Source organism: Crotalus tigris, unplaced genomic scaffold (genome assembly GCF_016545835.1).
Source record: "Crotalus tigris isolate CLP2741 ecotype Arizona unplaced genomic scaffold, ASM1654583v1 scf7180000024337.5909745, whole genome shotgun sequence".
NCBI classification, from domain to species: Eukaryota; Metazoa; Chordata; class Lepidosauria; order Squamata; family Viperidae; genus Crotalus; species Crotalus tigris.
This window is the reverse complement of record NW_024100507.1, coordinates 1,443,191-1,515,279: the sequence shown is the minus strand read 5'-3', so window position 1 is coordinate 1,515,279 and position 72,089 is coordinate 1,443,191. Positions and strand designations below refer to the sequence as shown.

Sequence of the window (72,089 nt, the reverse complement as noted above, 5' to 3'; positions counted from 1 at the left end):
TTCCACTCCTCACTGCCTACTGAATTACTGCACACAGCGCCATAGGACGGGCATTGCTATGCCTGACTATTTTTCGCACATGCTCAAAAGGAGGTTTATTTCCAAATTGCCCTCATATTTCCAATTTGTATGTTCCAATTGTATGTTCTGTCAATTTCAGGTTGATCTTGACTATAATACTTGTCCATCTTCTCTTCTTAGGCATTTCAATTCAATTTATTATTATTACAGCCAAAGGCCAACACATAAATTAAACATTAAATAAAACAAAATTAAACAGAACCAAACAGAAGAAAACATAGCAATATATTACAATTAATGATGTAATCAATGGGTGACCAAGGTCTGCCTAGTTTTACAGACAGTATAACAAAACCTAGCTACCTTCAGAAAAACTGAATCATACTGACCTGACAATAAAAATACATTGAGTATAGTCTAATGCTGGATAAAAACACGTAATAAAATTAATTATAAAAGATTATTAAAAAGATCTAAAATGTTTATTTATGTTTCTGGCAAATCCCCAATGCTGCTACACAGAACCTAGCCATTTGTGCCGTGATCACTGCCTGCTCATCCTTAAGCAGCCATTGGAGATAAATACTTCCCGAATGACCAGGATACCTATCAATTATGGGGAGGATACGGTTTTTCCGAATAGCTCTATAGAAGGAACATTGAAGGAGTATGTGTTCAATGGTCTCCACCTCTCCTGAGCAGTATTTCAGCCAATGGTGCCTTTTTATACTTGCCATACAGGATGGCATCAGTGATTAGAATATACATTTAATATACGTCATATTAAAGGATTATCCATAAATTCTAAATGTTACCCTTTGGCCATTGATTGCAGTTGCACCCAGGGTTCCACCTCTGATATATTCTTCCTGACTATTGAAGCAATGCTGTTATTTTTTTCTCTATGGGTCTTGAATTGTGCACACTTCTAGTCCATTTCAGTTCTCTGAATGTGTCATTGATTAAGTTTGTTTTGCACTTATTAAACTTTCGTATATTCATAACTATTGTCAATGCTGCAAATACTGTATATTCTTGCTTTGACAATATGCAAAACTGTCTGGCATTTATTGGGTTAATACTTAGCTTAGACTGGGCGGGGAAAAAGCCCGGGAAAGAAAGAGGAAGTAAACGTTTGACCTTCTCACTAATTGGATAATGTGACCTGTGACTGCATGAGAAGGGAGGGGTTGAGCAAGGAAAGCTTGATGCCAGCGACCGGAAGTTCAGATTCTGGCATCAATTAGTCCAATGGTGACCGGCATAATTTGTAGCTCTGCAAATAAAGACTTTAGGAAACATGCCTGAAAGTTCTTTGAAGTGCTTCATTAGTCGGAACTTGTGACATCATGCCAGAATCCACACTCTTTTCAAACGATCTACGTCCCGATTTATCAACAGCAGCCTCGGGGGAGATCTCATTATGGAGAAAAAAAAAATTGCCTGAAACCAGCCCCGTAGCTGCAGCAGTTTCCCTGGGGGGGAAAGCGACAGCCAGCAAGCCGGGGGAGGGAGAAATTTGGCAGATTTCCCAGCTGAGAGCGAAGACTTCAAAAGCAGCATGGACAGATAACACAGTTATGGGTGAGTCATTGGAAAGATTTCAAAACCTAGAAATGAGAAACAGAAAACAGTCCCTACAAAGTGAAACCTTCATCCCTAAGAGAGAGAATCCCAGTTTGAATCCTCTGCAACAAAGGGGAAATTGGGTTCCCCAGCAAGTGGCTGATCTACGTCCTCTGAACTTACCACAGCCAATAGAGGCCTTGCAATGTCTTGGGGTGGTACAGAAGCCAGGAAATCAGCAGCTGGGGGGAGAACAGCCACAGCAAGGAGGTTGGCCACAGCCCCCAAACGTGCAACCCCTGGGCATAAATCTGCAGCCAGATTGGGGCCTACAGCAACTGGGGTGGCCACAAGAGCGATGGGGAGCCCAGCAGGAAGCCCGTCAGACCCTGCCTTTGCCAGCCAGAGACCCCAACCCTGAAGAGAGGGTAAGTTCCAGTCTGAGGCATCTGCAGCAATGGGTAGATGGGTTTCCCCAGCAGATGAATGAGCAGCAGCAGAGGGCACCACCACCCCCTGCAGTCCAACAACAGAGAAGACCACTACAACCCCCCCTTGCTCAGCCACCATTGGGAGGCCTACAGCAGCAGGGGGTACCATCCAACCCCGCTGGCCAGCAGCCATGGAATCAGCCCCAGTGGGGGCCACAGCAGCCTGTGTTTGCACCACCCTTCAATGCAACATTCGATGGGGACCCAGAGAAGCTGATTTTTTTCCTCAACCAAGTGCGTTCTCATTTAAATCGCTGGGCCTATCTCTATCCGGAACCAGGGGCCATGGTTGACGTCATTGGGGCCAACCTGGAGGGAGAAGCATCTGAATGGCTGAACAATCTATATAGCGAACAAGCCCTCGAATTGGAGGATCCCCATCTCTTTCTCTTAGGACTGAGAGAACGATTTGAAGACCCATCCATCGGCCTCAAAGCAGCAGGACAAATTCACAAAATAAAACAAGCAGGGAGGCCTGCCCTGGAGTACGTGCGAGAGTTCCGCAAGATGGCAGGTCGAATAGAGGGGTGGCCTGAGCAGTCCCTCATCCATCACTTCATCGAGGGATTAGATGATCACCTCTCCCAGGCTTGCATCTATCGAGAAGTACCTGATCGGCTGCAGGAGTGGTACCAGACGGCCGTGAAGCTGGATGTTAAGCTCTCTCGCTATAAAAAGCCTCCCCCACAGGAACCCGAACAGCAACCAGAGCTACCTGAACAGCAATCACCCCCACGAAAGCCTTCAACCACTGCAAGGGCTGAGAGACCCAGGCCACCTGCATGCCCTTCCTTCGAGTGTTTCCGGTGTGGACAAGGAGGACACCGAGCGGCCACCTGTCCAGTCCCCTACCCTCGACTGCAGAGCAAGCCAGGACCGGCGATGCAAAAGAAACCTGCTCAGCGGCTACCAAGAGAAAAATCCAATCGACTCACACAAGAACCAGTTGCCCAGGTTACACCCCACACACAGGAGGATGCCAAGACTCCAGGTGGACCTACCCCTGCTCTTCCCTTCTTTGATAGTGACGATGAAGGAGAAAACGACCCAATGGTGAGTCAACAAATCCTGCCTTTTTCACTGCCCGCCAAACTTGTAATCCCTACGTCTGGGGCACAAATAGACTTAAACGTACTAATTGATTCGGGATGTACCCGCTGCATTATTAGTCTGGCGTTTGCCATGAAAATGGGCATAAGGGCAAAACAGCTTTCCAAACCGATGAGATTTGAGCAAGCCGATGGCTCCCTGATGGGAGAGACTCTTATTACACAATTAACGGAGCCCTTACGCCTAGAAATAGGTGCACACTGGGAGTTTATTCGTTTCCTGGTGGCTCCAAAGATGACCGAGGCAGTGATCCTGGGACTAGCCTGGTTGGACAAATGGAAGCCATTTATCTGGTGGGAGAAAGGAATGAGAATTGTGAGACTACCTATAGGCCCTGATCCCCCCATTGATTCAACAGATGTTACTGGGCATCTTAGGCCACCCAATGAGCGAGCGCACATGGCCGCCTCACTGACTCCAGGTGAACCAGTCATCCCCAAAGAATACTTGGACCTGGCGGAGGTGTTCAGTGAAAAAGAATGTGATGCCCTACCCCCTCACAGACCCAATGACTGTTCCATCGAACTGGTGCCCGGAGCCAAACTCCCACGTCCGAGGATGTATGCTATGTCCCCCCTCAAAATGGAGGAGATGCAGCGATATGTGAACAAGAACCTAGCGAGGGGGTTTATTGAACGGGCCAAATCTTCCGTGGGAGCCCCTGTGTTGTTCAAAGAGAAAAAAGATGGGTCTCTTCGTCTCTGCGTAGACTACAAGGGACTCAATGCTGTAAGTGTGGAAAATAAATACCCCCTCCCCCTCCTAAAGGATTTATTGACCCATCTGGCTAAAGGGAGTGTCTTCACTAAGTTAGACCTAAGAGAAGCATACTACCGGGTGAGAATAAAGGAGGGAGACGAGTGGAAAACTGCCTTCAACTGTCCTATGGGGAGCTATCAGTTCAAAGTCATGCCATTTGGACTACAGGGGGCCCCAGCTGTATTCATGCAGTTGATCAATGAGGTTCTGCATGATCACTTGTACAAAGGGGTTTTGGTGTATCTTGATGATATCCTGATATACAGTACAAATATGACTGATCACATAAAGCTAGTGAGAGAAGTGCTAAAGAAACTATTGAATGCCAAGCTTTATGTCAAATTGTCAAAATATGAATTTCACCGAACCCAATTAGACTATCTTGGCTATCGAATTTCCAATGAGGGTATTGAAATGGATCCGGCCAAGGTAAAAACTATAATTGAATGGCAACCCCCAAGGACTCGCAAACAGCTCCAAAGCTTTCTGGGTTTTGCCAACTTTTATCGTCAATTCATCCCTTCTTTTGCCGAGATTGCCCTTCCTCTTACAGAACTACTCAAAACAGGCAAAGGAGGAGGGAAGCCACGACCGGGCCAACCACTAGCATGGACAATGAGCTGTCAAACAGCTTTTGAGAATTTAAAGAGACTATTTGCCGCTGAACCGGTTCTAAAGCACCCCTGCCCAGGGGAACCCTTTGTGATTCAAGCCGACGCCAGCAATGTGGCGATTGGAGCAGTGTTACTTCAAAAGAACAAAAATGGAATCCTGCAACCCTGTGCCTACACCTCTAAGAAATTCACGGAGAGCGAGCGAAGATGGGCAATCTGGGAGAAAGAGGCCTTCGCAATTAGGTGGGCGCTATTGAACTGGCGACACTATCTAGAAGGGAGCAAGGTGCCATTTGAGGTATGGACTGATCACAAGAACCTAGAGGCACTGAAAACTCCTCGCAAATTGTCACCAAAGCAAGTACGGTGGGCACAGTACTTTAACCGCTTCAACTTCACTCTAAAGTACATACCAGGAGGAAAGAACTTTCTAGCTGATGCGCTATCCCGGTTACCCCAGTACAAAAGTGAACGAGAGCAGGTTAACGAGGCAATTATTCCCAATCCACAAACTGTCACTCAACTTACACCTCGCAGGGTCCCCAATCCGGATGACCCTGGAGTGAAGAAAATAAAACGAGAGCTCCTCACTGACCAATGATTCAAAGATAATCAAGCGTCCCTAACATGCAGGGATGGCTTGGCTTACAAAGGGGGGAAGTTATATTTGCCAGAAGCGCTCCGTCTAAATGCTCTCAAACACAGCCACAATGTAAAGCAGGCTGGACACTTTGGATATTTGAAAACCCTACACCTCACCCGCCGGCATTTTTGGTGGCCGGGGCTGAAAAAGGATGTGGAAAACTTTGTAAAAAGTTGTACTGTATGTGCTACAATGAAAAGAATCCCGGGGAAAACTCCTGGGCTACTGCAACCCGTGGCAGACCCTTCTCAACCTTGGGAAGAAATAGCTATGGACCTTATAGTGGACCTACCTGAAAGTAGGGGAAATTACAGTACTTGGTACAATGGAAGGGATACCCATTGTCTGAAGCCACCTGGGTGAAATCTAGTGAAGTGAACGCTGACAGATTGATCAAAAGGTTTCATGTGAAACACCCCAACAAACCGAAAGATAACCCTTAACATATGCTTTTGTTTACTTTACAGGTTCTGTCCTTCTTGTAAGGGGGGCCGGATGTCAATGCTGCAAATACTGTATATTCTTGCTTTGACAATATGCAAAACTGTCTGGCATTTATTGGGTTAATACTTAGCTTAGACTGGGCGGGGGAAAAAAGCCCGGGAAAGAAAGAGGAAGTAAACGTTTGACCTTCTCACTAATTGGATAATGTGACCTGTGACTGCATGAGAAGGGAGGGGTTGAGCAAGGAAAGCTTGATGCCAGCGACCGGAAGTTCAGATTCTGGCATCAATTAGTCCAATGGTGACCGGCATAATTTATAGCTCTGCAAATAAAGACTTTAGGAAACATGCCTGAAAGTTCTTTGAAGTGCTTCATTAGTCGGAACTTGTGACAACTATTGCATTCCATGTTCCCACAGTAATTCAGTCTTTGCAGCTGAAGCTTTGCTAAATGGCAGCAAGTAGACCTGGAAAATTTCAATCTAGCAGGGTCAAAAAACACCATTATTTTAGTACTCTGAAAGATCCCCAGGTCTTCCTGGTTTAGTCATCTGTAAGAACTTGATTTGAGGATTGAGGATAGGGTCTTCTAATCCTGCTTTATCAAGAAGCCCCTATCCATTCTGATCCATGGAAGTGGGGTGCAAAGATTGTCCAGCTACCCAAATCCCCATCACCCCAGAAATTCCCTCATCAGCTACACCTAGAGTGCCCCCTTTCAAAAACAAAAACTGGATCTAACTTTTGGGGCAGGGCTGATTAAGAGGGATATATGTTAATTAGGCTTACATGTCAATCCTCTATGATGCAGCACAGTACACAAGCTGTCCTGTCATTTAAAAGACCAGGTTGTTACCTTTTTCTTTCTTTGTGATTTTTCTTCACAAGCTGGGGAGAATCTGTCCTTATATTCTGCCTTTTTGCCAATCTTTATTATTATTATTATGGATCATCGCACAGTCAGCCAGATGTTCAGACTGGATTTGGCATTTTGTCTACCTATCGAGTCCTTACCCAGGACCTGGGATAGGCAGATGTGGATGTTTGATGGTATTTCAGATATCGTCGCAGGATGGAAGCAGTTCCTAATAAGGCCGCCTTTTGCAATTGACTGATAGCGAATTTGTCAATGCCAATGGTGTTCAAGTGGTGCTCCAGTTGTTTTGGGATTGCACCCAAGGCACCTTTGACTATTGGTACTACCCTTGCTTGCTTTTGCCACAGTCTTTCTATTTCTATTTGTAGGTCTTCGTATTTTGTTATCTTCTCCAGTTCTTTCTCTTCTATTCTGCTGTCTCCAGGCACTACCACGCCCACTATCCAGACTTTTTTGTCTTTCTTACCGACAATTGTTAAGTCTGGGGTGTTATATTGCAGGTGCTTGTCTGTTTGAATTCTGAGGTCCCAGAGCAGTTTAATTTTGTCATTTTCTATGACTTTCTCTATTTTATGATCCCACCAGTTTTTGCTTACAGGCAAATGATATTTTTTGCAGATCTTCCAATGCACCATTGTTGCTACTTTGTCATGCCGCTGCTTGTAATCAGTCTGTGCAATCTTCTTGCAACAGCTTACCAAGTGGTCCACTGTTTCTTCAGCTTCTTTGCATAGGCGGCACTTACTGTCTGTTGCTGTCTTCTCAATTTTGACTTTGTATGCATTTGTCCTTAAGGCTTGGTCTTGTGCAGCCAGAATTAGTCCCTCGGTCTCTTTCTTCAATTTTCCTGCTCTTAGCCATTGCCAGGTCTTATTATTATCTGCTTTCCCAGCTATTTTTTTCATGTATTGGCCATGTAGTGCTTTGTCTTCCCATGCCTCTATTCTGTTCTTCATTTGGTCTTTCTTGTAGGCCAGTTTGGTCTCTCCAGTAGTCAGTAAGCCTTCCTGATATACTAATTTCAGTGCATCTTCATCATTGTTCTTCAGATATTCTTCCAAAGCCATTTTTTCTTCTTCAACCATCTGATGTACTTGTAGCATTCCACGCCCACCTATTTGCCTTGGTAGATAAAGTCTATCAATGTCACTGCGTGGATGAAGGGCATGATTCATTGTCATTATTTTTCTGGTCTGCCTATCCATTGCTTTTAGTTCTGCTTGAGTCCAGTCCACTATTCCAGCTGTGTACCTAATGACTGGGATTGCCCAGGTGTTGATTGCCTTTATGGTATTTCCTCCATTGAGTTTGGATTTTAAGATCTTCTTCACTCTCTTGATGTATTCACCTCTAATCTTTTTCTTGACTTCAGTGTGCTTGATGTTGTCAGCTTGAAGGATACCCAAGTATTTGTAGTACTCTTCCTCATCCAGACTCTTAATGTTATTTTCGTGGGGCATCTTGATTCCTTCAGTTTTCACTATTTTTCCTTGTTTGATAGTAAGTGTGGCACATTTGTCCAAGCCAAACTCCATTACAATATCTTGGCTATATATATGGACAGTGTTGAGCAGCGATTCTATTTCAGATGATGTTTTTCCATACAGCTTCAGATCATCCATATAAAGGAGGTGGGATAGTCTGGCAGATGTTTTTGATGTTTGATAGCCATGTCCTGAGTTATTCAGTATTGTTGACAGAGGAAACAGTGCAATAACAAATAGTAATGGTGATAATGAATCTCCTTGAAATATTCCTCTCTTGATATTAACCTCTCCCAGCTCTCACCATTGATCTGCAACTGTGTCTTCCATTGTGCCATCGATCTTTGCACAAATTTTCTGATGTTTCTACTGACTCCTGTTATTTCTAGGCACTTTATTATCCAATCATGTGGCAGAGAGTCAAATGCCTTTTTGTAGTCAATCCATGCCACATTCAGGTTGGTCTTCCTTCTCTTGCAGTTTTCCAAGATCATTTTGTCTATTAGGAGTTGATCTTTTGTTCCTCTGCTATTGGGGCGGTTTCCTTTCTGCTCAGGTGGAAAGAGATTGTTTTCAACTAGATGCTGTTGTACTGCATCAGCTACCACACCAGTTAGTAATTTGAAAGTTGTTGGTAAGCAGGTAATTGGCCTGTAGTTACCTGGTGTTGCCCCTTTTGCTGGATTTTTCATTATTAGGTAGGTTTTCCCAGTTGTTAGCCACTTTTCAATTTCTCCTCCTTGTAGTATATTGTTGAACTGCTTGGCAATGAGTGGGTGTATAACAGTTAGATGTTTCAACCAAAACCCATGCAGTTCATCTTCACCTGGTGCTGACCAATTTTTGATTTTCTTTGCTCTTTTTTCTACCATTTTTGTTGTTATTACTAGTTCTTTCATTTCAACTTCTGTTTTATTTGCATCCACCTCTTTTAACCAAGCCGCATCCTTGTTGTATTTCTTTGGGTTATCCCATATCTGCTTCCAGAACTGCACTGTTTCTTCCTTGTCAGGTACTAACTGATTCCTTGCAGTTTCTCCATTGATGGATTGGTAGAAACGTTTCTGATTGGATTGAAATTGGAGGTTCTGCCTATAGTTTGCAATTCGAGCTTCATATCTACTGATTTTCCTGGCTATAGCTGTTATTTGTTGCTTTATTATTTCCAGTGCTTCCTTGATCTTCCTTGTTTCTAAGTGGTATTTCTTGATTAGGTATTCTTTGATCTTCTTGTTCTTCAGCTTCTTTTCTTTCATCTGTTCTAGCTTGCTTGCATGTGATCTTAACTTGCTGATCTTATTTTCTAGTCTAACCTTCCATTTTTCTGGTGCACTGTTTGTTTGTTTTTCTTCTTTGTTGATTTTGCATCCCAGGTATTCTGTTATAACTGCAGCTGTGCTGTACATTAGTTGGTTTGTTTCTTGCAGTGAATTGGTGCTTATACTTGATATTGCAGTATTTGCATCTTTTAATGCTTGTGCTAGCTGTTTCTTTGGAACAAGCTTCAATGCAGGTAGCCTTATTCTGTTGTTTTTGTGCTGTTCTAGATGCTCAGTTATTCTTTGTTTCAATTCTTTTATTTCTTTAGTTAGAGGGTTTTGTTCTTCCTGAGGAAGAGGTGCCTGGTTTCCAAATGAGAACAGTTGTATATCTCTGCTGGATTCCTTCATTGCCAACTCCCCCTGGTTTGCCTCCACATTCTGAATTACTTCTTGTAAGGCTTTTATTTCTTTGCCCTGGGTAAACCTTTGCAGTTCGTCCAATTCTGTTTCTGTGAATACTTTATTTCGTGTTATAAATCGGCGTTGATCTGCTAGTCTCTGCTCTGTTATTTCTGATTCTGGATGTTGTTCTTTCCAGAACTGGTGCATTCGTTTTAGATATCCTCTTCTTGTTGGACTTGATCTGTAGTAACAGATAATTATTTCTTTGTTTTCAATCACTGTGTATCTGCGACGGGTAAACATCTTTTCTTCCAGTAGTTCTGCAGCTGCTTTCTTCCAGTAGTTCTGCAGTCCTGAGTCCTGTAACCCATTTTTCACCAGATATCCAGGAACTCCAATATCTAGCGTGGACCTTGTTAACCCAGGCGACGTCCGAGCCGGTATGGCATTCTGAAATTTACGTCTCACCATATTTTTTATGGGAGAGACACTCTTTGTCTGACTCCTCTGATGAGACCTGTCCAGTATGGTTGAACCTCTGGCATAGCTCTCATCGTCCTCAGAGTACACAAGCCCCACAACCACGTCAAGGTAGTGCCTCACTGGGGGATTATTATTATTATTATTATTTAGTTTTCTATTATGTTTCATTAGTGCTTGATTAGCATCATGTTATCTGGGTTACTTTTTAGTTTGCTTAATAATGGAAATTATATTCCTAGACTCTGCACCGTTTTTCCAGCCATTGATAAAATAAATTCCATGTTTGAAAATATTCTGTATCTTCTTTCTCTTTGATCCTCAGCATGAGTCTGTCCATTTCAGTGCAGTCCAATATCTTCTTTTTTTTTTGAAAAAGTTTTTATTTATTTTTTTCCATTTGTTCATCATACAAAATACAATTTTGAAATAAAATAAATTCATAACCATTGGTACCGCCTACCCATTCCCCCCAGGCCGCATCCACCCTCTCTAAAACCTTCCCTACTTCCCTCCTCTTTCTCTCCTCCCCTCCTACTCTCTTCCCCTCCCCCTCTCCTCTTACCGCCCTACTTCCTCCCTACACCTGCTTCTCCTCTCATCCCTCTCAAACACATGAACGCAGCATAGGGGAAATGCCCAGGCCGCACCTTTCTTATAAACTACCATATCTATATGATCCTTACCCACCCACTCTTCCACCCACCCACCCCCAACCCCCCTCCCCTCACTTCCCAGAGCAGAATACAGGGTTATTAATGACAAAGTTGACAATTAAAAAAGAAAAAAGAAAAAAGAAAAAGAAAAAAGAGAAAAAAATATCATACTTAACCTTTAACTCCAATAACATCATAAACAAATCTCTATAACATTTACTATAAAATTCCCTCGTAAAGTAAATGAAACTTTATAGTTCCATACTTTTTCTGAATATAATCTATCCATCTTCTCCATACAATAATATATCTTTCTTGTGTATGATCCTTCAAATAAGCAGAAATGTTTGCCATTTCTGCAAAACTAGAAACTTTAAATATCCATTCTTCTAAGGTAGGCAAGGAATCTTTCTCCCAATATGAACCTACTAGTAACCTTGCCGCGGTTAATAAATTCAACATTAAAGTAGTTTCTTTGTCATTTAGATCCACAAAAATACCCAATAAAAATAATTGAGGAGTAAACTTTATCTTCCTTCTAAAAATCTTTTGAATGTTCCACCAAATCATAATCCAAAAAGCCTTTACCTTTTTGCAATTCCACCAAATGTGAAAATATGTCGCATCCTTATTGCCACATCTCCAATATTTGGGCTGTATATTAGAATACATACAAGATAATTTTTTAGGATCTAGGTGCCATCTGTAAAACATTTTATAAAAATTTTCCCTCAAATTTTGAGCTTGTGTAAATTTGACATTTCTAATCCAAATTGTCTCCCATAAATCCAAAGAAATCAGTTCCTGTATATTCTGAGCCCATTTAATCATACAGTATTTGACCAATTCTGTTTCCGAGTCTAACTCTAATAAAGCATTATAAATTCTTTTTATATGAGCCTGACTCTGATTTTTAATCTGAATAACCAATTGTTTATCTTCTAGGGTTATTCCCTCTTTCTTATCTACAGTCCACTTGTCCACAATTTGTAAATATTGGAACCATGACTGTAGAATATTTTCCTGCCTTAATACATCCAAGGATTTTAAATGCCAATCCGAACCAGACCAAATTAATAATTCTTTATATGAAATTTTATCAAAATTTATCCCCTTGGAAGTTCCCTCAATTGCATGTCTGGTAATCCCCCAGATAGGTATTTTATAGTTTAATCTATAATAATACTTTTTCCAAACACGAAGTAAGGCATTCCTCAAAATATGTGATTTAAAAGTCCGATCGACTTTCTTATTAAAAATCAAGTATGCATGCCAACCATACATTAAATCCCAACCTTCCAAAAAAAGAGTATCCTTATTTGTTAAATTAAGCCAGTCACTTATCCAAGTTAAGGCGGCTGCATCATAATATAATTTCAAGTTAGGTGCCTTAAGTCCTCCTCTTTCTCGGGCATCTTGTAAAATCTTAAACTTAACCCTTGGTTTTTTCCCAGCCCATATAAAATTATTGATACCCTTCTGCCATTCATCCAAATTTACCTCTTTTTTTAAAATAGGTATCATCTGAAACAAAAAAAGAAACTTTGGTAGAACATTCATTTTTACAGCTGAAATTCTCCCCAACAATGACAATTGCAATTTTTTTCCAATCCTTTAAATCCTTTTGTACTTTTGCCCATAATAATTCATAATTGTTCTTATACAATTTTCCATTTGAAGCAGTTAAATATACTCCCAAGTATTTAACCTTTTTTACCATCTGAAAACCTGTAGCTTTAACCAGACTTTCCCTATCCTTAACTGACATATTCTTAGGTAATATCTTAGTCTTGTAATTGTTAACTTTAAAACCAGAAACATTCCCATACTGTGTTATAAGTTCTAATAAGCAATCAATTGTTTGATTCGGTTGTTCCAAAATTAAAACCAAATCATCTGCAAAAGCCCGCAGTTTATACTCATTCTTCCTTATCTTTATACCCTTGACTACCGTTGATTCTCGAATCTGGATCAACAAAATTTCCAACGTTAAAACAAATAACAATGGAGATAATGGGCATCCTTGTCTTGTCCCTTTTTCAATATTGAAAGTCTCAGTCAATCCCCCATTTACAACAATTTGTGCAGATTGTTGCTGATATATAGCTTTAAGTGCATATAAAAACTTATCCTCAAAATTCATTTTCTCTACCAATGAAAATAAAAATTGCCAATCTAGTTGATCAAAGGCTTTTTCAGCATCCAAAAATATAAAAGCCACAGGAATCTGATTATTCTTATCCAAATACTCAATTAAGTTTATGATTTGTCTTACATTATATTTCATATATCGCCCTGTTATAAATCCTGATTGATCACTATGAATCAAATCCTTCATAACCTGCATTAGTCTATTTGCCAAAATTTTAGTGAAAATCTTATAATCAACATTTAACAATGATATTGGCCTATAATTCTTGGGCTCTGTGAGATCTTGATCTTTCTTCGGAACCAGTGATATTAAAGCTCTTTTCCAAGAAGGAGGAACTTGTGCTCCCAACAAAATACTATTAAAAAGCTCCTTTAATGGCTCCATCATTTCTTCAGATAAAATCTTATAGTACCTCGACGTCAATCCATCTGTTTCTGGAGACTTTCCCACCTTTAACTGCTTAATAGCTAAACCAATTTCCTCCACAGTAATTAAACAATTCATCCCATTTTGTTGTTCCTCAGAAAGTTTAGGAAAATGTGCTGATTGTAAATATTTATCTATATCCAATCCCTTTATATTGTCACTTGAATATAATTTTGTATAAAAATCTAAAAAACTCTTTTTAATCAAATTTTGCTGAAAAACCTCAGTACCTTTATATTTTACTTCCTTTATAATCCTAGCTTTCTGTTTCTTTCGTAACTGATAAGCCAACCACCTCCAGGCTTATTTGCATTACAAAAACTATTATGTCTCATATAAGACAGATTGGTAGCCACCTGATCTGCCATCAACATATTAAATTGTTCCCTAAGCATCTTTATTGAAACCTTTAAGTTATTATCAGTTGGATTAGGAACAAGCACTTCTTCTTTTAATTTAATCTCTTCTTCTATTTCTCTATGTCTTTGTAACCTTTTGTCCCTAGAAACTTTATTTAAATGAATCAAGATTCCCCTCATATATGCCTTACTGGCGTCCCAAACCATGAGCATCGATGTACCCTTGTTCATGTTTAAAGCAAAAAACTCCTTTAAATGCTCTTTACATTTTTGTATAAACTCTTCCCGAGTAAACAAATTTTCGTTCAGTCTCCAGGGTCTTCTATTCCCATCTTCCAAATGTAACTCCATCCACACCGGACTATGATCTGACAAGGTCCTGGGGAAGATTTTTACCTTCCTCAACCTAGAAAAGAAATCACTAGTAATAAAAAAAAAGTCAATCCTTGAAAATGACTGATGTCTATCCAAATAAAAAGTGAAGTCTCTATCACTTATGTTCCTTTCTCGCCAAATGTCAATAAGCTCCAACTCTTCTTTCAAATCAAAGAAAGTTTTGGGTAATTTAGTTTGAGTAAAGTTTTAGAAGAACTCTTTTTATCTATAGATGAGTCTAAAACGCCATTCCAATCACCCATCAAAATTACAGATTTGTAATCCAACTGAGATATCTTCCCATGCAAAAACTTATAAAATTGCTTCTGTTGTTGATTAGGAGCATATAGTCCAACAATAAGAACTTTCTTGCCTTGTATTGGTAATTCCACAAAGACATATCTTCCTTCAGGGTCAGCCTCAATTAGTTTAGGTGAAAAAATTTTCTTCACATAAATTACAACACCCCCTTTTTCCCCTGGAGCTGGAGCCATAAAATGTGACCCCAAACGAGAGTTTATCAAAAATTTTGAGTCCTTTGAAGTTATATGAGTCTCTTGCAAACATATCAAATCATTATTATGTTGTTTCAAATAATGAAAAATCTTTCTCCGTTTCTGTGATGAATTTAAGCCATTAACATTCCAGGTCAAGAACTTGGCCATCTCCACTGTCCTGGAGCCTCTGGAGCATGGCCTGTAGATCAACTGTCAACGATCTTTTAGGTCTTGCCCCTCCCACAGGCTCTGAGTAACCATTCCTTCTACCTTATCACCACTTTTCTGCTGCTGCTCTTTTTCTTTACGTTTGTGGGCAGCTCGTGTCATCCTTTGATCTTTTATCTCAAGGTTCTGTACAGCTTGTTCCATAACCACCATTGAAGAGGCTCCTGCCATAACAGGCTCTTCAATTATCCTTGTTTGTGAAGGTGAAGACGATCTTGCCTTTAAAATAGAATGATAAAAATCTCTTGCCTTTGAGACTGTAGTTAATCTATGACGTGTCCCATCATAATTCACTACTATTCCTCTTGGAATCTCCCATCTGAACTGAATTTGATGATGTTTTAACTCATCAGACAGAAAAGTAAAGTCTTTTCTGCCTCTTAGAATTTTGGGAGGTATTTCTTTTAAAATTATCACGTCTTGATCTGCAATCTGAAACTTCTGTTTATAAAAAGCCTGTATAATTTCATTATGAATAAATCTTCTAGAAAAATAAATAACCACATCTCTTGGTAGGTTTCTCTGTCTAGCAACCCGTGAGTTGACTCTAAAAAATTTTTCTATCTCATTCCCAATTATTTCAGATCTCCATCCAAGTTTAATAGCAATATCTTTCACAATAAGCTTCTTTAAGTCCTCCTGAAAGTTTTCTCTCAATCCTCTGATACGCAATGCAAACTCCATCTCTCTGTATTGTGAAATAATTTGTTCATCCTGTGTAATTTCTATCTTATTCTCCACCTCCTCCATTCTAGATTCCAATCTTGTTGCATTTTCGGTAATCTCCTCCATTTTGTCATCAATTCTTTCAATATGCAGAGCAAGACCTTGAAATGCAAATAGGATGTCCTCCCTGACTTGCTTGTTTTTTTCTCCAGTAGTTCGTCTGTAATAGCCCTCTCTGCAATTATAAGATCTTTTACTTCCTCTTTAATATCCAAAGCATTCTTTTTTAGAGCTTCTTGTAAGTCTTTAAGAGAAATTGCAGGAGGAGGGGCGGGTGGGGGTGATTTTGGTTTCTGAGAAACAGGCTGAGACATTGGAGAGGAGATAGAAGCTTTAGGAGCAGGGAGCAAACGTTTTGAAGCCATTCTCTTAAATACAAAAGAACAAAATTCTTACCTATAAAATCACAGTTCTTTAAATGGTAACAAAAAAAAGAAAAAAAAGAAAGAAAGAAAAAGAAAAAGAGAAAAAAGAAACCAAGTTCTTGCCTCTATATTTAAAACATTGATCTATGTCCAACTTTTAACTTTGTTGCTAAATCAAACAAGAAAGACGGTCACCATTTTGCCTTCCACTTTCCCTTTCTTCAAAAGGGAAAGTAAACAATAAAAAGAGGAGAAGATACTTGCTGGAGTTAAAGTCACAATCAATCTTAAATGCAGTTTCTCCTGGTCTGCTCCGTCTGCATTTAAGTACTCACAAACCTCCCAAAAAAGCAGATGTGGGAGTGGCACCTTGCTTCATCCCAAAGCTTCGGGACAAAGACATCCTGGAGTGCGGAGATGGCTCAGACTCCGAGGGAGCTCTACCCTCTGATCCCTGAAATTATGGGGATCCAGGGGAGCTCTTACCTCTACCTGAGCAGCTCTTCTCCTCTCTTTCTCCCAGAGAGGAGATTCAAACTGCAGGACAGCTGATTGTAAAAATCCTGCGGCTTTTACACAACCCAGGAACGGGCTGCTTTGTGAAAAGCAGCCATCGTATCTGCTTGATCCACAGAAAGTCCCCAGTCCAAAATCTTCTTAATCATCTCTTCATCTGATGGTGTTTCTTCCTTCTTCCAGTGCTGAGCAAATACAATCCTCGCTGCTATCAATACATGCAATGTTAGATATACACTTTGTTTATCAAATTTTTCTGGTACTATATCTAATAAGAAAAGTTCAGGTTTAAACTCTATATGTTTCTGTAACCTTTTTTTTTTTTAACCATGTGTGTATTTTAACTCAAAAATTTCTTGCTTCACCGCAAGTCCACCACAGATGGTAAGATGTGCCCGGTTTTTGGTTACATTTCCAACATTTACTCAACATGTTTATGAACATTTTTGCTAATCTAACCAGTGGTAAGTGCCATCTATAAAACATTTTATATAAGTTCTCTTTATAAGAAGTTGCCCTTGTCAATTTATAATTTCTTTCCCACAGATTTTACCATTTCTCTAATTTTATATTATATCCAAAGTTTTTTGCCCATTGTGTCATTGTTTCTTTCATTTGTTCATTTTCCATTTTCAAATTTAATAAGAAATTATATAATTTCTTGATCAGTTTTTCTTCAAATGTCAGCAATATCTGATCAAACATTGTCTGGTCTTTATAAAAACCATACATTTTAAGATCTCTATTGTATCTAGATTGCAATTGCATTTGAAGCCACCATGATGCTTCAATAACCTTGTGTTCAAGCTCTTGTTTAGATTTTAAATTCCCTTCAATATTCAAAATGTCCTTATAGGTCCAGATTTTCTCAAATTTCAATAGATTAGAGTGAACAAACGCTTCCATCATTGAGAGCCATCCTGGGATTTTCTGGTATATACTTTTTTGCCAATCTTTTAAATTTGATAGGCAGATATCCTTTAAAATAACCCAAAGTTATGTTGTGCTGGTCCTCCTGTCTTCCTCCATGTGATTGGGCCATTTTCTAGTGTTTTACAGAGAAAAGGCACACATACTGTATGTATCTACTTAACACACTATTTCTTTTTGAAACAAGATATTAGAGGCACAAGACAACAAAAGGAAGTATAATTAAAGCTAGTTTACACTCACCCCTCTCATATCTTTCAGTCCTTGAAAACCACCATGCTCCCTATACCAGGTTACAAAATGAGAAACGTGATGTGATTGTAGTGATTTTTCTCAGAAGCTCTGAGCTGGTTTATGCATCACTTTAAGTCATTATTTATCTTCATTGTTTTTGGCAAAGAGTGACATGTGACTCCATCTATTATGATGTAATGATATATTTCATCCATGTTCAGCAAACCATGTTTATAGAAAACCTTGACTTATTATAATGCATAAATCAGGCTGTTATTTTAGAAATGCCTCATTGCAGGCAAAATCTCTTGATAATTTGAAGTGCTTCATAGGGATCTTGTTTTTCAGACCATCTTTCTGTGGCTAGAGGCTGTTTAAATAGTTGGTTAGAATGGCTTACTTCTTTTTTGACGGGGGGGGGGGTGTTTGGTGATGGCGATCTGGGTTTTTTATTTTACCAAATGAATTAGTAGTAAAATTATGAATTAAGCTGATTGGAAATTTAACAGACTTGTTTTATTGAGTTTTAGAAGAAAGGGAGGAGAAGGAGAAAAAAGAATCATATGTTACAATCCATGTCCACAGTTTACTTATATCCATATGATCCTTATCTGATCAACCCCATCATCAGATTCATTGGCTTATCAACCAGGAGTGAGAAATGATAATGATGATGATGATGATGATGATGATGATGATGATGATAATAATAATAATAATAATAATAATAATAATAATAATAATAATAATAATAATAATGAGAAGAAGAAGAAGAAGAAGAAGAAGAAGAAGAAGAAGAAGAAGAAGAAGAAGAAGAAGAAGAAGAAGAAGAAGAAGAAGAAGAAGAAGAAGAAGAAGAAGAAGAAGAACTGGAGAAGATAACAAAATACAAAGACCTACAAATAGAAATAGAAAGACTGTGGCAAAAGCAAGCAAGGGTAGTACCAATAGTAATAGGCTCCTTGGGTGCAATCCCAAACCAACTGGAGCACCATTTGAACACCATTGGCATTGACAAATTCGCTATTAGTCAATTGCAAAAGGCGGCCTTACTAGGAACTGCTTCCATCCTGCGACGATACCTGTAATACCATCAAACATCCACATCTGCCTATCCCAGGTCCTGGGTAAGGACTCGATCGGTAGACAAAATGCCAAATCCAGTCTGAACATCTGGCTGACTGTGCGATGATCCATAATAATAATAAAGTTGGAGGGGACCTTGGAGGTCATCTAGTCTAACCCCCTGCTCAGGCAGGAAATCCTATACCATTTCAGACAAATGTCTGTCCAGTCTCTTCTTTTTTTTTTTTTTTTTTTTTTTATTAAAAGTTTTATAAATTTTACAAAAAAGAAAAAAGAATACAAAACAAGAGACAACATATACAAAAAAATAAAGCTAAACAATACATATATAAAAAAAAAAACCCCCCACCCCTCCCAAACCCCCCCCCCTCCCTTCCAGTCTCTTCTTAAAAACTTCCAGTGTTGGAGCATTCACAACTTCTGGAGGCAGGTTCCCTTCCCTGATTTAAGAGGAGTGAAATGTTTTAGTCGGCTGTGGTGGGGTTATTCCCAGTAGCGGGATTCAGCCAGTTTGCACCACTTTGGCAGAACGGGGAGCTAATTTTTTGTTGCCCAGGCCCAGAATGGACTTCTGGAAGCAGCATCCACACAGAGAGCTGATTGTTCACATATTTGAATCCCACCACTGGTTATTCCCATATATTTTCAGGAGGGGACAATAGCAACCTCTACTTTATTTTACTAAACAAGGTATTTTCCATTATAGTGGAGGTGGTTGATGGATTAATAACAGATCCCACCTCCCCCCGTTTCTGCTGTCCCCATCCGTAATTGGATTAATATATATACATATTTTTATTTTTTATGATTGTAAGCTGCTCAGAGTTATTTTGTGGTAAAATGGATAGCTAATATAAACAAACAAATAAATAAATAAAGCTATAAAAATTCAAGAGTGGAGCACTTAATTATATAAAAATATAACCTTTAAAATTATGAAACTAGGTCTTTGTGAATGCTCAGTTCAGAAATTTGGTCCAGCATCAACCTGGGCTAAGTTTCCCCAAAGCTGTTATTACTATTTCTATTTCAGCAGTCTTTTTTCCTAATGTACATCAGAGACTGCAAGTAGATCCTGACCTCATTTGGTTTACTCTGGTTGAAAGGTTATGCCCACATAATGCATTTCATATGATTGCAGTGTTTTTGTTGTTTTATTATTTTTGCATACAGACATAGTTACAGAATATTTGAAAATCTCATCTGAAATCTGGGCTGCAAAAATCCAAATGATCACTACATGGAAGTAAAGAGAGATGGAAAATAATAATTAATAATTAGCAGTTACGTAAGTCTGATAGCTCTCCCATAAGAACCTTTTCATACTCCATATTCTGCACCAGGTTGTGGATCTTGTGAAATTGCAGGTGAACTGATGTATTTGTTTAGATCTAATGCATTTGAAACTGCAGCAAGATTAGTGGCCCTGATTGCTGCCATTTTTAAAGCACTGGAGCCATATTGGAATTTTCTAATTTTCCTATTTGCAGAAACTTTAACAAGTTTTCAATTGTTTTCTCAAAGAGTTGGATTAATTTTTTTGCTTACATATCATCAGACAAACATACAGAATAGGAATTAAAGACACAGGCAGGGGGGGCAAAGATGCAAATAATTTATTTTCCTTTTATACAGCATGAGACTAAGAAGATTTGTGTCATTGTAATGGCATCTTGAGGTAAAGCAGTAATGAAATGATATCCTTTGTTCCTTACTTTTTAGATCAAATATCAAGATGTTTTCAGATTGTTTTAAACTACACCAAGACTAGTGGATGAAAACAGTGGGAAGGCATTAAAATGGTTTCTTAAATATCCAGATAACAACATAAAGGAGCAATGGAGAGCTATTGGATGTTTCTGGGCAATTAATACCTTTCCAACTAGGCCCTCTCTAGATGTGTTTGACTTCAACCCTAATATACCAAGGCTTTGACCATGGTCATGGAGATTAAAGGAACTGAAGTCCAAAATATCTGGAGGGCACTAGCTTATTTCAACATCATTACATTACTAAGAAGTCATCATTTAGTACAGGGAATACTTCTATTTACATAAGTACCTTGGTGATTAAAAATGATGGGAAAGGAAACAGAGAGAAAAGTTAGAAAGAAAATAAATGGGGATTCAGTAAAATATGTTTCAAAGTTAAACCATGCATGACAAAAGCTCTTTAAACATTCTGGATATATTGTTTTGTGTAATGTGTCTTTCTCTTTTTAAGTAGTTTACCAGTCTATCTGTGGTCAATGACAACACAGCTGCATTTAAAATGATAAATATTTTTAAATAGACCTATAAATCTGTTTAGACCTATAACCTATTTCTTATTTCTTTCTTTTTTTTCCAGCAAATTGATCGTGGGTAGTAGAATTTTGCAGTTCCTAGGAGAACCAGTAATATTAGTCTGGCCCTGTTCTTGCAAATATTGCCATTTAAATTTAGTTATTTAACTTTAGGAAAAAGTATATTATTTCTATTGATTTAACTTGCACACACTGTACACACACATGCACATATGTCTCGGCAATTTTGTATTTTTCTGTTGGTCGATATCATGGCCTAAGTGATCAGGTGGAATCCAGATTATGACATGGACTCCAAATCTTCATAAATTGATGTATACATTTATGCTGATCTATAACCATAATAAAGACCTGATTGATTGATTGATGTATACATAGAAAATGAAGAAGTGAAACATCTGGCTTTTTGAATCATTATATGTTATGAGTGCTGAATTGCTTGAACACTGAGAAGTGGGAAAAAAAGCTTAGTAGGTAGTTCCTATGAGCGCAGCGACCTGTGTTTTGGATCCCTGATACTTGTGGTTGATTAAGATGGAGTAATGGTGAATGCTTTTCTTTGGGAGGGGTGGTTACATCCACTTTGAAGCTGGTGCCCTCTCCTTAGAAAACTTGTTTAGAGCTTGTGAGGGACCTGGAAGAAGGAGATTATGTGGACCTCTTTCAGTTAGGATTCAGCTCTTGTTATAATGCTGATTACTTTATGGCACTTGTCAGTGACCCCTGGTAGGCATGGGATGGGAGTAGAATATCTATCCTGACCCTCCTTGGTTGTTTTTTATACCATTGAGCATGGTATCCTTCTGGGCTAGCATAAGAATTGGGAGTAAGAGGCACTCTATTACTGTGGTTCCCCTCCTTTCTCTAGAACCAGTTCCACTTTATACTTTATACTGGGCAGAGATTAAGTCTGAGATCTCTGCTTTGAGAGGTGCCCCAGGACTCCCCCTTCTCCACCTTCCTATTTTAACATCTGCATGTTGTATGCTGATGATATCTAGTTGTATGTCTTTACCCTGGGCTGACAAGGTCCTTTCCTAGTGCTTGGAGGCTGTGCAGGACGACTAGGGGAAAACAGACTTTGCCTGGCAAGAATGAGTGGCTGTGACTGTTAAGGCTCTAGTTCTGGAGGTTTTGGTGCCTGCCTTGTGGAACAGCATCTTCCTGGAGATCCAAATGACTCCAAACCTGTTTTGCAAGGCTCTGAAAATCTGGTTGTTTCCTGAGGTCTTGAGTTCAGGAGGTTAGGTGAGCTCTCCTGCTGCTGCTCTTGTTATCTATGAATTAAGTTGTCTTTTTATTCTTGGGTGTTGTTGTTTGTACTCTGACATTTGTATTTTAATTCTTGAACTCTGCCCAAAGTTTAGATGAGCAGCCATACATTCCCTGAAGTAGTAATGATGAGACTAACGTGGCACAATACATGAGCCTATGTGAGGCTTGGGGATAGGCCACTAGAAGGAGTTAGGTACAAAAGAGTGAGATTAAGTATCCATGTCAGAATTTGTGCTGCTTTAGCTAAAATGTACTTTTGGGGGGTGGGGGTGGGGCTAATAAGCAAATCGGGTAGAACTTCTTTTGTTTCCTTTCCCTCACTTTTCAATTATATTAATAAATACAACTTATGGACCAAAAATAACAGAATGTCGCTTAAATTATAAGTGCATTAACAAATTTGTTTTTTTGAAACCCATTCCTTGATTTATGTTACCTCTGATTTTTTTTCCTTCGGACATGAAGAATGATTCATTATTTTTACATTAAATCTTATCTTGACAACTTGCACGAAAAGAAAGAAAAATGAAACTTAACATTTTAAAAACTAGTACAAGCCAAGAAGTTTGCTTTTTTAATGCTTTGTGCGTATCATATACCAAGACTTTACAAAGTCATTTGAGGTCTCTCCTGAAATGCATTTTGAGGGCCATAAAGCTGTGCATTTATATAATATATTGTGGAATCTCACCTTTCCGCCTAGAACCTTGGCTTCTTGCAGTTTTAATCAGATCTTGGCCAACAAGTGCTTTGGTGAGTCCTCCTACTCTCTTCTGCAAGTCAATGTGTGTTTTCTTTCCATTCTCTCACATAGTGCCAGAACTTTGCTTTAGAAAGCTGTCAGCACAAACTGGGGCTCTGCTTCTGGTGGATCTGATTAAGCAAGACAAAATAAATTAGTGTTGGAGACCTCATAAGCTCCTAGAGATAGTGTTCAAATTAAACAGGGAGGCAACTGTAGAATAATTAAAAAGAATGGCTGTGATTTTGCTGACTCAGTTTAAGATTTATTGTTGCCATGCAATTCTAAAATCTGGACTGATAAAGACTGGTGGGCTATACAGTACATTATTTCACTGTATCCATACATCTTTGTGAATTATATATCTGTATGTTTTTCAATTAAAGACTAATGTCTAAAACAGGCATTGTGTAGAATTATAAAAGCAATTAAAGGATTTCGTCTGATTCTTCAACCATATAAGGAGTTACTAGTGGTCTCTATATTGTACTGATTCCTATGAATTGGGGAAGAAGAGATCTATAAACAAACTAAGCTTTTAATGACAATATTTTTAAAAAAGATGTTTCTGGATGAGAGGTGGAACTGGTACGTTCCACATCAGAAGTAACATGAACAAGTGAATAAACACCAAACAAAATATTGAATAATATTTCTTGATATTTTAAAGTAGTTATTACTATACAGAGATAAGCAATGTTTAGGATGTTCCTAGGAATTCTTAACTGCTAAGAGCCAAACGGTGCTTAAAATGGTGAAGGTGTCTGTTCCTTACCAAAATTCCTTGATCCAGTTTCTTTTCTTATATAGTGTAAGTTGTAATTATGGTACCCTTGTAATTTCTTCTCTACTCCATGAGATTGCCTTAGTCTCATTCCCAATGTTTTATGTAACAAGCACAAGTTATCTTTAGCAGTACCAGCCATCCATAGAAAGTTACGGATCACAGTTCAGTAAATGATCTCTTTCCCTTTGTTCCCAGACTGTTCAGTGGCTGACTTAAGCACTATCACCCATTACTTTAGAGGAAATCAAGTGACTGCAGTGCCTTGGAATAGATAATATAGGACAGAGATTGGCAATGAGGACAATGTACTTCATGCTAGTTGTTTTTTACCCACTCAGGAATGGATGGATACCAATTCAATTAAGCAGTGGGGAAAGGTTCTCTGAGGTCTTTCTAATGCCATTTCTATATTTATCCCAGGTCAGTTGTCCCATCTTCCCAAAGAAGCCTGTTGTACTTGATACCAACCACATAAGGGCAATCTTGTATGGGAATGAAGAAGGAAAATAAAAACAAAATATACTGCTCATACTAATTTATCTTCTTCTTCTGAATCAACAGAAGTTGTTGAATGGATGGTGATGGGGTCACTGTGTGTTAGGATGAGGAACACCCTCAGTAAACATGTTCCTACTTCTTTCCCCTAAAATGTTACCTCTTACAAATCATAGGACAGTCACAGATTCCATTCCCTGAGAGCTGGCTTGCTCACTTGCATGTTTCTTTGACCATTTGGGCATCAGTTCTCGCCTGACAAATTGCTCCCCTGGGAATCTCACCACCTATACTTATTGTTGGAGATCATAAATGCAAGCAGAAGTGTACCCTGGATTGCGTGCATAGTAGAAATCTGGATGCCTGAAGCTAATATTTTTTTTTTACTTTAAAGTTATTGAGAATAAAAAGAGGACCAAGCAACGGCAGCTTGCCAAGTAAGTGGAGCTCAGTGGCGCGTTCCATTTGAGGTGTTGACAGTGCATAATAAATCCCAGCCCTACCTAACATTTACAGGAACATTATAAAATGAATGAAACGGTGTGAGCTAGTTCCCCAGGCAACCAGACAAACATAATAAACAGTCAGCAGTGGCAAAAGTAACTTACACCATGCACCATTCGCAGGCCTGAAATATATGACTTAGCTAGGCTCTCCTTTTCTGCTTTTGCATTTCTTGAAAAGCCTTGTTATTATTGTTTCTTGGTCATTTGGGAGAAGCTGAAGTAGTCAAAAAAAAAAAGGGCGGGAGGGAGCGAACAGAACCTTATCTTACTAGATTGCTGTCTTTATTGCTATGTGTATGAAATTAAGAAGAGTTATCTTGTGTGTTTTTGCATCTTGGGATATGAGAATTTATTGTTTAGAAAGAAATGGCCAGGGCCATGTTAGGATTATCACCATTTTTCATAAAGCATCCTTGATTGATTGGTTCTTATAAGAATGCTGATCATAATACATAGTGGTAATTCTTAACATGTTCTAGACATAGCATTCAAGTTGTTATGGCAATGCCTCCCCATATATATATTATAGTTTTCTTACTTGTATAATTTTAATATTAAAAACGTGTGTTCTATGACCTATGAGGTGTGTTCTGCTAGCAGCATTTTTTTTTTTATAGTCCAGCCATTATTCCATCCTTCTGTAAGAGAGTGAAGTGGGAGTTACTGTCTGCAGTTTAAAAAAGCAGCTGCAACAAGGCAGAAGAGTTTCCCATCCAGCTTGCCTGCACTCATTTTTTTCCCAAGCATCTAAGCCCAAGTTAAAGCTACCTGTGACAATTATAAAGTCACATCTAGCAATTTCAATGATATGTGGATGTCCAAAAACAGTCTCGCCCCATCCAGGGTCCTTAGCTGACAAAAGGAAATGCTAAGACAGAGTGAGGAGGGGTGTGTGTGTGTGTGTGTGTGTGTGTGTGTGTGTGTGTGTGTTTTGCAGGCAAGGTAGTGAGCAAAAGGCCTAAAGACGGGGAAGCGGTGACATCTGAAGATTTTGGCAGCTATTACAAGCAGGCAAGAGAACTTTCATTTTGTCAGGACCACAAACTACGGCAAGCTGCATATCTTGCTGAGAGTCCTGTTTGGAGCTTTGCAACAAGTAGAAAAGGAGTAACCACATGAAAACGGCACCTCAACCCAACTACTGAAAGAACTTTTGGAAAAAGGTAAAGGTTGTAATGCTGCTTTATAGGCTTTTATCTGAACGGAGCATAAAAGACTGAATATGAAAGACATATTTATGAGGCAATATCAGCTTGAGAGCCCTAGAAAGGTGGAGTTGATCCAAAGCAATAGCCTGGGAAAGGTGTGTGTTGTAATAAAGCATTGTGTATACTTTTGTTATGCTGTGGTGCATCCAGTCCTTGAAAAACAGCCCTCATAGCTCCCAACATAACCCTGCTTGTATGGCCAATCATAAGACAATTAATTATTCACTCATTTTCGGTGTCTCACTTTATATCATTGAAGACAAGATGGTAATTTGTTTCCTGTGCGGCAACAGGGCTAACTAATTATTAGAACAAAACCGGGGAATCCATTAATTTTGAGGGACAGAAACTTGAAAGAGATGACCAAGCCTGTGTGTACTCAAAATGCTCTCCGATGGGCAAGGGACCAATCTTCTAGATACTTAATCTATGTGGTAACATCCCTATTGCAGAATTATCACTCTATATATGATGCTTTAAGAAGGGCTGTGCAACCTCAAGCATCAGCTAAATGCCCTTGCATTTTCTTGTAATTTGTAATCATAATTTCTTTGCTTTTTTCATGCAAGGAATAACTATACGTGGCTCCTGTGTCCAACCATACCCAGTCATTCCTTACTAAATTAAAAGGCCTCCCAAATCTAATACAGCAGGAAGCCTCTTTCTGAACAGAGGGTACCAAGTAAATACAATAAAGTGGTGGAGAGTGAAAGGAAAACATGGCCATAATATGCCAATTATAAAACTTGAGCTACTTTGAGTGAGTTCAGTTTCAGACAACTTCATGGACACATCCATGTAAATTCTCTTTGTAATTTTAACTACTTTTGAGATTTTTGTTTTGATCTGCTTTTATTTCCTAGCCCAGCCTTCAGCTGTAAGATTTGTTATTTTTCTTTCGTCCAAATATTAACTAGGTCCAATCCAGTTTAACTCTTTGAGATCAACCAAGGTCAGCTAGATACTTAACCCACATCCCCTGTTAAATATTCCCTTCAGGCTGAAACAAGTTGAAGTTGAAATTAGTTGATTAATATCTGCTAGGCAACTGTGGAATGGAAGTCTGTAAGAAGAAGCTTTTCTAAGTCGAGCTGGAATACATGGAACATATTCTCATAGGTTTCCTTTCATTGTTTTCCCAGCCTCATACATTTTCCAGAAAAGGAAATGTTTAACATCAGTCACAACAAAGGGGTGGGCTGCATCATTTGCTTCTTGCTTCTTGGCGCTATGCATGGGGAATCCTTCCAGACTGCTTGGTTTACAGGCTTTGGCTCAGTGACTTGCCAAGTAATAATCTGCTGGCCTGTAAGCCTTTGGATAGAGAGCCATTATATAAAAATACATCTCTTCTCCATAGTATGAAAGCTTGAGGGCAGCGCCTTTGGAGCAAGGTGAAGGCTTTGAAATAACAGAATTGTCTGGAAGAGACTAATCACCCAACTAATTGAGCAAGCAAAAGGACAGAGCAAGCAGCAATGTAATGGGAAGGTTCAATGGAAGAGGTCAAGGGGAAAGCAGTTATTTGGGTTTCCTTATTTTTCCCTTTGTTTTAGGGGGACAGAGGGGAGCTTCCCAGAGTCACTTGTTTTGTGAGATGGGAAACTATATAAATTGGTTTAATAAATAAATACATTTAATAAATAAGTACTTTCATGAGCTACAGGAAATGTGTCGTATTTATTTCCCTCCCTGGCTTAGCCATGAAAGCCATGTGGGTGACTTTGGTCCAGTCACTTTCTCTCAGCCCAGCCCACCTTGCAGGGTTGTGGTTGTGGGGAAACTAGAAGGAGGAAGGAGTGTTAGGTATGTTTGTCACCTTCAGTTATTTGTAATAATAGCTAGGCAAAAGATCTGGTATAAGGAAACATGAAGAAGGTAAAGAATACATAGTGCACTTTGAAAAACTGCATTCAGCAGACCTACTTTAAGCATAGAAATAGACAGAAGAAGCAAAGAATTGAGCTCTTCTGTAGTATGAAAGTATTTATTCCTGAAAGAAAACCAGAATGGGTGTCTCAGTGATTCCATAATGTATGTTCTGTATATTAAGAAATGTCTGGATGCATTGGACTGAGTCAAATACATAATGATTATGAGGTTTGTGGCAAGCCTGTGGGTAATTATAGACTTCGTTGACGATGTGAAAATTCTCAGACACAGAAAACTAATACCTCATAAGTATTCCATTAAAGATATTATTTTCATGTACAAGTACTGCTACATTGCTTGCTGTGTGGTTTGAGAGAAAAAAAATAGCTATTCACATTTAATGTCTGCAGATATATGCTGGGTTTATCCATGCTGTTACATGACTGTTGAACATAGTAGCATATGCAATAATAAGTTTCAATTATTTGGGTTATCTGATAGTATTTATAAAGTATTCTACTAAGCAAATAACATGAATTAAGTAGCACTTAATATATATCATCTAAGTGCTTGGTATAATATACTTTCCGGCTCATTATACAAAGATTGTTTTGTGGTATATATTTTGATATTTTCTTTTTCATTCAAACTCTAGGAATTTTGTTCAGCACTAACTTCATCAAATTATCTTTTTCTTTTAAGATTTTTCCAAAATTTATTTTCAATTTAGATTGCATAATTTAAAAAAAAAAGTATTTGCAATTTTTCTAGAATCATATTGTGGTGCCTTTCCAAATTCTTAAAACAGCTCATCTTAAAAAAAATGACTGATACAGCATTTTCATGATTTTCAGAATTATGGAGAATAAAATATCTTTTTACTGGTATTTTTTATTTAAAAAGGCACACATAAATGGGCTATTATTTTAGAACAAAATAAACATCAACACTCATTGTAGTTTGATTATACTGTCTCTGCATTAATTTAATTTCTAACACTGATCCTGAATTAATAAAATCCTACGCAATGAGCAATCAATTATCACAGTGTGACTAAAAGATGTATTGTTCATACTACACAGGATTGCTTTCTAACAGCACCCAACTGCTATCATACTGCACCACTTACAACTAGATAGAAAATAAAGTATGGCAATGCATTAAAGATGGGGTGGATCTTCAATCATTCAGCCCTGGCACCATCTTGATTTTTTTGACATTTTTTCCAACCCTCTATTAGATGGGATATTATATTATTAACTAGATGTTTGAATATGATGAAAAATAGATAATTGCTAGAAATGGAAATACTATCATAACTAGAAAGATAAACTAGAAAGGAAAACACCAGCAAACAGGAGCACAGTGGATGAACGGCTAAATGTGGAGGCAGCCGGAAGCAGAGAACAAGAGAGCCAGCTCCGGAGCACAGCTAAGCAGCTCAAGGCAGGGAAGAAAAAAAAAAAAGAGAGAGAAAGCAACTGAGAGCAGCGAACCGGAACTGGAGCACCCCCCACATCCAACAGGTGGCCGTGCAGTATAAAGAGGACACCAGAGAACCTCTAGACCAACAGAGGGTTACCTGAAAGCCTGGCGAAGCAGAGGATCGGTGAGACAGCTGGAGGAAACGAAAAGGAGGCGGCTGGCAGCAATGGAAAGCTACCAGTGAGGCAACTGGGGAAACTCAGTGGACATAGTATACTTGGACTCAGTGGTGGGATTCAAATATGTGAACAACCGGTTCTCTATGTGGATGCTGGGCCTAGGCAACAAAAAATTAGCTACAAGTTCTGCTGAAGTGGTGCAAACTGGCTGAATCCCACCACTGCTTGGACTTCAGTAAGCATTTGATAAGGTAGACCAAAACCTACACCTTGGTAAACTAAGAAAGGGTGGGATAGACAACATCACTACCACCTGGATCTCTAACTGACTAACAAACTGTACTCAACAAGTAGTCCTCAATGGCACTACATCCACATGGAGAGAAGTAAGTAGTGGGGTACCACAAGGTTCTGTCTTAGGCCCAGTACTCTTCAATATCTTCATCAATGACTTAGATAAGAGAATAGAAGGGAAATCATTAAACTTGCAGATGACATCAAACTAGCAGGAGTAGCCAACACCCCAGAAGAGAAACACAGGATCCAAAAAGATCTTCACCAACTTGAACAATGGGCCCTATCCAACAAAATGAGTTTCAATGTGGAGAAAAGCAAAGTCTTACATTTAGGCAGGAAAAACCAAAGGCACAAATACAGATTGGGTGAGACCTGGCTCAAAAACAGTAACTGTGAGAGGGATCTTGAAGTCCTAGTGGACAATCATTTGACTATGAGCCAGCAGTGTGCAGCAGCAACCAAAAAAGCTAACAAAATCCTGGGTTATATAAACAGAGGCATAGAATCAAAATCACAAGAAGTACTATTATCGCTTTATAAAGCCCTAGTAATATCACACCTAGAATACTGTAGCCAATTTTGGTCACCATACCACAAAAAAGATGTTGGGAGTTTGGGACTAAGATGATCAGGGGCCTGGAGACTAAAACATATGAAGAACAGCTACGGGATTTCAGTCTGGCTAGTCTAAGGAAAAGAAGAAATAGGGGAAACATGATAGCAGTGTTCCAGTATCTGAGGGGCTGCCACAAGGCAGAGGGGGGCAGGTTGTTCACCAAAGCACCAAATGGAAGGATGAGAAACAATGATTGGAAACTGACCAAAGAGAGAAGCAACCTGGAACTAAGGAGAAATTTCCTGTCACTGGGGACAATCAACCAGTGAAACAGCTTGCCCCAAGAGATCGTGGGCACTCCATCACTGGAGATTTTTAAGAAGAGACTGGACATCCACCTGCCTGAAACAATATAGGTTCTCCTGCTCAAGCAGGGGGTGGACTAGAAGTCCTCCAAGGTCTCTTCCAGCTGTATTCTATTCTATTCTATTCTATTCTATTCTATTCTATTCTATTCTATTCTATTCTATTCTATTCTATTCTATTCTATTAGATTTATATCTAGAATATTAGATTTTGGTATAAAAAGGGAAACAGGAAAACACTAAGAAATTTGAATAAGGGAAGCTTTTGGTTACCCAAATATAACTTATTTTGAAATTATAAACAATAGAGACATTTTGAACACTGGTGGGAAATCAAAATTTTAAAAAAGCAAAAACAGGATATTGATTGAACATATGGATATTAAGTGCAAATGCAATTAAGATATGTTTTGGTTAGAAACTGATATTATTGATATTATGAGAAAAATGTAACAAATATGTTGATATTCAATTGTATATTTACTAATAACAATAAGAACTGTATTTGCCTATTGTGAGAAAACAGGTACTACCGGAAGAAGAGAGGAAACATTTGATGGTGCAATATTGGATCTAGATTGAAGAAGTTAATATATACCACTGAATTACTAATGGACCCAGACAACATGTTGCCTATTAAGTACTTGACTGTAAAACTATAAAATTAATAAAATATTTATATAAAAAAGATGGGATGGGTCTTCAATCATTCAGTCCTGGCACCATCTTGATTTTTTTAACATTTTCTCCAACCTCTCAAAAAAACTAGGTGCCAAAAATACATCACCAAATGCAAATATCTAAAAATATATGAATCACATTGATCTTCCAAATTTTCTGCATTAAAATAAAAAAAAATAATAATAATTCCATCAGCTTCACCATCCATTCTTCCATTATAGGTAATTATAAGTCCTTCCACCTTTTGTGCATATAAAAATTTTGTTGTTCTTTTCATATATAAAAGCAAGGTCTCTGGGTTCAATTGTACATTCACTTTTAAAATCTTTAAAATCTTCTGAAACAGAATGCAAACTTGATCCCAATATTTTCTAACTTTGGTGCATGTCCACCAAAGAAAAAAAATGCTGTCAGTTTAATTACATTTCCAACAAATATTTGAAATTCCCTTGTATATTTTTGACAGTTTATCAACTATTAGCAATATATCATTATACAAAAATTCTCTTTAAGGTTATAATTTAATTGTACATTTCAATCCTTTCTTCCACATGCATTCCTATTGATTCAAGTGTATATTATATCCCCAAAAAATTGCCCGTTTTTTTGGCTTAATCAAATTACTATTAGCCATAATTTAAGCCTTCAGAGATGTATATGTCAACTTGATTCCTTGAATAATGTTGTTACTGAAGCCCATGTCTTCCAAAACTTTAAACAAAAAGGAGCAGTTGAAATTATCAAAGGCTTTCTTAGCCTAAGAATATCAGTGCAGCTTGTTTTTCACTACTTTGTTGAAGTCTCTTTGTTACATCCAGCATGGTTCTCACATTTTTTTTAAAAAAAATATCTTTTAGGTAGACAATTAACATTGATTTTCATGAATGAACTCTCTAAGAACATTTAGGGTTGCCTGCCAAAATTGATGAAAACACTTCACAATCATTGTTCAATAAAGAAATTGGTCTATAATTCCAGAGAAGATGTTTCCCTTAAGCTAAAAATAGCTTGATTGGGTTAGAAACTTTGTGATGTGAAAGCCTCTGTCCATCCTGAAGAAAAACAAACTTTTTACTCAAGAAACGTTTGTGAATCAGCTTCATTATTATTTATCATCTCTTTTTCCTTTACATGTAGAACACTTTTTGAAACAACAGCATTTAGAGTGCCCTATTTCTTTGCTAAAGACAGATGTCATAAGAAAAGCAGCATCTATCCAGAGCCAATCTGCTACTTAATTTTTGTCACTAACTGAATATTTAAGATTTATATTCAGAAAATATTGATTTTGTTTCTGGAGACCATGGGCATTTCTATAAGACATTTCTGAGCATATTCTAAAACAGGGGTGTCAAACTCAATTTCACTGAGGGCCGCATCAGCATTGCGATTGCCCTGGGAGGGGGTGGGTGGGTATGGCCAGAGTGGGTGCAGCCTACTGGGTGGGCGTGGATGGAGTGGGTGTGGCCTACTGGGTGGGCGTGGCCTACATCATTCACGTCAAGGGTGCCTATGGGGGCCTGGGCAGGAGTGGGACAGATCTGAGGGTCTCTGGCAGAAGGGGGTGGGACTGGGGAAAGTGCCAAGGCATGGTCCACCGGGGCAAGTGCCAAGATGGCCACCACAAAATTGTACATTGGCTCCCGGCTGGCCTGGGCCAGGGCCAAGGCAGCGGGGGCCGTTCCCTCACTGTTTCCAGGATGGCTTCACGGGCCACATGAAGCCACTTTGTGGGCTGCATCCGGCCCCCGGGCCTTGTGTTTGACATGTCTGTTCTAACATCTAAATATAAAAAAAGCTTGTGTAGCCAAATTATATTCCATGGGCTTTTCTGTTGCAACTTGATGAATCTTTTGGATAAGAAAAATAGAATGCAACTTGCTCATTCTTTTTACAGAGTCAAGTTTGCTGATTTTGCCATACTCATCAGCACATAATTGGCTTCTTCTTTATACTCCTCTGAATACTTCTGTGCTTGATTTATGTTCTCAATATTTTCTTTCAGGTTGCTTTCTAGTCGTATCCAGTCTAGGTACTCGGGTGATGAGTCTTTCACTTTCTCCATCAAACTGTCCTGGCAAAGATGAACTGAGCTAATCATTTCTTCTATTGTTGTACTAACTATTCCTTTGGTGGCAAAGTTCAGTTTCCCCACCTGCTGCTGTGTCTGCTTCAGTTTCTTAGGGACTTCCTCCATTCCCACCTCTAGCCAAAACCTGTATCCTTCCATACACACCTGGACATTGTAAGCACCTGAAAAACAAAGATGTTAATCTCAAATTAGTGATTAGGATAAATTGTTTGAGTCTCAGGAAAGCTTCAAATAATGGCCAACTATCAAAGATATCACAATGCCATGAAATCTAATTATTTCTACTTTATTTGTCAGGGACATAGGTGAATACATACATTTATAGGCATGTGTAAGAGAGACGTAATAGTAATTTGGTAATATTAAGCCAAGATTAGCCAAGCCATTTGCTTGTAATCCTTGGCATAGCACCAGAGGGGTGATCTTCTGTGAAACCATTCTTGTGGGTTTTATAGGTAATCCCTAGATTTTTTTTTTCCTGCTACTCATCTAGCATAAAATGATAAAATACTTGATAAGTCTCCCTATGAGTAAATTCTGAACTCATTTCTTGTCTTTCTTATTGTAGATTTCACAAACAGTGGGCAGTTCTTCTTCTTGGCATTCCTTTGGAAAGTAGGCATTACAAAGGTAAGATTAGCTTTAAAGGCACACGAAGGGATAATATACAGGAAGGTAAATCTAAAGAATAATTTCATTTGACATGCAATCCAAGCAGTAGAATATATTCATCCAGGAAACGGAAATCTAAAATCCTTAGCATCTTGGTAATTTATTGAGGCAGACAATCAAGCTGAATTGATTAGTGTAAACAATTTTCTCCTGCAAAAAGAATCTGAATCTTGGATTTTGAACCATGTAATTAATCAGTCTAGAATAATAGCACTGAGCAATCTGTCTAGGAGCAGTAACAAGAGCATGATATTTCACTATTTTTCTTTCCAAAAACCTCATTGGTGGATGAAAGTTTTAGGATTGAGCTATCAATAACATAAAGCATTGTTTTCTTACCTGAAGGTCAAGATGAATAAAAGGGGCTCCATGCTCCAAAAAATACTGAGTGGGCCCAAGTCATTTAAATTTAAATCAAATTAATTAGTTATTTATATATCTACTTATATTACAATATTTTTATACCACTACAGTTACAATTTTTCTGGACAGTGCATAAGTTAATAGGATTTTTTCCCCCAATCAGGTATTTTATTATTTTTCTGCTATGACATTCAGTATTATAGCTTGGTAACCACTATTGGAATTTCTGTCGTTGCCTTAATGCTTTTGAGGGTCAGGCACAACACAGGATTTTGGTTGTGCAATTCTGTAGAAAGTCATGGCTATCCATTAGATTATCGTTTTCACTGCTATTTTTGTGCCACACTCAGAATATGTCTGATGGTAACAGTGGAATCATTACTTGCAATCTGGGCATTCCAATAAATCTTGGTGAAGGGAGAACATCTTGGAAAGTAAGATCATATCATTAACACAGGAACAAGGAGGAAGACTTTTTTCCATCTCATAAGTATCACTGCCCAAGTGCAAGTTCTTAAACTTAGGTGGTGGATGTTTAAAATGCTAAAAACTATTCCATGGTGCAGAACACTGCTCTGTTTAAGTGGACAGTAAGAATAAAGTGGATGTTTCCAAATCCACACATTCTTATCAACTATCACCACTATTACGGTGCCCAGTGGGTAGGTCTGAACATGTATTATCAGAACATGCTTTATTCTCAAATATTGTAATAAATATATTTGATTTGATTTGTTGTCCAACGTAGCACAACTGCTTTCTGCACTGTAAATGTGAAGCATTCATTTATACAGGAATCAGTACGAATACTAGTAGGCTATGGATTCATTCCATCCTAGAGAACAAAGAACTTTCTCTGCAGTCTTGGTCTTCTGTTTGGGTGGACTGATTCTATTTTAAATATAGAGAGTATGATGGAGTATTAAAAAACAGTGTGAACCTAGACTGGATCAGCCCCTGTTCCAATCCTTTGAATTATTATTAGTGTAGCTAAGCACCACAAGAACAAGAGGATAAAGTATATTCTTGCTGGCCATCCTGTACACCAACATTTTCTCCCTTAAAGCTAACTGTTCTCCAGCATTAATTGCCCACCAACTTACTATGTTCCTGCAAGATCTTCTCTATGCAGACAGAAAGGCTGCTTGTGGGTGAACAGTCATAGGAATTTCTTAAGGTCTGTATAGCTTCTTGGAGAGACAAACAATGATCTTGCTGCTTATTGAAGGTCTCAGCAATGCTGTTGAACAGTGCATCCAGTTCAGGCACATTGACTCGTTTCATGGTAAGCGGTTTCCCCTTGGTGAAATTAACTAGAAAAATAGAAGCCACGGTGCTATTTTGAATACAATATCAAAAAATAAGTAAGAGTCGCTAAGTCATTAATAGGAACGCGATAATTTCCTCTATTCTTTGCTCTGAGATAGAATCTTTAGACATTTCTTTACTAAGAACATTTCTAGTTAGAATAGAAACTCCTACCTGTAACTTACCTAGCTGTTACAGGAAGATATTGGCCTTATTGGCCTTTATCAAAATAAAAAATGAAGCCATAATTAAATCTTGAATTATCCAGTTAAAATCAGACCAGTGATTCTATGACAACACAGTTTAGATTATAGTTTATTTTTCAAACTTGCAGAATTGCAATTTTTCCAAACAATGGAATACTTTATCCATTTGCTGGAAGTATTTTCAGCACATGCCAGAAGGAAAGAAGGGGAAACTTAGCTTTTTATGTGCAAACTCCAGTTTCCCTACATTCAAAAAAGATGTTCAAAAAAGATGAAAAAACATTTACTTCTAGAATATTTTGGAGAAGATAAAACAATCTGTTTCTATTTACAGAAAGGATAATATAAATCAGATTGAAACCAGCATTCAGCTTGAAACTGCATTTTTCACTGCTCTGGTGATTCAAGTGAGATAGATAGATAGATAGATAGATAGATAGATAGATAGATAGATAGATAGATAGATAGATAGATAGATAGATAGATAGATAGATAGATAGATAGAGACAGACAGACAGACAGACAGACAGACAGACAGACAGACAGACAGACCAAGGCAAGAAGGCAGGCAGGCAGGCAGGCAGGCAAATAAGATTTGGACAAGATGTGGTCAATTACACCAAATATGCATTCACATAGTTTAAAAGTTGTGATTTATGGAGAAAAAAGTCTATACTTTCAAAACGATTTCTTACAATTTCAATTATAATTAATGATAATTTCTCTATAATTTTGAACATATTTGTAATACAAAGAAAACCAAAACATTTAAATAACCCAGAGCTTTACCATTTCTGCTCCATTTTCTTGAATGCTGAGAATTCAGAGGTTCCCTCTGTGAAAAAAAATAAGTTATTAAAAGTAAATGTATTCATCCTGCCCCCAATTTTTTCAGAGATTACCAATCCTTGGAGTCAGATGCTTTGTGCTTCTAGAGCTAGATATCTTATTTTGTAGTATGTTACATCTTTTATTAAACTTTTGCTAAGTTGAGCTGTTTCTCTTAATATCTGAGTTGCAGTAGCGCAATGGTTAGAACAGGGGTCCCCAATCTGTGGGCTGTGGCTCACTATCGGGCCATGGCCTATTGGCTTCTGGGCTACGTGAGTGGCTGGCCGGTGCATGCACATGCCCAGCCCTACTCACACAAATATTGCTGCGAGCGTCACAGATGTTTGTGGCCCCATTCACATAAGCATCACTGTGAGCATCGCAGGTGTTTGGAGCCCAATTTGCATGAATATCATTGCAAGTGTCGCGGGCATTCATGGCCCAATTCGCGAAAGTGTCACCGCAAATATCATTGGCATTCATGGCCGAAGCAGCACCACGAGCATTGCAGGCACTCGTGGCCCTTTTTGCACAAGCGCTCATGGCCCCACTCATGCAAGCAATGGGTGTTCATGCATGCGTATGTATTCACATATACCCCACGAAACCATCCCTTCTTTCACCCCCTCTCCCCGCTCCGGACCACCAACTCCGAAAGGTTGGGGAACTCTGGGTTAGAATGAAGCATTGAAGGCTGACTCTGCTCACTGCAGAGTTCGATCCTGACCAGCTCAGTGTTGACTCAGCCTTCTATCCTTCTGAGATCAGTAAAATGAGGACCCAGATTGTTGAAGGCAATAGGCTGACTCTGTAAGCCACCCACTCTGAAGCGGTATATAAGTCTATGTGCTGTTTTTATTGCTATTATATATTTAATCATTTACTTCATAACTATAGAGTGAAGTGGGATCCTGGGCTGATAGAATTTTGTTGAAACAGAACTTTATTTATTCGATTTCTATATCTGTCAGAATTTTGTTGAAACAGAACTTTATTTATTCGATTTCTATATCTGTCTATCTCAGCAAGCGACTTTGCCTCTCCTATAGGATGAAATAGAGTCCAAGCAATAGGGTCTACATATAGGACCCTTAAGTCAAAATTCAATGCCTGTATACTATAAGGATCCAGTTTCTAAAACTGATTTAGGAATGTTGGATTACAAGCTTCTGCACATACTGGAGTATGAAACCCTAAGTATTTATTTATGTACAGAAGTTATATATCTGCCTATCTCTTAGAGTGACTCTAGGTGGCTCACAACAATCCATAAAACATAGTTAAAAACAAAGATATCCTTTCTCCAGGAACCAGACCAAACATCCTGACAACTTAACCTCCATCCTAGCCCAGTGCATGGGGGAAGAGCCAGATCTTCACAGATCTCCAAAAGAACACACATAACCTGCACCTCCATTGTGAATTTATGCCAAACACATGGCCTCTTACAGGCTTTTAGAAGGTTTTGGATTCCAATTCCCATCAGTCTCGACCAACAAGAATAATTGTCAGGACTGTTTCCTTACTAATGATTTATGCTGATTTCCAGCTCTGTTTTGCCAAAGTATATATCAGTAAATAAGATAGCCTTTATACCTAAGCAATGGTTGCATGATACTATAAATCATAACAGTGTAAATGTAAGAAATGATCTAGATGCCCTCCAGATACCTGGGGTGTCTCACCATATTCAGTAAATATGACTAATGTTAGTCACATTATGATTATTGTACCAAAACATTGTTTGGGTTTGTAGCCCAAACATCTACAGCAGCGGTTCTCAACCTATGGGTCGCGACCCCATTTGGGGTCGATCGACCATTTCTCGGGGGTCGCCAAACAAGGCGATCCACCATATTTCCCCCTCGGGGGGCGGCGCCGCACATGCGCGGCACATTTGTGTGACGGGGGTCGCCATCACACAAACGTTGAGAAGCACTGATCTACAGGGTGCCATGTTGCTACTCCATGCCAGAGTTCCAATGGCTGCAGACACAAACACTGTGGTCACATGATCACATTTTAGGTGCAATTTTATGGCTCTTTGCAGCATCCTGTGGTTGTTGTTGTTCTTAACTGCGAAGTCATATCCAACCCATCGCGACCCCATGGACAATGTTCCTCCAGGTCTTCCTGTCCTCTACCATCTTCTGGAGTCCATTTAAATTCACACCTACTGCTTCAGTGACTCCATCCAGCCATCTCATTCTCTGTCGTCCCCTTCTTCTATTGCCCTCAATCTTTCCCAGCATTAGGCTCTTCTCCAGTGAATCCTTCCTTCTCATTAGGTGGCCAAAGTACTTGAGTTTCAACTTCAGGATCTGGCCTTCTAGAGAGCAGTCGGGGTTGATCTCTTCTAGGACTGACCGGTTTGAATGCCTTGCAGTCCAAGGGACTCGCAGGAGTCTTCTCCAGCACCATAGTTCAAAGGCCTCAATTCTTTGGCGCTCAGCCTTTCTTATGGTCCAACTTTCACAGCCATACATTGCAACTGGGAAAACCATGGCCTGGACTATACGCACTTTTGTTGGCAGGGTGATGTCTCTGCTTTTTAGAATGCTGTCTAGATTTGCCATAGCTTTCCTCCCCAGGAGCAAGCGTCTTTTAATTTCTTGGCTGCAGTCCCCATCTGAGGTGATCTTGGAGCCCAGAAAAATAAAATCTGTCACTACCTCCATTTCTTCCCCATCTATTTGCCAGGAATTGAGAGGGCCGGATGCCATGATTTTGGTTTTCTTAATGTTGAGTTTCAAGCCAACTTTTGCACTCTCCTTCTTCACCCGCATCAAGAGGCTCTTTAGTTCCTCTTCACTTTCTGCCATTAGAGTGGTATCATCTGCATATCTTAGGTTGTTGATATTTCTCCCGGCAATCTTAATTCCAACTTTTGATTCATCTAGCCCTGCCTTTCTCATGATGTGCTCTGCATATAAGTTAAATAGGCAGGGCGACAGTATACAGCCTTGCCGGACTCCTTTTCCAATTTTGAACCAATCAGTGGTTCCGTGTCGGTTCTCACTGTTGCTTCTTGACCCTCATATAGGTTTCTCAAGAGACAAATGAGATGGTCTGGTACTCCCATCTCTTTAAGAACTTGCCACAATTTGTTGTGATCCACACAATCAAAGGCTTTTGCATAGTCAATGAAGCAGAAGTAGATGTTTTTCTGGAACTCCCTAGCTTTCTCCATGATCCAGCGTATGTTGGCAATTTGATCTCTAGTTCCTCTGCCTCTTCGAAATCCTGCCTGTACTTCTGGTAGTTCTCGATCCACATACTGCTGGAGTCTAGCTTGTAGGATTTTAAGCATAACTTTACTACCATGTGAAATGAGTGCAATAGTGCGATAGTTTGAACATTCTTTGGCATTGCCTTTCTTTGGAATTGGAATGTAAACTGACCTTTTCCAATCCTGTGGCCACTGTTGAGTTTTCCAAATTTGCTGGCAAATTGAGTGTAGCACTTTTACTGCATCGTCTTTTAAGATTTTTTTTTTAATTGAAAATTTTTAGATATTTTTACAAAAAGCAAAAAAAAAACAAAAAACAACCCTAACCCACCCACCCCAACCCTCCCTCTCCATCCCCATTCACCTTCCCAGAGCTGAATATAGGCTTAATTAAAATTTTTAAAAATCTTAAAAAAATTGAAAAAGTATAAATTATAAATATATCTAAATACCTTACATAAACAATTTATAAAATAATTAACAATAAAATATATGTAAAAAAGGCATACGTATTAAAAAGAAAAAAGTACTTGAAAGAAAAAAGATAATAAAAAAAGAGAAAGAAGAAAAGAGATATAAAAAATACAATCTATAAAATATTAAAGTTTATATACAAGTTATTAGAAAGCTAAATGATATTTTTTTATATCCAGTTTATATTGTATAAAATTTATCCATTTTTCCCATACCGCAAAAAATTTCTCTTGCGATTGCTCCTTTAAGAAAGCCGAAATCTTTGCCATTTCCGCCAAATAAGAAACTTTAAAAAACCACTCTTGCAAGGTAGGCAAAGATCCCTTCTTCCAATATTGACCTACTAACAGCCTAGCAGCCGTAATCAAATTTAACATCAATATAACTTCCTTAGCATCACAATCAGTAACAATACCTAACAAAAACAATTGTGGGGTAAATTTTACCCTCTTTCTAAAAATTCTTTGAATATTCCACCATATCTTAATCCAAAAAACTTTTATATTTTTACACGACCACCAAATATGATAATAAGTAGCATCCAAACAACCACATCTCCAACATTTAGGCTGTAAGTCAGGATACATACGGGACATTTTTTGTGGATCAAGGTGCCATCTGTAAAACATTTTGTAAAAATTCTCCCTTAAGTTCTGGGCTTGTGTAAATTTAACATTCCTCACCCAGATGGTTTCCCAGGTATCTAGTAGAACTGGTTCACCAAAATTTTGTGCCCATTTAATCATACATTCTTTAATTAGTTCTGGTTCTGAGTCCAGTTCTACTAGCACCCCATAAATTCTCTTAATGTGAGTTTGCCTTTGATCTTTTACTTGTTTAAAGAGAGTCTTTTAAGATTTTGAATAGCTCAGCTGGAATACTGTCACCTCCACTAGCTTTGTTGTTGCTCAGATTTTCTAAGGCCCATTTCACTTCACATTCTAGGATGTCTGGTTCGAGGTCAATGACCATCTCATTGTGGTTATCTGGGATGTTAAGCTCATTCTTGTATAGTTCTTCTGTGTAGTTTTGCCATCTCTTCTTAATCTCTTCTGCCTCTGTTAGGTCTCTGCCATTTTGGTCCTTTATCATGCCCATCTTTGCATGAAACGTTCCCTTCATATCTCCAATTTTCTTGAAGAGATCTCTGGTCCTCCCTATTCTGTTGTTTTCTTCTATTTCTTTGCACTGTTCATTTAAGAAGGCATTCTTATCTCTTCTAGCTACTCTCTGGAATTCTGCATTCAATTGGGTGTATCTTTCTCTTTCTCCTTTGCCTTTCGCTTCCCTTCTTTCCTCAGCTATTTGCAAAGCTTCCTCAGACAGCCATTTTGCTTTCTTGCATTTCTTTTTCTTTGGGATGGTTTTAGTTGCTATCTCTTGTACAATGTTGCGAACTTCCATCCATAGTTCTTCAGGCACTCTGTCTATCAGATCTAAAATCTATTTGTCACCTCTACTGTATATTCATCAGGAATATGATTTAGTTCATACCTGAGTGGCCTAGTGCTTTTCCCTACTTTTTTCAATTTAAGCCTAAATTTTGCAACGAGAAGCTCATGATCTGAGCCACAGTCAGCTCCTGGTCTTGTTTTTACTGACTGTATAGAGCTTCTCCATCTTTGGCTGCAGAGCACATAGTCAATCTGATTTCTATGTTGACTGTCTGGTGATGTCCATGTGTAGAGCCATCTCTTGGGTTGTTGGAAAAGAGTGTTTGTTATGACCATCGTATTCTCTTGACAAAATTCTATTAGCCTGTGCCCTGCTTCATTTTGTACTCCAAGGCCAAACTTGCCTGTTATTCTGGTTATCTTTTGGCTTCCTACCTTAGCATTCCAATCCCCCATGATGATAAGGACATCATTTTTGGGTGTTAATTCTATAAGGTGCTGTAGGGCTTCATAGAACCGGTCAATTTCATCCTCTTCAGCACCAGTGGTTGGGGCATAGATTTGGACTACTGTGATATTGAATGGTTTGCCTTGGATTCGAATTGAGATCATTCTGTCATTTTGGGGATTGTATCCCAGTATTGCTTTTCCTATTCTTTTATTGACTATGAAGGCTACTCCATTTCTTCTGAGGGATTCTTGCCCACAGTAGTATACCTGATGGTCATCTGAGTTAAATTCACCCATTCCTGTCCATTTTAGTTCGCTGATTCCTAAGATGTCGATGTTCAGTCTTGTCATCTCTTTTTTGACTACGTCTAGCTTGCCTTGATTCATGGATCTTACATTCCAGGTTCCTATGGAGAAAAAATCTTTACAGCATCGGACTTTCCTTTCACCACCAGATATATCCACAGCTGAGCGTCCTTTCGGCTTTGGCCCAGTCGCTTCATTCTTTCTGGCGCTGCTAGTACTAGCCCTCTGCTCTTCCCCAGTAGCATATTAGACACCTTCCGACCTGAGGGACTCATCTTCCAGTGTCATATCTTTTTTCCTTTTAGTACTTTCCATGGGGTTTTCATGGCAAAGATACTGGAGTGGTTTGCCATTTCCTTCTCCAGTGGATCACATTTTGTCAGAACTCTCTGCTATAACCTGTCCGTCTTGGGTGGCCCTGCATGGCATAGCTTATAGCTTCATTGAGTTACGCAAGCCCCTTCGCCACGACAAGGCAGTAATCCATAAAGGGGATCCTGTGGTTAGGTTACCACAATTTTTGGCCGTTTTTTTTTTTTTGCCAGTTTCTGGTGTTTGTACTGCCCTAGTCCCCTCATACACATGCATACACAGCAAAAGTTCTAAAGGTGTTTATTCAAACCCCCCCAAGCAGGTCCCCAGAAAGTACCCATGCTGCGCAGGTTTGGATTCCAAGCTCAGCATAAGGTTAACTGAGTCCAAACAGGCACACACAAAATCCAGGGAAACAATCCACAAGTCAAACTAGTCAGGATACATGGCATGAACATACAAGGCAAAGAACTGGGAATGTTACTCCAGCAATGCTCAAGTTCTCAGGGCAGGATTAAGTAGGTGAAGCGAATGCAGCCCTTCATGAGTGGCAAAGTTGCCACCTCACGTATAATATAGCCAACTGGCATTGCGTTCTGCCTCCTGTCTGCCCTACGTGTCTTTGGATCAGGAGGAGGGGGAGTGCAAGGACATCACTAACTGTCAGCAGAAGTTCCTAGACAACTTGTTGTAGCTGCGGCTCGCCTCATTCAGCCTCAGCCTGTCACTCATCCGATTACCCAGCTGAGGTTGCTTCGTCAGGCTAGCATTCTCCGAGCCCTGATCCAGGCCATTGTGTGGCTCCATGCTTTCCTCTGCTGACTCAAACTCATCCTCCTCCTCTGAATTCACATCCAGAGTGAGTTCCGAGAACAGATCCATGACAGGTGTTTATGTCCAGTTTCTGGGAAACTACAGCCATTAAAGAAAACAGGCTCACTTAATGAGTGCCGCTTTCACTTAATGAAAATTGCCAAAAAGTTCATAAAATCAGACATGGTTACTTAACAACTGTCACAATTTATAATTGTAATTTTGAGCTGAGTAACAGCTGTAAATAGAGGACTACCTGTAACCCCCAGCACTAAGGCCTTTCCATCCTCCAACCTGTTTACTAGAGTTCAAATTCTCTTACTCATCAAAGACATTAAGAACCCACCTCCCAGCTTCATTTTCCCCTCCCAAATAGGTTGGTCTAACTTCATTACCATTTAGATTGTTGAGCTTGTTCTCTTACCTCTCCTGGAGACTCTGCAAACAAAGGGCAACAGGTGAAGCAGCAGGAAAAGGCCATTTTTTATCAAAATGAGATGGAATATATTCAGGCACCTGCATGGACAGCCCCAGAAATCCTTTTGTATGTCAGCTTTGCTAGTAAACGTCAAAGCATTTCAAAGACTTTCAAACAACATTGTGCTGGTGCAGTGCAAATCTAGAAACCTGTAAGTTATCCTTCTGGCTAGGGAAAAAACAGTCAAAAACTGTCTTTTCCCTAGACTTGAAAGCTGTATTTCTGTTCATGGCCCCAGTTATTTCAAACAAGTCTAACTGGTTTTTCAGCAATTACTCTCTGCATAGTTAAAGAACTCCTTTGCACTGGAAAAGTGACTTCCTCTAGTCTAGAGTGGCATTCCTGGAGCATACCATTATTCCAGGAAGGGGTGTGTGGGTATCTCTGTGTGAAAAGGAGTGAAACAAATAGTGCATACCAATATATTACAATAATAACTGAGTGAAATGTAGTCCCTCAAATCTTTGTGTGTAAAAACGGTCATATATCTGCTGAATTTCATTCATTTTTAAACCTTTTAAATATATACTTCCATCATTTTAAATAGATGAGCTCTTAGTGTAGAATCATATTTGCTTTTCATTGACAGTTCTCTAGTTCTTTCTTCTCTCACATCAAACAGGATAAATAATTTACAAAGATTGTTGTGTTTGTCTTTCATCATTGAAGCTATAAAAGAAATAGTCACAGGAGAAGTAATACCTGGGAAAGTATTGTTTTAAAATGCATGGTATTTACTTGGAAGGAAGATCACCTTGAATTTTGAAACGCTAGAATAGATACAAACAAAGATATAAATTTTGCACAATTTTAACTCCTTGTCTACTGCATGTTACCAACACCTGTTGAAAAAAGAAAGCATGCAATACATACATAATTTATTGCAGAAAATCAGGACACATTTTAAGGAAAAAATGTTTAGGAGAATAGTAAAAACCTGTAACTGTTCCCTGTAATAGCGAGTTTTTGTCAAAGTGGACTAGGATTGAGATTTTTGCAATAAAGTGAATGTACACGCTGAAAAAATTGCTCTTCTCCACAAATGTGTAGAACATATATGCCATACCTATGCATATATGTGGCATATATATCTTCCATAAGCCAACATTATATTAGCTGAATTTATTAAACTTGTATGGTGCTTGACTCAATGACTTTGGGCAATTAATTAAATCAATTAAGGCTATTAATTTTGATTAAAAAATCAACAGCTTTCATTTATATAAAATCTTTTTTTTTTGCTGTGTCCCAAGCTTGATAGAGGCGATGCTGTTCATATATATATATATATAAAACCAATCCCTGTTATCAATTACACTGTAACTGGCTGTAAGTCACTTTTAAATGACTATGTGTGCCACTAAGGGGGAACAAGAAACATTGGTGGAAAACCAAGTTGACACGTGGAATTGGTTGTCACACCCAAAGTTTTCCCAAAGTTGCCAGGCTTAGTTCATTTTCTTGTGCCTGGACATCCTGAAATCTTGCTCTGTTGGCCCACAATTTGTTTACCACAATCAACTCCAGGAGCTGGGGGCCATTTTGTTTGGTTAGCCTCAGTCAGAGTCATCATTACATAGGGTATTGACCCACATTTTTTCCCCTGTTTGGCTGTTTCTGAGGTGAATTAGTAGTTTCTGAAGGAGTATCCCTGCCACCCATGGTACGTGGCAAGTCAGAGTTATTCAGCCTTTCTTGGATTGTGCACTTTAAAGAAAAGAAAAAAAAACTAAACATCTACTAAACCGTTGAGTCATTACTATATAAAACTTTATAACATCTACAACAGTAGAAAGATTTTTTATGAGAAAGATTTAGACTAGCAGTCTAAAGGCCACCTCGGGGTTCATCTGGGTGGCCCTGATTCTATCTGTACCTTTGGACATCTGCCATAAAAACTGTCAGTCATGAAAATAAGTTGTGAAAAATTGAGTTTTTTCTCTCTCTCAGTGTATTCCAAGTTTTGGAGAAGCAGAAATATTCCTCTCATGCCCAACCCAACCACAGAACATGATTTCAAGGGAGGGAAAAGAGGTATATAAATTTGGTGATTTCAGAACTAGCAGTGTGACAAAACCTATATCTTTGTTGTATATATGTGTATACATATGGTTTAGCCATCTTACGCAAAATTTATTAGCATATTAAGGACTTTTGTTTTTTAGTTTTAGCTACCATTTACTTTTTTTTTACTGCTTAGCCCTGATCTATTGAATAAGAAGGGGTAGCAAAGGACATGGGGGGAGCAAAGGACACATTCACACCAAGGCTTTTTTTCCTTGAATCTCTGCAGCCTAAAAGAGACATGTCTCTATAAAACACAGCTGCAAACCATACAGACAATTTACAACTCTCAATATTCTTATTTAGGTAGAAACTCCACAGCATGGATATTCTTAATGATGGACCCCGATGGTGGAATGTCATTAATCAGATGGTAAGGGACAGGAAGGTGGGTGGCTGCTGATAGTTTTGGACCATTTGAGGTGGTTTTGGGAACATGCCAGCTTTTATGTATAAAAAAAAGATATTATGACATTTTTCAAACAATATGGGCTTTACAATGTTATAAAATATAAAATGACTGGAACTGTTTTTGAATTGGATTGATGCCAGCTAGACTTCAAGATTCCAGTCAGATGTAACCTGGATTCAAATCTATGACTGAGCTGTTCAGGATCATGTATTTCCTTTGATTTGTGCACCCCAAGTTTTATGACATAAATGAGAGATTATTCACCATAGAACTTAATGTTAAATAGTAAACCCCGCTCCCTCCCTCCCTCTCTCTCTCTCTCTCTCTCTCTCTCTCTCTCTCTCTCTCTCTCTCTCTCTCTCTGAAATGTGAGATTGCTGGCCTTCATATACAGTGAGGGTGAAGGTTCGTTCTCCGAGCTCTTCTGTTTATAAGGGCTTCAGGTGTGAGTGTGTCAAGTGAGAGTCTTGTGATGGGTCTTGTAACAGGTCAGGTGTGAGTCATCAGTGAAAGGCTTATGATGGGGAGGTTACATCAGGTCAGGGTCATTAGAAGGTGAACTACTGGTGGGGGGAAGGGCTTGCATGGGTTGGTTGAAAGTTGGTGCTGTCTGTGGTTGGCTGTGTGGTAGATTTGGATTCTGTGGGGTTTGTCGGCTGGCTGTAGGTCAATGTTTGTGTTGATGGAATTGTTTGTGGAGTGCTAGACTTCGATGAACTCACAAGCGTGGCAGGTGGTAGCATGGCCGATGATTTTGGTGTTGCTCCAATCGAACTGGTGTTTGATGTCGGTGGGGGTAGAGATCAAGGATTTGAGGTCGTGGCATTTTACTGCCAGCTGGTGTTCATGGATCCTAGTTTTTAATTGACATGATGTTTGTCCCACATACAATTGGTTACAATTGTTACAGTTCATTTTGTAGATTACATTGTTTCTTTCATTCCTCTGTCCTCTGGGAGTTGAAGTCCACGAATCATAAAAGAGCCAAGGTTGCCTACCCCTGGCCTAAACCTTAGAAACTCCTGGCTTCATGTAAATGAATCTATAGAAATTTTGAGGCTATTTGGAATTTACAAGTAGACTTTACTCCTAAGCAGAGCATTGTCCCAATATACTCTTCTAAGCTGCTGTGTTAGTTCTATATTACTTTCTACCAATATGACAATGCTCTTCCCCTTTGTAACAGTAAAAAATCAATGTTCAGTAGGATAATAGTGGATGTTTTTTCTAAGATCACAGTATTAAACATGGGCTTCAGTGGATTAGGCACATAAGGTTTTCAACCATTTCTTGCTTCTCCCCTCTTCTTTTGGGAACAGGAGTCATCCATGGGCTATTGAAGAGCACAATGGTGAGATAATCTGGAAGAAACTACCAATGTTAAGAAATATTGGTGTGGGTACCTAAACAGCTAGAGAGGAATGGAGAGATGGGATGACTAGAGAGATCTTTAAATAACTAGATAATAACCCATAACAGTAATAGCCATACGGAGAGATTTTGAGAAGTCCAACCAGGGCATGTTAGACTGCTTATTTGCAGATGAGCACTATTGAGAAAAAGAACAGTAAGTGAGACATAAATTGCAAAGTATGGCCTATTATATTTGAAATCAGAGCCATGGTAATCTCAGGCAGACCAAAGATCTTTGTTACTACTAAGCATGTGGGGTTATACCAGTGTTTCTCAACCTTGACAATTTTAAGGCATGTGGACTTCAACTCCCAGAATTCCACAGCCAGTATTGCTGGCTGTGGAATTCTGGGAGTTGAAGTCCACATGCCTTAAAATTGTCAAGGTTGAGAAACACTGGGTTATACCAGCATTTCCCAATCTTACCATGGTGATACCAAAATTTATCCCCACACATCTGAAGGGTATGAAGTTGATGAAAGATGATATATATGAATATGTACACTTTACATGTTAAAATGCATAACTTTCTCAACTTTGGTGAGAATCAAAGGTTTTATACCTTTCATATTATGTCATTCTTTGTTCTTCTCCATGATTAATACCAACCACAAATTTTAATTTCCAAGATTGTATAAAATCTAATACCTGAAGTTGTGTTAGATATAATTTATCACAGCTGTTCTACCTCTAGTAAAACTAGCCTGTTGGGGGAAAATGCCTGTCAAAAGACAAATGATAATCCCAAACATCTGACTCTGTATTTCCAGGCTGAATATATTAATGGAAACAGAACATTCAGGGATTGTATATAATTGGGGTTTCAATTTTCTCCGATACTTCAGAAAGGAAGTGTCAAGATTCGAAATGTATGATTCTTGGTAATTGAATGTTTGACCACAACCCAATAAAGACAAGATGGTTGTTAATCAGTGTGATTGAAATATCCACATGTCATTTACTTTACAACAAATGAGAACTCTAGTCATTATAAGAATAGGGTGTTATAAATTTTATTGCAATGGGCTTTGCAGTCTTCAGTTGACTAAGCATAATTTTAAAGGACCTCTTTCAAATAGATATTACAGGCACATTAAACTCAATGTTTTTCAAAAACCCACTGCTCTTGCAGCTGATTCTAAGCCAATTCATACCAGAAGGTTTTAAATAAGCAACCAAGATATGCTAGGCCAAATCCAAAGTTATTTTCCTCTTCCTCATCATTGGAAGGCAGTATGAATAGTAGAAGCTCAAACTAATCCTACCTTGTGGACAAAGCTGCCTTCTATTGACTTACACAATTAGCTTAGTAGTCTTTCAGTGGTTCTTTGGACTTTCAGACAGATTTTTTTTCCCCAGAATTCCCTGTAAGATGTCAGAATCTGTAGATTTAAATCTAGATGCAAACATGTAAAGTACATGTGACTTTTCATGCTACAACTTGCATTCTGTTCCTGCCTACATTCAGCTTTCCCCAACCCATTATCTTCTGTATATATTACAGATATTCTGGGAGCTGTGGTCAACACCCAGTCTGGAAGATATCTAATTGAAGATTAGTGTTTGAGTAAATATTAGGCTTAAATATTCAGCCCAAATATTGTTTTATGGACAGGGCAAAGAGAAGAATATTGCCAGGGGTCCACAGGCAGTCTAGTCTGCCTCAGTGATAAAATGCTTCTTTCTCCTATATTATTCATATCAGATTACTACTCAACTCAAATAAAGTTCTCGATATTTATTTCTTTGGAAAGAATTCATGATTCCATGAAACTGGGAACAGGGCTTTGGGCCAGTTTTTATTTATCTCCATCTGGATATCTTCCAGTTTTGTTCATTAGTATTCAGTCAAAAGTTTTGAAACACTAACTTCCTTGGCAGCAAGGATGAAAGAGAGGCTAAAATCCTTGGCAGATTTGGAGATGATAGTATATTATGTCCATCATTAGATTTTCTTATAACATTGTCCTAATGACAGCAGAGGGAAATTTTGGCCTGCAAAGGTGGATAGTGAACCAGTGTTAGTAATTACTTATACCATTTTCAAAAGCCCCTTTGTCTGAAAAGTCAGTTAGTATGGCTTGTTACCACTTTGCTCCTCATGGTTTTTGATATTTATTACTTTATTATATCTGATTCTTGTGATTTAGCTAAGGGAATAACATTTATGGATGATGCTTCAACTTTATAGCAATAACAATAGCACTTAGACTTATATACTGTTCCTTAATGCTTTGCATCACTCTCTGGGCGGTTTACAGATGTCAGCATATTGTCCCCAACAATCTGGATTCTCATGTTACCAACCTCAGAAGGATGGGAGGCTGACTCAAACTTGAGCCCATCAGAATCGAACTCCAGGCTGTGGGCAGAGTTAGCCTGCAATACTGCATTTAATCACTGCACCATCAGGGTTCCTCATATTATATTCAAATCAACTGTGCAGGATTAATCTGAAAGATTGTGACTTTTCCAAAGTTATTCAATGAACTACACAACTAGATTTAGGCATGTCTATCAAAACCAGGATGCTTACAGACCCTCCCCCAGCATGGCTCTCAGAAGAGAGTGCTCTTTCTAACAATGTACCAAGCTTCGTTGAATAAAACTCTTTTAAAAAGATCACAGTCAGCCAGTCACTTTCATTTCTCTTCTACTGTATTATGTGCATTCATTTGGCATGTCTGTGACATCAGAGGCTTGTAGAATGCCACAAAGACTAGAGCAACATTGGAAAGAATGTTTAGTCATTGAATCTTACTCTGTGAATGACCATCAACAGAGAGGGAAATATAGATTTGCTTAAAAAGAAGGGTAAGTAAACACTTTTTTAAAACAAGTGCATCTGAGGACTTGTAGTTTCAAAATGAACCCAAACTAGTTTTGACAAGGTCCAAAGCTAACAACCAGAAACCAGATTGGTCCATTACCATAATAGGGAGAAGTGGCTATAGTTCTTCCTACCCCAAAGCACAAAGTCTTTAGCTCATTCCCTGGCTAGAAAGAAAAAAATATGATTCTAGATTCCACGATAAACAGAGCTTGTACTTCAGATTTTCAAATGATTTTATTGGGGTTGTTAACCAGTAGGAAGAAAAATGAAAAGGAGAGGGAAATAGTTTTTAAATATAATATCCAAATGATGGTATTGCATTTAATCAGGCTTAAGTAAAAGCCCTTCTCTGGTTGGGATTTTTTTTTTTAAATTAGTTTTCTATTGTTACATTGATAAGCATCATGTTATCTGGGTTACTTTTTGTTTTGCTTAATAATAGAAATTATATTCCTAGACTCTGCACCATTTTTCCAGCCATTGATAAAATAAATTCCATGTTTGAAAATGTTCTGTATCTTCTTTCTCTTTGATCCTCAGCATGTCCATTTCAGCGCAGTCCAATATCTTCTTAATCATCTCTTCATCTGATCGTGTTTCTTCCTTCTTCCAGTGCTGAGCAGATACAATCCTCGCTGCTCTCAATACGTGCAATGTTAGATATACACTTTGTTTATCAAATTTTTCTGGTACTAAAACTAATAAGAAAAGTTCAGGTTTAAAATCTATATGTTTCTCTAACATTTTTTCTAATCAAGTGTGTATTTTAACCCAACATTTTTTTTTGCTTTACCGCAAGTCCACCACAGAGATAAGATGTGTCTGGTTTTTGTTTACATTTATTAGACATGTTTATAAACATTTTTGCTAATCTAACTGGTGGTAAGTGCCATCTATAAAACATTTTATATAAATTCTCTTTATAAAAAGTTGCCATTTTTAATTTATAATTTCTTTCCCACAGATTTTCTCAAATATCAATAGATTAGGGTGAACGAACGCTTCCATTGTTGAGAGCCATCCTGGGATTTTCTGGTATATTTTGGCTTTTATCTTTTCCCAAACAAGAAATAGTGAGTTTCTAACATAGTGATTTTGAAAGTATCTACGGACTTTATTCTTCTCATACCATAAGAATTCATGCCATCCAAGTTGCAAATCATATCTTTCTAAGTATAACAGTCTTTTATTTCTAAGTCTTATCCATTCTTTTAGCTATGTTAAGACATACGCTTGATAATATAAAACTCAGTCTGGTAATCCAAATCCTCCATTTTCTTTAGATTCTTGTAACATTTTCAGTTTAATTCTAGCTTTTCTTCCTTGCCAGATAAATTTCAAGATCAGTGTATTCAAATCATCAAAACTTTTCTTCTCTATTTTTATAGGTACTGTTTGGAACAAGAAAAGCAGTTTGGGTAAAATATTGGTTTTTACTGTAGCTATTCTTCCTAACACTGATAGTTGTAAATTTTTCCATTTTTCCAAATCTAGTTTTATTTGATTAAGTAGTTTTATATAGTTATCTTCTTTTATTGTTGCACAAATATTTAACTTTTCTAACTATTTGGAAGTCCATTTTTTTCTAACAATTATCATTTGGAAAAATGATTGGGAATATTAAGGTATGTGAGATATCTGACTGGTGCCAGGATGTATCTCTGACTGTCTGTCAAGGCAGCTGAGTGTTATTACCCACATCCATTTGTTGCTGTATGTCATAGAGACATTGTTGGAGTGTGGTTCTACAAGGGGGAACTTGTTATAAACTGCTTGTTTCCACTCACATTGAACATATCTTCTAATACCACTAGTGGCACAGTAGTTAAAGTGTAGTATTGTAGGCAAACTCTGCCCAAAGCCTAGAGTTTGACCCTGACAGGGTTCAAGGTTGACTCAGCCTTCCATCCTTCTGAGGTCAGTAAAATGAGGTCCCAGATTGTTGGGAGCAATATACAAATAATTATTACATTGTAAATAATTCTTACATTGTCCAGAGAGTGCTGCAAAGCTCTATGGGGCAGTATATAAGCCTAAATGCTACTGCTAAACCTGTAGGGAGAAATACCAGCTTCACCCATTAGTGTATCATAACAAATTCTGGTCTCCACTCTCACCATTCTCCATCTCCATCTCCACTCTGCTCTCACCAGCCTCCATATGTAATGAAGCACTAGAAATACAGTGTGGAACTTGAAAAATTGCTCTTAAGAATTTAGACTGGACAAGTTTTAATGGTGCGACATTGGAAGGTGTATTTCTGACTTTGACACTGTTGCTGGATTTTTCTCTTTTATTACCCTGCACCAAACATACTCAACAGATAAGCGCATCCTTGAACTTTATTCTAGTGCACAGCAAAAGAAGCCTAAGCCTACTTCACAAACTGCCTCTTATATTCTTTTTTTTAACCGTGAGCAGTAAATTTTGCACACCATTTAGGAACAAGATGGATTTCTCTTCCAGCCAGCCCCACATTGAAAAGGTGAAGATGAGACAATGACAAAATGGCAGAGGGCAGTACTGTGCCATTGTATTATATACCCCATCTAAAGGTGCTTCCTCTCAGGATGTTCCTTTTTCCATCAAATGGATCCACCCATAAACTCCTTACATCCTTAACATCCACAGAGCTCTAGCAGAAAGTATCATTTGTCTGAGGACCTGATGTTCAGAAATGATGCCAAAAGGAAAAATAACTATATTTGTGTGGGTTACAAGCTTAATGCATTTTGGTGAACTACCAACCCAATATTTATTTTTCAAGATGTTATCAGACAATAAACAATTGTGTGCTCAGGTGAATGGTAAAGATTTAGTTACCTTTCCAGGAAGACATTTAGAGAGCAATTCAGGAGAAAAATGCAGCCCCCAGTAATGTTTGGAAAGATTGCAAAAATGCATCCTGTTTGGAAATACGATGCAAATTCAAGGTAGCAGGTACTCGGCAGGCCATTTTAGAGGTCAACAGAATTAAATAAAAGAGTGTAAGCTGATAGTTTTCAATCTTTTTATTGGGACAGGATGTGGGTGTAATGGATCTTCTGTGTTGCAAAGTAGTGCTTAAAATGAGCTGATATTAAATTGGGAAGATAAGTCTATTTAAGAAAAGCTAAAGGGAATTATATGCCAGGCATAATAGTGGAGAAGATTGCTCTCTCAAGTAGATTGATTCAGTTTCCTACAGTTTTGATCTGCAAAGCTATAACAATATTAGTAATAATAACAAAGAATGAGCAGCCATTAGTAGTTAGTCTGTTGAATATGGCATATCCCTCTGGCACTTATTTCATCTATTAAAATCACAAAGCATATTTACCACTTAGCCTTCAGTGGATTACAACCACTGAGGACATTTTAGGTTTTTGTTTCTCTCAGGCTTTGGATGAATGTGTCAACAATGCAATCATCTTGGCTGAAGTCATTTTTTCTTCATTTTTGGTTGCCACGGTACTGGAAGGGGGGATGAGTGGTTTTAAGGTTAGACTAAACAATAATTTGTCCTGTGGGAACCAAGGTCATAGTTGTCTGACTTTTGGCAGGCTGAGCCGTTAGAAAGCCTGCCAAAGTATTCTATTGGCTAATGTGGATAATTACATAGTGCTGGGGTGGGAAGTTCAACTTTGTAACATAGTAATGCTTGGGAGAGAACTCCAGAGTTGGTTTCACTTTTGACTACTCTGATACTTTGTGGCCAATAAACATATTCTTTAAGGAAACCTCTTGCCTTGGAGTTCTGCTTTTACTGGTCTCATCTATCAGAACCATGACAGAACGGCTTTAAAAACTCTTCACCCAAACTAATCCTTGTTTTGCAAATGTTAGCGATCAAAATGTTACCAATGTATAATTGGCACCTAGTAATATTCAAGTCAGTATCTGATATCTGACAACTAATTTTTGCAGTATTTTGTAGGTAGCATGCAATGCTATTTCAGTGATCTGATTCTTCTACCTGGAAGGATGACAAAACAATGTAAATGATTCTTTTGCTAGCTGGGGATAAGGAGATGCTTCCAATGTAATATTGACATATCTTTGGGGTTCCATAAGACCTTGATAGTCTCATGTGAGAGATTAAGGACAAAAAAACCCAAAACAAAACCTTGAACTTGCAGGTTTCAGCTTTGCCTGTTGATCAAGGATTGAGAGATTTTTTTTTTAACTAACATGTTCCACAATTTGAAAAGGTTTGAAAAAATCTGCTACATTTATTGTATGGTTTTATAGTTCATTTTATATTCAGTAGAGTCTATTTGTGTAAGTTGAAGAAAGTTGAGCAGGAGTATATAGATGCAAATCTTTAATGTTCAAAGCAAGTAACATTTGTTTGTTTATTTGTTTTTAAAGAAGGTGTGAAACTCACCCAGTTGGTAACAGAACATTCCAGATAACATTAGAATGTTTTTCTCTGGACCAAACAGTTCCTTTTCTGAAAACAAATCTCCTGAATTGGAAATGGATGAAGGTGATCTAGAGGTAGTTTGGCCCTGTAACAGGCTTGTTTTAGCCAGAATGTAATGTCTGGAATACTTCAGCCTGCTTCCTTTTTGAAAGATTGACTTCCACAAACTGTTGCTCTGCTCCCAGATCAGCACAGTTCAAAGGAAGTGTGGCATGAGTCAGAGGAACAATAGAATGTCCTAGACTTCTCCAGAACATTCCCCAAATCTGAGGATGTCTAATTTATTTTTTTTAAAAAAAACCAGTTGATGGCAGCAGAGATACAGAAAGCCCTAATCCAATCCTGCCCTCTAATGATCATCCAGAATCTTGCTGCTCAGATGTTGTAATTCTCAAGTATGTGCTCAGTTTAAAAGTTTATATCATTGATTGTTCTGTCCTCATGGTTGGAGAAGACAAGGAAATGCTCTATTTTTTTCTTTTTTTAAAAAAAAGTAGATTTTCATGAAAAGATTTTACATATATAATAAGAAATACATTCAAAGAAAAAAATGTAGTAATTAAGAAAGAATAAAGAAAGGAAAATAGAGAGGAAAAAGGAATAAAAAACAAAAAACATTAAGTGTGTGTATATGTGTATATACACATGCACATGCACTCATACACAGAGTATATATAACTATATATGGCTTCTGATCTTCCTCTTGGCAGTTATATATACAATCAAACCTCTCTCTCCAAGATTTCATCATAATTCCCTTCTTTCCATAATCCATTCTCTCTAAACATCAAAACCATAAATCACAAAATCATTCTCTTTCTTACACAAAAATTCCATAAGTGTTTCCAATCATCGATGAATGTTGATAATGACCTTTCTCTAATCAAAGAAGTCAGTTTGGCCAATCTCAACAAGTTCTGTCAAGTTTACCAACCATTGTATATATAATAAAGCTTGCTGCAATAATCATATATTGAAATAATTTTCCAACACACTTTTCTAACATTGTATCCATCAGTTCTAAAAGGGAAACTTCTGGTTTCAATTGAATATTAATCTTTAAAATCTTCTATATTAATGTGTGTATCTGAATCTTTTTTTTTTTTTTAGCTTTTTTACATATCCACTGGAAGGATTCCATTCTTTCTCTAGGAAAGCAGGCTGAAAGGGAGAGCTCAGTCTATCAGGCGAAGAACTGCGGGAATAAAATATTTGAGATAGTCTCTGTATTTCTTTCACTTTTAGCTTAGTTGAAAGATCATTATGCAAACCAGTGGTTTCCTAAGTAGCTGCCTCAACTTACTGGAATGGTGTGCAATGCTATTTCCAGTAGCTTAGTTTTGAGATGTTGCCAACCCTGCTACAAGATAATATTTTCCCCAATTCATATTTTGTATGTTGATATTAAGTCATTTTATTCAGTACACACTTATATCCAAATGCAGTATAAGACCTATTTTTCCCCTCAATGCCTGTAAGGTATGCTGGACTGAGAGCAAGTGGCCCAGAGTCAATCACTGATTTTCTGTGGCTGAAAGTAAATTTCTCGGTCTCCTTTTGATTCTTGATTTTCACTATTCAGAACGTTACATGGAACTATAATCCACTAATGGGTGCCTATTTCCACATACCCACAGCAACAACGTCAACCCATGTTACATCAACACATAGTTTTCTGACACAGCCCCTTCTTTTATAATTAAATATATACCTTATTTTCCCTGCATGAATTCAGCAGCAGCACTCCACAAGGATCAGAAAATGCTTTTAAGAAGAGAGATAACATGAGATTTGAGCACCAGCTTTACTTATAATACCTGTCATATGCAGGCATCCTGTTAATAGCAAGGATGGCACCAGTCAGATTTGGCACATCTGGACACCAGTGCATTACACCGTGCAACGTGAACCCAATCTGACCTGGTGCGTGCTCATGTTCTTCTACGCAAGATGGGATCAGTGCTTGAGAAATGCCTTGCAAACCAACATTCCATTGCCTACATGACACCAATTAGGGCAGTGGCTCAGTTGCTGGGATCAATGGAGCAATTTGTAATTGTTTGTTTGTGATCTAGTTTGGGATTGCCACTGCCAATGTGTAAAAGTTCAGAGTCTGGTTTTTTTTTGATGGAGATAAAGGCATTATTTGAGACCAGGAAAAGAGATAATTGGGTCAAGCATTTTGAGAACCATTGAATTGGGAGGAATATACAATGGACTGAAAATGCTGCAATAAACAGGAAAAAGGCAATAAATTGTAAACAGTAGTGTAATGAACCTATATATGATTACAGGTAAAACCACACATAGCAGAAAGATGTTGCTAAATAGACACCAAACCTATGTAGTTCACTGACACAAAATACATTAAATGTCTTTAATGTGAAATGGAACAACTTGTATAAACAACTGTTGCATGTGTTTATGTGTCTAGATGGGCAAGGGAAAGGGAGAAGGGTTTTTTCTGAATTCCTTTCTTATGGACTTTCTCAGATACCTGGTTGACCATTATTCATATAAGGACATTGTTATGGTATTGTTACGTAGTAGATTTTGGTTTTGTAATAGTAAATTGATGCCATTTAAACAGAGGTCACAGGACATAGTCTGAAGAATAAATAAGAGACCCCAAAGGCAACAAAGCCAACTTACCATATTTGAAAAGAAAGGAAAGAAGACTTATCATCGATAACAATGTTTCTCAATTTTCATATGCCTTAGTCCCCCTTCCAACATTGTTTTTTTCTCCTGGGGTCTGCCAGTCCAGGTCCCATTATTGGTGAAAAAAGGACCTTACGCACTTGGTTTATAAATGGAATATATGTTTGTATTTATAATAAAAATATTATTTGCAGTAGAACATATTTTGGTTTCTGGTGGCCCTCTTGGCCACCCGGTTACATGCTTTTCACGTGCCATGGTCCTGGTAACATGCTTTTCACCTTTGGCTCCCTTGAAATAATCTAGGGCCCCTGGTTGAGAACCACTGCTTTATGGAGCACCCCTTTCTATTAACTCTGTTCTATAAATGTCTAGCATACCTCTCTGCTTTTTTGGCATTTCATATTAGTAAAGAATAATCTATCGGGTGGTTATCTAGAACTTTAGTTCACCATTAGATACTATACCAGTGGTGGGATTCAAATATGTGAACAACCGTTTCGCGGTGTGGATGCTGCTTCCGGAAGTCCATTCTGGGCCTGGGCAACAAAAAATTAGCTACTGGTTCTGCCGAAGTGAAGCGAACTGGCTGAATCCCACCACTGTACTATACATATACTTAGGGTGTGAGAGCTAATTTAATTTTCCACCATATAAGCTTGTGATCACTAGGGACATCTGACAAATCTCCCCATGCTGTTGAATTCCCAAATCTTGGCTAGAACATGTTTCTGCAGAAGGGAAGACTGGAAGGGGTATTGCTTCCTTTCTGCTAAAACGTCTCCTACCTGAGGCAATGGCATCCTGCTTTCTGATCCAGAAACAGCAAACTCAATCTAGCTGCAGCAGACACAGATCGAACTGGAATGCCAACAGCTCCCTGGAATCCCCCAGACCACAATCTCCTGGAAATAAGCCGAGACTTAAGGAAAATAGGTGGGTGTAAAGCCAAGTATTTTAACCCAGTTTGTTTTAAAGTATTTTCAATTTGTCTGTGCATGTCAGCATATATCACTTCAGTTCGCTTTATATATTCTCATCCCTACTACATCCCTACTAAATGGAAAAAATATGCCCGTGGCCTTCTCATATTCTCTCTTCCTGGATCTTTGTGTCCTACTTAAGGCATCTACTTGTAGATACATGGAGGCTAACCAAACCACAATTTTTCTCAGTAGATTTAAAGCTCAGTTCTCATCTATTCTATGGATTGTTTTTGATGGCAGAAAAGTAATCCCAATTGCTTGTGAGGAAAAAAAGCAGTAAAATGATCCCAATAAAATTAATTTAGGATAGATGGGAAATAATCAAGAAGGAGTGTCCAATAGTTAGAGAACTGGATGTTATTAAGGTTATGGACAGATAGGATTCATCAAACAGCCAATCAGTGAAAGGGGAGAAAACAGGAAGCTTGGTAAATTATATTAATAAGAATCATTAAAAAGTCTCCTTCAGGTTCCATCTCTAGGAATTATAGGGATACAATGATGTTGTTTACTAGTCAACAATACAGAAGTCACAATACATGCATAGTTGGGTGTAGACAGAGGAAGGACCAATGTTTTTCTTCCAAGCACCTGCTAGAAAAAGTTTTTTGCACTATAATTTGACTGTGTCTAAATAATAAAGCTCTATCAAAATGCTTATGCTTACCTAATAAGCAAGAAGTATCTTGTTACTATGAATTTTAACAAATAGTTGTTGGAGTTGAATATAGTTAGAAGAAAATGTTAATCCAGAAGAGCTAATCTAGAGGAAAATATACAACAGCAAGTGATATGCAGCTAAAATGTCTACATAAGCCTTTCACATTCCAGTACTCTAAAGATGCAATGGAATCCTGGGAACTATAGATTTAATATATGGGTTTTGAAAGCTTGATATTTAACTGTTTGTTTATTAGATTTGTGTGTGCCCATCTTGTCTAAGGGGGACTCTGTGTGGCTTACAGACATTAAACCAGATAAACATTCAAATGATAGAACAATAAATAACAATAATGATGACATTTACAATTGAAAGATGGGAAAGATGGGAACACAAGTACCTGGGGAGAGGTGGAGGTCTTCTCTTAATCTGATAGCCACGTCCAGAGTGGTGCGCCCTATTGGGGGCCCAGGCCAACTCGCAGGGCCAGGTCTGCAGGCCCTTATGGACAGTCAGGTGAGTGGGCAAGGATCTCACCTCAGGGCTATGATATTCCAGAGCAGAAAAAGCTCTTCTCCTGGGCCTCGCCAGCTGAAATGTATTGACTGACGGGGTGATAACTCAGAAACAATTTTTCAAGATTGTATCTCTCCTAAATGATGTTTAGCACTAGCAAATAACAGCATCACATTAAAAAAACTGTTGTTGGTACGCAAAGAAATAGAACACTGTATAAATGAATAGCAATGCACTACTGATATCCCTATTGATCTTACTACTTAATCTCCCCTGCCCCAAATCAAGGAGAATATTATCAACTGTTTAAAGAGAAAAGAGGTCAAGAAAGATCCATAATCCAGAACAGAATAATGCCTTTTTCCTTGCAGAACCAGCATGAGATATTCTGAAATCCTAACAATTTTTTCAGAGAGGAGAACTTGTTTCCATTTTTCACAGCATGCCTAGAGGGAGGATCTGTCTTTTTCTTTCCAGCAATAATCTGCCAGGAAATGCCTTCTGCATTATAATCCGACTTTGGAATAGCTCCAATTTTAGGGGGGGGGGGAAATAAGGAATTATACTGGAAGATACTGTTTCAGTGTTTGAGCAGTATTGTGAGGAAGCAACAGAGATTAAACCATGATTACATTTGTGGACCAGGAGAGCCTTTATCAATTTTGATAAGATAGATAAGATAAGATAACTTTTATTGTCATTTTTTTTTTTACTGTGGGCACAATGGCACACTTCAAAAATGAAATTTAGTTGCCTGCTCTCAAAGTGAAACACATACACCTAAACCTAAACATATGTATAGACCCACACCCCTACATATACATAGCAAATAAATATTAAATACTGTCCATCTTGAATATATAATGGAAGGAGGAAGCTTGAGAGTTCACAACGTTAATGCTGTATGGAATGAAACTATGGCTGAATCTGGATGTTCTGCTACAGATACCATGAAGCCTCCTCCCAGAAATGTAACTCCTTTAGAAGAAGAGTGGGAGGCAGGAGCTAAAAAAAAAATTGTTGAAGGCCAGAGTGGTGGCAGGGGAACACACTAAGCTCTGTATCTTCTCCATGGACTGCATGCTATCCATGTCTGCCAGATAATGTTCTTCCAAATCTTCTGTGAAGGACAAAAATGTGGTGGCTCAGGAATTCTGGGAGTTGAAGTCCACAGGTTTTAAAGTTATCATAGCTGCTCACCATTGTACTAGACAATCACCTGTAACTCTCAATATGGCTGTGGGTATGCTGCATTACTAGTAAACAATTGCCAGAATGGGAATTAATTGATTGCATTGTTTTTTGCTAAGTGACCAGGTTGGGGCTCTCTAGCACATCATGCTGTGCCAAACTCAGCTGAAATCATTAGGAAAACCATTTTTCTGCTTTTATGGCCTCTGTCCACTGGCTGAGGATAAAAGGATCTGTTGTCTGCCTTCCTGGCTAGAAAGAAAGAAAGCATCTGAAAGGCAGACGTTTGGGTAGTCCTCTTTATACAAGGAGCTTTCAACTAAGTTTAATATTGATTGTGGCCCTTTCCCCTAGGACAGCGGTTCTCAACCTGTGGGTCGCGACCCCATTTGGGGTCGAATGACCATTTCACGGGGGTCGCCAAACAACGCAGTCCGCCATTTTTCCCCCCTTTTCCTTAGCTGTGCTACTCCCTTTTATTCTATTGGCTTTTGAAAACCAATAGAATAGACTCTCTTGAATAGAGTCTAATTCTATTGGCTTTCAAATCCAATGGGAATTGTCTAGGCTGTCTCTGCCCTGCTGAGCCCTCCAAAAGTCCCATTCTGCAAACGGTGCTGCAAGTTGTCTGCAGTGAAGGCAAGCTGTCTGGAAGTTTCCACCCCTCCCTGCTGAGCAACTACTAAAAATGTAAGTAAAAGAGGGCCAGGGGTGGGAGGTGGGAGGCCGGTGGGTGCAGGGAGGGTTGCTGGTGTGCGTGGGGTCCGGCGGTTACCTTACCTCCCTTGGGCTGGTCCAGCTGGTGGCCCAGCCGGTGGTCACCCTGCACCGTCGCTGCCCCTTGCCAGCTACGCCTCGGCTGGCGCAGGGGGTGGCACCACACATGCGCGGCGCTCCTGGGCAGGGAAAGTCCTCAACTTACGACCAGTTGGGTAGTCCTCGACCTACGACCAGTTGGGAGTCGTGGCATTAAAAAGGTTGAGAACCACTGCCCTAGGAGAATGGAATCATGATGCTAGAAGAAATTAATTGCCCCAAAATATGAACCCAAGGATGGACCTTGACATCTGAGGCTTGAGTGAGTCCCAAATGACTCCAATGGTGGGGTATAGAAAATGACATTTATATTATATGTGAAATTATATTGTATGTGGAATAATTTACAATTACATTTGAAATCCCCCTTCTGTTCATGAAATGTACTACACAGAGTCTTTATATATATCTGCTAGTTCCATTTCATTTGTTTAAGCAGCAAGGTTTATATATTTTCCCAAGAATGGATATATAACACTCCCATACTGCATTGCATGCATAAAGTAGTTGTGGTGGATGCAGGCAGGCAGACAAGTGTGAGACTGGAATGATCCAGAGGTCTCATAGTGGAACAAGCTTCATTTTATGCCAAGAGCAATACATTCAATCATTAACATATTACTTGGGAATGCCTCCTCCCTTCCACCATCCCTAAGCTCAAGATTAGAGTACAGGCAAGAATTATATTAACATGTGTCTGATGGAAAGTGGGATCGTAGAAGACTGGAGGAGAAATCCATTGGGCACAAAGACTGCTTGACTGCCAACTGCAGCCTTCACTTCATCAAGGTGTTGCTGCTATTATCCCTGAAGCAATTTTATGCTCCATTGGTAGGAAATGCTTCAGCCATTTTTGGTGTAGCCACGTTTTTTAAATCTGACCAACTAAGCTCTGTTGCAGATTAAGTCCTCTCCATTATTCGCTTCTCTGAAAAAGTCCTGAGAACTAGACTTGAAATGCCTTCAAGTATTTATTTATTTATTTATTTATTCATTCATTCATTCACTCACTCACTCACTCACTCACTCACTCATTCATTCTCCATAATTCTTAACATATCCATGTATTGTAGCATATCCATGTATTGTAAAACAATTTACTAAGATAAGACCAATTAAATACCCCTTTTTCCCCAGACAGGACATCCCACAGAATGTTTTAACGGAGCTGGTTGTCAGTGTAAAATGATTAAGGTGATATTTAATCATGTTAAAATGGACTTGTCTCATTGTTGCAATATTTCAGTTTATTGTTTGTAGATTAATGTAATGTTACAAAACATATGTTTTGAAAAGTCAATGTACTCTTGAATTATATACCAATCAATTCTAAATTATCACAGTATCAAGAATTAGAGTTGTATTAATTGTGGGGGAGCAGGAAAAGAATTGCTCTTCAGTGTTAAACAGTACACCTTGGGATTACCCATATATGTTCCCTTTCCATTTATAAATTGGCTTTCTATCGATGTAATGGAAAGATGAATCAATATTATTCCATGTGGTCAGTATGATTTAATGACATGTTTAAAAGCAGGGCTGAATGGCTTTTTATATGCAATATAATGTTTTCATTATTTCCTTTTTATTTTTCTGTTTAATTTTCTGTGTTTTTTTAAATCATTTTAAATGTCTGGGTTTTTCCTCCCTTTTTCTATATTAATGCTAAATAAATAAATAAATAAATAAATAAATAAATAAATAAATAAATAAATAAATAAATAAATAAATAAGAACCTAATTTCCATTGGTTGTGTATTTCTCCAAGTTATAGAATGCTATAATTTGGGAAAAAATATTATTATTTAGAAAGACATGCATGCAGAAACTGATATTTTATGGTGGGGAGTATATTTTAAGGAACATCTCAGCCAAAAAGATTTTTTTAAGGAACTACAGAAATATAAAGAAACAAGAATAACAAATTTAAGATAGAACAAGCTGATCCTGTGAAAGATGACAAATAAATTGTTCTATCTGTCTGGAGTTTCTGATATGTCATTAAAAATATTCAGTTTAAAAAAATAGAACTGTTGAAGAGGTTACCCCCTCTCCCCCACAACAACCATCTAAAAATTAAAACCAAATCAGAACCTATTTTTCCCATTTCAGTTGAAAGAGGAGAAAAATTATCATCAGGATGAAGAAACTCCCTGACAGTCTAAATGACTGACAAATTCTTGTGGTTTTCTCCAAAAGTTAAACTAAATCCAGCCACCAGCCACGCTTGGCCCTGGCAATTCAACACTGCTTGGAAATAAGTGCAATCATACCCTAATAACTGTTTGGATAATTGTTCATAAGACCAACCTGCCAACCAATGTCTTTATATTAGTATGTTGCCTAATCTGGAATATATTAAGGTATTATTTCTGCAACTTTTTTCTTCTTCTGGCTTTTAAAGAATGGTAAACACATTTATCAAGGATGGAGGAAAAAGTCTATGCATATATTGTAATTCTAGACCAAAGCTGAGGGAGAGAGAAAGGGAGGACATATTTAGCCTCAAGGAGGGGTGGAGCAAATTTTTAGAATATAGCCTGCTGGCAGTATATGTAAAAATGCTCCAGAATGAGCCAGCATGAAAATACCCTTTTCTGATCAAGGTCATTTGTTTCGGTCAACATCATTTGTTAGGTTTTCTTAATTCTATAACATGTCTATACATGAGGGAAAATTCTAGATCATGTTGAGAAGCTGCCAGCCAGGCTGGAAGGGGGAGTCAAGAGAGGCCTAGCTTGGAGTCCTTTTGCAGCTGCAAGGAACATAAGCTTGACCTCCCCCCTCCCCCAAGATCCACGAAACCTTATCTGGTTGTTTTCAGGAGAAGAAAAGCAGTCTGAGGAGATTCTTATAACATAGGTAGAGCTTAACAGCTGATTAAAGCTATTCATGGTTGTTTGCACTGGATAATCTAGATCAGAGGTGTCAAACTGGTGGCCCGCAGCATGCCACACCCACCCCAGCTCTGTAAAGGCAAAAAACATCATGATACATCACAATATGTCACATAATGTGATAGAGTTTGACACCCATGATTTAGATCAGAGGTCCCCAACCTATGGGCCGTGGCCCACTACCGGGCTGTGGCCTCTTGGCTATTGGGCCACGTGAGTGGCTGGAAAGTGCATACATGCATGTGCGTGCGCTCAGTCCCTGCCCTTGTGCTGGCAGTAGGCAAACTGTGACCCTCTCACCAGTGCTAGGTGAGCTGCGAGCCTCTCGCCGGCGCTAGCAGCCCCATTTGCAGAGCACGCATGTTCATGGTGCATGTGCGCATTCACACATAAAGGTTCCTGTCCATTCCTTTCCCACTGGATCATCAACCAAGAAAGATTGGGGACCTCTGATCTAGATGATGAGCCACTATATTGATCGACCTTTGCTCGACTGCTTATGTCAGTGTGATGTAGATATTCCATTACATACAGCAGTGGTTCTCAACCTTTTTAATGCCGCGACCCCCAACTGGTCATAAGCCGAGGACTACTCAACCGGTCGTAAGTCGAGGACTACTCAACTGGTGCAGCACCATTTGCAGACTGGGACTTTTGGCGGGCTCAGCAGGGCAGAGACAGCCTGGACAATTCCTATTGGCTTTTGAAAGCCAATAGAATTAGACTCTATTCAAGAGAGTCTATTCTATTGGCTTTCAAAAGCCAATAGAATAAAAGGGAGTAGCACAGCTAAGGAAAAGGGGAAAAAATGGCGGACTGCGTTGTTTGGCGACCCCCGTGAAATGGTCGTTCGACCCCAAATGGGGTCCCGACCCACAGGTTGAGAACCACTGACATAAAGGAAGACAGGATGCTGCTTGCTTGTTGATGACTTCCCATTTTTCTAGAGTCTAGTCACATGAACTCTATATTTTCTGGGTCCAAAATATTGGACCAACTATACAACTAAATCCAGGCTACTAATTCTTAAATATTGTAATTTGTGCTCAGAAAGTTTTTTTTAAAAAAATACTTGTAAACTGTGTTACTGCATTCAGTATTTCCATGCACAAGTGTACTGTCACTTCTCTGATAATATTGGGGGCCCAAATACATAAATTCATATACAAATTGGATGGGATCTTATTTCCATGCCTTTACTAACAGTGAAGAATGTATGAACCCAACAAGATACTAGAGGAGCAACTCTTTTCCTTATAGGATGCATGCACTTTGCAATAAAATATTTTCAGCCTACAAGAGCCCCAGAAGATACATTTGAGCACTAGGTTGAAACATAAACCTTAACAGAAGAAGAAAAATAAGAGCCATAGCTTACAAAGCAAAGCAAAACAAAAATGAAAGATTGGAAGCTGGAATTAGTACACTAATACATTAAGTCAGTCTCCCCTAAAATGGCCCTTGCCAAATGCATTAAAGCCTAGATTTTCCAGTGAGCATGGCCCAAAAACTAAGGCTTCTGGGAGTTGAAGTCCAACACATTTGAAGGGCCTCTGGTTAGGAGGCAACTACATTCATTTTCTGTCTTAATGCCTCTAATTCATTCTAAAAGCTTGATGATTGGATAAATATTTTCCCCTAAGGCAGTGCTGAGGTATGCAAGCAACTCTTGCCCTTATTTCAGATCTTGTGATGCAAGAGATTAGTTCAAAACTCTAATAAGAACTCTATGTCTTTTCTCTACAGCTTGAGAGAGAGAGAAAAGTCAGAAATAAGAAAATGGACAAGAAGGCCTGCTGAACGGTTGTGTTTAACTCTCCCCCCTCACTGTTTCCCCAACTTTACACGTCACATGGACTCTCCAAAGAAAATGTTGTTTTCCCCATAAATAGCTTGTCTATCTCTGCCTTGAGCACCTCCTATTAATTTCAGTTGCTAAAGCCATTGACACCTCTACAGGATTAATATGACATGCATGAACAAAATAAACATGTTTATTTAACTAGCTGCAGACAATGGAGCTGAGCTCCTCCTGGCTGTCTCCACCAATCCTCATGCAGCTCATGTTAAAATGTTAAGCATCTGAATTTTATCTTGCACTTTTAAAGGCTAATCTATTTGGGTTTTTAACTTCAAGGTAAGTCATTCCCCTTCCTATGTATTTAATTGCCGAAAGAAGAGAGGATGCAGAAAGCAGCAGTGAATGGGTATTTCTAATCTGAGCACAAATCCCACGTTTGCTCTGTTTAAATGTCTGAATGCCCTTCTAGCGTGATTAATCTCAACATGTTCCAGAAGAACCAAGATATACCATCTTATCATGGCTTTCTATTTTAAAAGGGGGAAGAGGAGGGAAGGGGAAGGGAAGATAGGATTAGGATTGATTTAATAAGGCAAATAAACTCAATTCTTTGATTCTCCTCCTCCTCCCACTAAGTTCTTGAAAAAAAACTAGAACAAATTATTGCTTTGTACAGTGTTTACACACTATTTTGCCTTTGATCTTCCTAATATTTTGCTTCAGGGAGAACATTTTCACTGTCATCTCTCTTGGCTCCTTAAAAATATACAGGGTGCTATTACTCAAATCAATATTTTTAAAATTGGTTTCAAGGAAGAGACCATGGAGAATAAATAGACCTTGTACATTAAAAAAAAAAAAAAAAAATCTGGCTAGGCTGGTCCAGAATGAGACAGGTAGGCATCTCTCCCTCAGCAGTTTGCTTGGGAAGATGTGTAATTTCTATTATTTCTAAATTAAGCTTTCCTTTGAGTCACTGGGGTGTGCCAGAGAAACAAGGGGCAGCTTGCAGTCACTTCCAAAGAACGTTTCCTGCACAAAACCTGAATTGGAATGTATTCTAAAGTCAGAGGATTATTTACTCACAGGCTGGTAACTCTGTTTTCCTTTGGTTTTGCCTCACTTTGCAACATGTGGCTTAGTTTGTGTGTTATCCAGAACTGTCTGTTCTCCAGGCAGCTTTCTGTGGTGAACCTGTTGTCTGTTTTTAGCATGCTAAGGTCCCAATTGCATTGTTGGTGGTGTTCTGCCTTCTGGCAGTGAAGATCCCAGTGTGTGTACGTGCAGGGGAATGTTATTTAGAAAAAAGCTTTTGTCTTTTCCCAGGCTAGGATTTGGAGAGTTCATATAGTAAGTTCATGCCAAGTCTTGCCTTTACCCCTTAAAAGATAGATCATCCTGGCATATCTAAAATGCCCTTGGAATTCAAATTTGCCACCCAATCTGGAAGTCTCCATTTATCAAGCACAAACCCAGTTCCTTTTGGGCTACATAGAACCAACTGTGTACTTCTTTGGATCTTTGGATACAGTACCCAAAGTGCCCTATTTTAGTCTCCCTAATCACTTCTTGAGTTCTAGCTAATGTTGGCTAAGTGGTCTTGGTTAATAGATGGGTGAGAAGCCACCAGGAATCCTTGGCCTCTAAACCAGATTGTGAAAAGAAAATAACTGTCAAGCTACGAAACCTACTGTCTTTAGGATCCCTGTGTGCTTCTAGCTTGCTGGCAGTGCAGGAGGGGAAGGGTGATAGTTTTGAATCCACAGGTATTCTTTATCAACATGAGAGCCGAAACCGTTGAAGAGTTGTTTTGGTGAACTAAAGTTTCTTCTCATAATAATTACTGGAAGATATATTGGACAATGTGACCTGAACTGTAAGAGAGGGGAGGGAAGTTTTTGTTCTTTTAATTAACTGCTTCTCACCATTTTATCAGCTTTAATTCTATCATACCGGTTTGCTAATGCCTAATATAGTTAACATTAGAGAACACAATGCCTCTGGTATTTTGCTTCATTGGGCTTCTCAGCTGGAACTTGACAATAACAACCAAAGAATAGAAAAATTGTTTCCAAGAAAACTACAGAGATCCATCTATGATATCATCTGGATTCTAAGTCAACTCAAGGGAGATTTTTAATCCACAAGAGGAGGCAACATCTAGGGTGGTTTTGGCAGATTTCAGAAAGCTAAGCAGCATCAGGCTTAGTCAGTACTTGGATGAGGAAGCATCAGGAAATAGTAGGGCAGCAGGCTAGTTTGGGAAGCTGAGAAAATATCAAGAAGGCGGCAAGTAAAACCACTTTTGTATTATGGCCAAAGAACTTTATTTTAATCACTGACCAGTCTAAAATAACATAGCAGAATAAGAGTAATAAAATAAGATTGAGATGAAATAGAGTTAAAAGTAGGATAGAGTTAAATAAAAGATATAATCACAACAAACCATTCCTGATAATGTCCTGATGAATCTTGCCAAACTAGTTCACAGAATTGAATGACATTTGGTCAGCTAGAAGTCCTGAAGGCAAAAAGCATCAGTGCAATCTGAAACTTGAAGGTGTAATAAGTTTCTTCAGCAATTTGTGATAAAGTTGACAATAGAGAAGTACAAAGGTGTTATGTCAATAGTTCCTGATTTGCAGTGACAAGGGGTTCATTGTATGAGATTTTCTAGAATCTCCCTTCCAAAACCTTAATTTGCAAAGCATTTCAGTATGCACGATTTACAGCTCTTCGAAGTTTGATATAACAATTTAATTGAGATATCTGGCAGGCTTATGTCTAATGACTTGAATACCTACGCCAACATAGAAACTTATCAGTTTATTGTTCTATATCAAACACCATTTTCTGCTGTTCTTCCTAGCTGAATTATATCCCATAAAGGGAGAAGCTGTAAAAACGAGGCTTTTCCTCCAGCCCCAAATTATTCTTGATTTCTTCTATTGTGGTGTAATCATACCCAGGAGCTGTGCCAGGCTTTAGCTGCTTTACCTGCAAATCTATGTCAATATAAGTTATTGATGGCCAACTTGGAGAGAGAGGAGAAGGAAGGCACACTCCAGATTCAACATTAGGGGTGGCTTTTTACAATGCCTGATAGCATTCCTCCGACACTGCTAGAGGAATGAAGCAATCAAATAGAGTTGATTTTTTTTGGAGTGAGATGCAGTAGCATACCAGAAAAAATCAGCTGCAGTAATCAGTTATTGCTAGGCTATCCTTGTAGCTTCTTCTCGTTTTTTTTTTTTTTTTGTTTTGTTTTGTTTTTTTGCTATTGAGCAGTTTGCATTGCTTTTTTTAGATAACTCAGATTGGTGGATCCTTTTGCCTAATCAAGTAATCAGTGAAAGCTTTTTTTTTTCAATTTTTATTATTTTATTTTCATTACAATCATAAGAAAAAAAATTCAGATACCGTAAATGCTGGCGTATAAGGCGACTTCCGCGAGCGCTGAAATCGGCGCCAAAGACGGGGGTCGTCTTATACGCTGAGTCGTCTTATACGCCGGAAATACTGGTAGTTTCCAGCGTATAAGACGACGTTCTAGGAATGCGGCCCGGCTATAAAGACGGGGGTCGTCTTATACGCCGGGTCGCCTAATACGGCGGCATATACGGTACATAAGAAGTTAAAATACAACACACAAATTCCGACATTGCTCACCCATTTCCCCCCAGACCACATCCCCCTCTCATCTCTCCACTTCCCCCTTCCTTCTACCTCCTCCTCTCCTCCCCTCCCTCTCTCCTCCATCTTTCTACTTACTTATCCCTCTCCTCTTCTTCTCAATCAGATGCGGTCTGAGGGAAAATGCCCGAGCAATCCTCTATCACCAAAATCTGAACTATTGAACATACTACCCATACTCTCCCCTCCCCCCTCCCCCACCCCCTTCCCCCCCGGACTTCCCAGAGCTCAGTACAGGGTTACAAAAAAAGAAGAAGAAAAGAAAAAAAAGAAAACTAAACATAGTCAACTTAAATTTACTACTTATACAATAACCGGAATCCTAATAACCCTTAACTTTCTGTAAACTTGAATTCATAATTTAATAAAAATCCATTATTCATAAAATAAATGAAACTTTGTTGTTCCATACTCCTTCTGAATATATTCTATCCATCTTCTCCATACAGAAACATACCGTATATGCCGCCGTATTAGGCGACCCGGCGTATAAGACGACCCCCGTCTTTATAGCCGGGCCGCATTCCTAGAACGTCGTCTTATACGCCGGAAACTACCAGTATTTCCGGTGTATAAGACGACTCGGCGTATAAGACGACCCCCGTCTTTGGCGCCGATTTCAGTGCTCGCGGAAGTCGTCTTATACGCCGGCATTTACGGTATCTCTTTTGTGAATGGTCCTTTAAGTAAGCAGAAATTTTAGCCATTTCTGCTAAGTTAGAAACCTTGAACACCCATTCTTCCAAAGAAGGCAGAGAATCTTTTTTTCCAATACTGACCCACCAATAGTCTTGCTGCTGTTATTAAATTCAGCATCATTGAAAGCTTAATGGGCAGTTGCAAATTCCTGTCCCCATTCAAATAAAATATACTATATGTAGGGATGACTATGAAAAGCATTCAGAAAGCACAGCTAGTATAAAATGAGCTTCACATTCTCAGCTCCACCAGCTTCCAGTTACTGAATCCAAGTCACAGCCCTACATTTAGAGACAAGATAACTTATTACATATCGATATTTCCATAATTTACAATTGTGATTAGAAGCTTAGCTATGAAGTCTACCACATATAGGGGTTAATCTGATTATCACTTAAGATAGGGCCTTTCTTTAACAGTATAACAGAATACCCTGATTTTTTTTTTTTTTACGATCCTGTAATCTCTTGCTTTGGGGTGGGGTCAGGGCGACTGAATAGAGCTGAGCATTTACTGGATGGATGCCCTTCCTGATGCCTATGCACAGTTCACAGAAGATATTTTCTCTTTGTGCCCTGATAGAGAAACATCTGTCTCTGCCCAGGATTGAACTCTCAACCTTCTGAGTGATAGATGAGTTTCTTCACTATGCTGCTCCAGTATCCTGATTTAATAGCAACCATATATGTAAAATGAGAGCTTTGGTGAAAGTGATACT

General features: G+C 38.6%; 1 protein-coding gene across 3 annotated transcripts; it reads right to left on the bottom strand.

Annotated features, from left to right (window-relative positions):
* Nucleotides 1-19,090: 19,090 nt before the first annotated feature.
* LOC120300017 lies at nt 19,091-44,586 on the bottom strand. Of its 3 annotated transcripts, XM_039325481.1 has the most exons (5): nt 44,270-44,586; nt 36,826-36,871; nt 35,626-35,835; nt 33,551-33,648; nt 19,091-23,155 (listed from the first exon to the last, which is right to left on the bottom strand). In XM_039325481.1, exons 1-5 carry the CDS (start codon nt 44,324-44,326, stop codon nt 23,123-23,125), a joined length of 444 nt encoding a protein of 147 aa, XP_039181415.1. In that variant the 5' UTR covers nt 44,327-44,586; the 3' UTR covers nt 19,091-23,122. The 3 variants fall into 3 exon arrangements, with proteins under 3 accessions (XP_039181415.1, XP_039181413.1, XP_039181414.1); XM_039325479.1 differs by lacking the exon at nt 19,091-23,155 and having other exon boundaries at nt 33,068-33,648; XM_039325480.1 differs by lacking the exons at nt 19,091-23,155; nt 36,826-36,871 and having other exon boundaries at nt 33,068-33,648.
* Between the last annotated feature and the right edge of the window lie 27,503 nt (nt 44,587-72,089).

Bases quoted from the DNA above. Each gene is read 5' to 3' on its own strand.
- LOC120300017 (XM_039325479.1), bottom strand. From the start codon at position 44,326: ATGGCCTTTTCCTGCTGCTTCACCTGTTGCCCTTTGTTTGCAGAGTCT. The intron at 35,836-36,825 runs GTAAAGCTCTGG...CTATTTTTCTAG, and splicing joins AAGAAAATGGAGCAGAAATG to TTAATTTCACCAAGGGGAAA. The intron at 33,649-35,625 runs GTAAGTTGGTGG...TTTGTTTTTCAG, and splicing joins GAAGATCTTGCAGGAACATA to GTGCTTACAATGTCCAGGTG.